At 45.8% G+C, this 72,089-nt stretch overlaps 1 protein-coding gene and 1 pseudogene across 1 annotated transcript; both read left to right on the top strand.

Annotated features, from left to right (window-relative positions):
* Window positions 1-17,439: 17,439 nt before the first annotated feature.
* LOC124709097 (formin-like protein 8) lies at window positions 17,440-53,047 on the top strand. Its single transcript, XM_047240745.1, has 4 exons — window positions 17,440-17,540; window positions 35,966-36,158; window positions 42,532-42,821; window positions 52,789-53,047. The coding sequence occupies exons 1-4, from the start codon at window positions 17,440-17,442 to the stop codon at window positions 53,045-53,047; spliced, it is 843 nt and encodes a 280-aa protein (XP_047096701.1).
* Window positions 53,048-53,356: 309 nt separating this feature from the next.
* Window positions 53,357-53,473, top strand: LOC124709375 (annotated as a pseudogene).
* Window positions 53,474-72,089: the final 18,616 nt, after the last annotated feature.

Raw genomic sequence — 72,089 nt, 5'->3', positions numbered from 1 at the left:
TCCGTGAGGCTATTTGCAGATGACACGGTTGTCTACAAGAAAGTAGCAACATCAGAAGACTCGTACGTACTCCAGGAGGACCTGCAGAGGATTAATGCATGGTGCGACAGCTGGCAGCTTTCCCTAAACGTAGATAAATGTAATATAATGCGCATACATAGGGGCAGAAATCCATTCCAGTACGATTATGCCATAGGTGGTAAATCATTGGAAGCGGTAACGACCGTAAAATACTTAGGAGTTACTATCCGGAGCGATCTGAAGTGGAATGATCACATAAAACAAGTAGTGGGAAAAGCAGGCGCCAGGTTGAGATTCATAGGAAGAATTCTAAGAAAATGTGACTCATCGACGAAAGAAGTAGCTTACAAAACGCTTGTTCGTCCGATTCTTGAGTATTGCTCATCAGTATGGGACCCTTACCAGGTTGGATTAATAGAAGAGATAGACATGATCCAGCGGAAAGCAGCGCGATTCGTCATGGGGACATTTAGTCAGCGCGAGAGCGTTACGGAGATGCTGAACAAGCTCCAGTGGCGGACACTTCAAGAAAGGCGGTACGCAATACGGAGAGGTTTATTATCGAAATTACGAGAGAGCACATTCCGGGAAGAGATGGGCAACATATTACTACCGCCCACATATATCTCGCGTAATGATCACAACGAAAAGATCCGAGAAATTAGAGCAAATACGGAGACTTACAAGCAGTCGTTCTTCCCACGCACAATTCGTGAATGGAACAGGGAAGGGGGGATCAGATAGTGGTACACTAAGTACCCTCCGCCACACACCGTAAGGTGGCTCGCGGAGTATAGATGTAGATGTAGATGTATCACCAAGATCGCCGCAGGCGAGTGGGACGGGGCACCCCTTGTTCACTGTATACTCAACCGAGCTGACGGGCAGGATGACTCTCTGCTGATGGCTTTTCAGTGTCGCTAATTGACGGTAGAAGGGTACAAAATGATTTGCTAGAGTTTCTATTTGGTGTGATGATCGGAAGCTTACTGTAAACATGCAAAAAATGTAACTTAATGCAGTCGAGCGTTAAAAAACATTCTCTGTCCTGTTTTAGTAAAGTGTAACTGGTGTGCTGCTTGACGCAGTAACGTCGATTCAATATCTAGGGGTGACGTTGCATATCGATACGAAATGCAACGAGCACGCACGATTGGCAGTGGAAAAGGCAAACGGTCGACTTAGGATTATTGTGGGGTTTCCCGAAAACTCTACCTCATCTATGAAGAATAATACCAATGCGACCCATTCGTGAGTCCTACTCCAGGGTTTGGGATCCCCATATGTCCGGGTTAAAGAAAGACATGGAGGCAGTTCAGAGGCGTGCTGCTGGATTTGCTACCTCTGGGATTCATGAAAACGCTGCTATTACGGAAGCGTCCCGTGAACTCAAATGGGAATCCCCGGATGGGAGAAGGCGATTCTTTCGCGAAACGCTGTTGAGAATGTTTAGGCAACCATCATTTGCGACCGACCGGAAAACGATCTTACTTTCTTTCTCATAGGTCTTCTGACTGGTTTGATGCGGCCCGCCACGAGTTCCTCTCCTGTGCCGACCTCTTCATCTCAGAGTAGCACTTGCTGTCTACATCCTCAATTATTTGCTGGATGTATTCCAATCTCTGTATTCCTCTAAAGTTTTTGCCTTCTACAGCTGCCTCTAGTACCATGGAAGTCATTCCCTCATCTCTTAACAGATGTGCTATCATCCTGTCCCTTCTCCTTATCAGTGTTTTCCACATATTCCTTTCCTCTCCCATTCTGCGCAGAACCTCCTCATTCCTTACCTTTATTAGTCCACCTAATTTTCATCATTCGTTCGTAGCACCACATCTCAAATGCTTCGATTCTCTTTTGTTCCGGTTTTCTCACAGTCCTTGTTTCACTACCATACAATGCTGTACTCCAGACATACGCACTCACAAATTTCTTCCTCAAATTAGCGCCTCTGTTTGATACTAGTAGACTCCTCTTGGCCAGGAATGCCCTGTTTGCTAGTCTGCTTTTGATGTCGTCCTTGCTTCGTCCGTTATTGGTTATTTTACTGCCTATGTAGCAGAATTCCTTAAATTCGTCGACTTCCTGACCATTAAACCTGAAGTCAAGTTTCTCGCTGTTCTCGTTTCTGCTACTTCTCATTATCTTCGACTTTCTTCGATTTACTCTCAATCCATATTCTGTACTCATTAGAGTATTCATTCCATTCAGCAGTTCCTGTAATTCTTCTTCACTTTCACTCAGTATAGCAATGTCATCAGCGAATCGTGTCATTGATATCTTTTTAGCTTGAATATTAATTCCGCTCCTGAACCTCTCTTTTATTTCTATCATTGCTTTTTCGATGTACAGATTGAATAGCAGGGTGGAAAGACTACATCCCTGTCTTACACCGTGTTTAATCCGAGCACTTCGTTCTTGGTCGTCCACTCTTATTATTCACTCGTGACTCTTGTACATATTGTGTATTACCCGTCTGTCGCTATAGCTTACCCCTATTTTTCTCAGAATTTCGAACATCTTGCACCATTTTACATTGTCAAAGGGTTTTACCAGATCGACAGATCCTATGAATGTGTCTTCATTTTTCTTTAGTCTTGCTGCCATTATCAGCCGCAACGTCACAATTGCCTCTCTCGTGCCTTTACCTTTTCTAAAGCCAAACTGATCGTTATCTAGCACATCTCCAATTTTCTTTCCCATTCTTCTGTATATTATTCTTGCCAGCAACTTAGATGCATAAACTGTGGAGCTGATAGTGCGATAATTCTCGCACTTGTCAGCTCTTGCAGTCTGCGGAATTGTGTGGATGATATTATTCCGAAAGTCAGATGGTATGTCGCCAGACTCATACATTCTACACACCGACGTGAGTAGTTGTTTTGTTGCCACTTCCACAATGATCTTAGAAATTCTGAGGTAATGTTATCTATCCCTTCTGCCGTATTTGATCTTAAGTGCTCCATAGCTCTTTTAAAATCTGATTCCAAAACTGGATCCCCTATGTCCTCTACTTCTCCGCTCTCTCCTCTGCATTCAGCAGTGGAATTACCATTGCACTCTTAATGTTACCACGCTTGCTTTTAATGTCAAGGAACGTTGTTTTGACTTTCCTTTTTGCTGAGGCTGTCCTCCCGACAGTCATTCCTGTTTCGCTTTCTTCGCATTTTTCACGCAGCCATTTAGCCTTAGCTTCCCTGCACTTCCTATTTATTTCATTCCTGAGCGACTTTTATTTCTGTATTCTTTAGTTTCCCGGAACATTTTTGTACTTCCTCCTTTTATTGATCTAGTGTTACCCATGGTTTTATTCGCAGCTACCTTTGTACCTATGTTTTCCCTTCCAACTTCTGTGATGACCCTTTTTGGAGATGTCCATTCCTCTTGAACTGTACTGTCTACTGAGCTATTCCTTAATGCTGTACGTATAGCCTTAGAGAAGTTCAACCGTATCTCGTCATTCCTTAGTACTTCCATATCCCACTACTTTGCGTATTGATTCTTCCTGACTAATGTCTTAAACTTCAGTCTACACTTCATCTTTACTATATTGTGATCTGAGTCTATATCTGCTCCTGGGTACGCCTTACAACCCAGTATCTGATTTCGGAATCTGTGTCTGGCCATGATGTAATCGAACTCAAATCTTCCCGTATCTCCCGGCCTTTCCCAAGTGTACTCCTCCTCTTGTGACTCTTGAAAAGAGTATTCGCTATTACTAGCTGAAGTTTAATACAGAACTCAACGAATATTTCTCCTCTCTCATTCCTTGTTCCAAGCCTATATTCCCCTATAACCTTTTCTTCTACTCCTTCCCCTACAGCTGCATTCCAGTCCCCCATGACTATTAGATTTTCATCCCCCTTTACATAGTCTACTACCCTTTCAATATCCTCATACACTTTCTCTATCTGTTCATCTTCAGCTTGCGACGTCGGCATATATACCTGAACTATCGTTGTCGGTGTTGGTCTGCTGTCGATTCTGATTGGAACAACCCGGTCACTGAACTGTTCACAGTAACACAGCCTCTGCCCTACATTCCTATTCATAACGAATCCTACACCTGTTATACCATTTTCTGCTGCTGTTGATATTACCCTATACTCATCTGACCAGAAATCCTTGTCTTCTTTCCATTTCATTTCACTGACCCCTACTATATCTAGATTGAGCCTTTGCATTTCCCTTTCCAGATTTTCTAGTTTCCCTACTACGTCCAAACTTCTGACGTTCCACGCCCCGATTCGTAGAACGTTATCCTTTCGTTGATAATTCCATCTTTTTCTCATGGGCACCTCCCTCTTGACATTCCCCTCCCGGAGATCCGAATGGGGCACTATTCCGGAATCTTTTGCCAGTGGAGAGATCATCATGACACTTCTTCAAATACAGGCCACATGTCCTGTGGATATACGTTACTTGTCTTTAATGCTGAGGTTTCCATTGCCTTCTTCATCCTCACGCCGTTGATCATTGCTGATTCTTCCGCCTTTAGGGGCAGTTTCGCACCCTAGGGAAAGGAAGGTGCCCTGAACCTCTATCCGCTCCTCCGCCCTCTTTGACAAGCCCGTTGGCAGAACGAGGGTGACTTCTTACGCCGGAATTCGTCGGCCACCAATGCTGATTATTAATCAAGATGTAAGCAGTGGTGGGATTCGAACCAGGGACCGAGAACGTTTTTTTGATTACTAAGCAAAGACGCTACCTTTTTTTTTATCTCATTTTGTTCTATATTGTTCCTTGAATTTGTTCGTGGCGGACGTTCGATGACATCCGTTCAGGTTATTCGTTGATCCGTTCTGTCAGGTGTTTTTTTATTACATAGGGTAGCTAACCCTCTGACCGGACACGCTGAGCTACCGTGCCGGCAACCCTAGACCGCGGGTGCACCTTACTACCTACAAGGTATTTCTCGTATAAGGACCAGGAACATAAGAGAAGTTAAAGCTCGTACGGTGGCGACAGGCACCCGTTTTCCCTTCGCTCCATTGGCGACTGGAACAGGGAAGGGAAACACCAGTATTAGTAGAAGGTACTCTCTGTTATCAGCTGTATGGTGGTTTGTATAGTATTTATGTATAGAGTGTGGCGGTGAAATCAGGACAAATGAAACATTTTTTTAAACGCAAATTTGTTAAAGCGGAATACAAATTAAAATCCTTTTGCATATAAGTAGTGGTATATGAGAATGCATGCTTTCTCGGCGAATCTCGATGATAAAATCTACTCGTGTTGACAGCCGAGTCAATGTGTTGTTGTCCGGCAACGTTTGAGCAAGTTTCTTACTTGCCCTCTTCAGGCCAAGATGGCAAGTAAGAAACTAGCTGAAACGTTGCCGGACAACAACGCATTGACTCGGCTGTCAACCCGAAAAGATTTTATCACATAAGTAGTGGTATCTTCCAAGAGTAACATTACTCGACGTAACCCTTCTTCAGTCGCAGTGACCGCCTCCAATCTTCTCGTGAAGCGGTCGAACGCACTCTCTAAAAACAGCGCCGACCATATTCGCTAGTGCTGCTTCGATAGCGGTGCGTAGACATGCGACATGAGGGTGCCTCTTTGACTGCGCTCCAAACATAGTAGTCGAGGGGGTTCAAATCCGGCCCTGGCGGCGGCCAGAACTCCTTTGACCAGAACATGTCCGCCTGCCGGAGTGGCCGTGCGGTTCTAGGCGCTACAGTCTGGAGCCGAGCGACCGCTACGGTCGCAAGTTCGATCCTGCCTCGGGCATGGATGTGTGTGATGTCCTTAGGTTAGTCAGGTTTAATTAGTTCCAAGTTGTAGGCGACTGATGACCTCAGAAGTTAAGTCGCATAGTGCTCAGAGCCATTTGAACCAGAATATGTCAACTTTATCAGAGAACCAGTTTTGGACTAAATGGCCCGTATGAGGTCCTCCTCTGCCATCCGACGCATTATTGCTCGCTGACATTCAATACTGACGACTGTTTCCTCAGCGACTGTCCTGCGTCCTCCGAAATCAGTGCCCGAGCCTTTTCGATGAGTGCCGCAGTTCGTGACACGCGTTTCTTCGAATGAGGTTTTTTTGCAGGATTAGCAGAACCTTCCCCATACTTCTCCGAAGCATTATACTTGGCCACAATACCATAAACAGTTGATTTCGGGTACCCGAAGAATCGAAGTATTTCAATGGGCGAACGCCGAGCGCGAAGACTTTCTATAATCGCGGCTCTTCTGTTGTACTCCGCACTTAGCCGTTAACATCTCGGCGATTTTGAGTTTCTGATTGTTTACTAGATGCCTGTGGCTTTCAAGAACGGCAATCGCGACCTCTGGCGGAACTACGGTATGACGGGAAATTCAAATTGGAGTTTGTCCGTATTTAAGCGCCGCACCCTGAGGATGTAGAACTTTACCGTTATCTGGAGAAATATCTGCCGCTTGCAACCGTCACCTGTTCATCAGCTGCAGCGATTGGCGCCCATCGCTTCTCGCGAACGCGTATGCACTGCGGCCTCGCTGAGCGCAGCCGGCAGGACCGCGCAGCGGAATATCGCATGCGGCGCGGATTCCCCGTTTGGCGGCATCATTTGGGCGGCTGCCGCCGTTTCCGGGCGAGCGCAGAGAGAAACTGAATTGTACGGCCGGCGGAACAGATTGGAATCGGCGTACGCCTACCACCGCCGGCAAGAAATTCCGCTCTGCTTCCCCCCCCCCCCCCTTTCCTCCCTCTTACCCTCCCCCCCCCCCCCCGCCTGTTGGGGCCCGCATCGCATCGCAGCACTCCCCCCTTCCCCCCCCCCCCTTCCAATTTCGATTCCGGCGTCCGCTGCGCTCAGCAGGCGCGGCCTGGCGGACAGTCGCCCCCTCCCCCCTTCCTCCCCCTAACTGCGTTTCGGCTGACAACAGGCTCCAGCCGGTGGGCAAGTTGTTCAGTAAGGGGGGCGCCGCCGCTTCCGATTCTTTGCAATTAGTGCGGCCCTTCCGTTCCCGGGATAATGGCCGCCATCACCCCAGATCGCGCCGAGCTCCCGAGTCGTCTGCAAAAGCTGTCCAGGACTAAACAGGACCTCCACTTGCTAAACAGGCAGGCGGTTTACAACATGCACTTTTTTTCAGCGGGTAGAGACGAGTTTTCGCAACAGCGGACACGCATCCAGCGCAGCGACAGTGGTTTTTCATAGGGTTCATGTTCCTCCCTTCAAAGAAATTGTTTTAGTAGATACGTTGATATATGTATACATACGAGTATATCAATTTCCAAATTTCACATTTGGCTTTCGGAGAATACCTTAGCATGAAAACTAGGAGCCTCGAAGAACGTCACGGAACTCTTTGAATAACAAAACTACGTTTAATACGGGGATACTTCCATCCGGCCATTCAGCCACACGAAATTATTCGTGTTACCACTTCTTCCACCAGACGATGAATACACTGCTCGACACGCGCTAAGGTATAACTGTCACTTGCTAAGGAACAGTTGCCAATTGCTACAGAACGACTGCCACTTGCTAGAGATAAACTGACAATTGCTATGGAACACTCGACCGATGATAGTAAAAGGAAATGTCGTGGGCGGAACGTGTTAACTGCAGCGACGCCTGTACACCAACGCTTTCTATGCATTTGACAGATTATGCAGTGCGATGTTTGACGAAGGTTTTTGTCGAACCGATTATTGTGACATTCCGTGTGGTACGGCAATATGTCTGCAAGACATCATTTGAGTGATTACGATTGTGGACGAGCAGTTGGACGGCTCGAAGCCGCTAACAGTAATGGTTGTGTCCAAAAGTGTCATCTTGCGATTAAAAAGGGCCGCTGAAGGTGGAAGTCCCATGCGGAAGCGGATGGACCAAGAGGTTCGATACGCAGCCCCAGTGGCGAAAACGAGCAGACATCTCTCTCCCAAGCAAATCTCTGCTGACCTTGCAACTGCTGCCGGTACACATGTCGCTGCTAGAACCATTTCAAGGCGATTAACTCAGACTGGTTTGTATACTCGGAACCCTGTTTAATAAATCCCACGTCAACAACGCCACCTTCGAGAAAGAGTTCGTCGATAGCATGTTGGTTGGGGTCAGCAACAGTGGTCCAGAGTGATCGTCTCTGGCGAATACCGCTTCACTGTGGCAAGAGATTCTAGCCACACCCCAGATTGTTCATGAATACATCGGTGTGGGCTGGGAGTTATGGCGTGGCCAGACGTGTACAAGCAGCTGCATATCTCTGCGCGAGGTACCGTTACAGCACAGTAGTATTGCGGGCGGATTAGTCTGGATGATGGCCGTGTGTTCAGGGGTGCGGTAGGTCCCGACTTCCTGGGACCAAGCTCGCTACACAGGATCCCAGAGGTGTCAGACGCAGTGGAAACTGAAAATATTGAAAGTATGGAATGGCGTGCGTACTCGCCGGACCTAAACCCTACAGAACATGTGTTGAACGCTCTAAGCAGATGTATTTCTCCCCTAGCCCTGCGATAACTGACAACTGCTTTGAGAGATGGGGACAATATCCCCCAAAAACTGCTTGGTAGCTTGGCAGAAAAACAGGTGAAAAATGTGCACTAGCGCCCGACATGTGCACCTTCTCTACTAAGAGTCCGATATCGACCACTATGTTAGGAATCTGATCTCTGTCAAACATGAACGTTACATACGTCTGTTATCCTGCTTCCCCATATGGTGAAATCTCCACCATTTTTCGGTATAAATACACCACTCCACCTCTATTGCGTGTGTATTGTGCATCATGTCGTCCATTATTGCCTGTGATTATTCTTTTCCAACAATGGCTCTGTTTCTTAGTAATTGTCAAGCAGTATATTACGTCTGCAGGAATGGCCTCATGGTTTTGGCACCACGAAGGATTGAGTCCAAGAGCCTGGATATGATATTTGTATGAGTGCCGCGACTTCTCATATCAGAATTCTGCACTCTTCCGAAAACACTCCTTTAAGGGGAGGGAGCGGGGGGATCCTGTGACCCTACACTTGGGTATTGGGGAGGTACGTTGGCACGCGGTGGGTCAATCGCTGTTCTCGCTTGTGGGCTCATTACATGAGTTGGATGTGCCAGCCCACTTTGTTCCCCCACATTGAGGCGAACTTTTTAACATAGTACTTAATCTTGTAATGGCGCAAGCAATAGATAAAGTGAGAGGAATAAAATGGAGCAATGGGACACATCTAGAAGACCTAAATTTTGCAGATGACCTTTGCCTTCTATTCCACAGCCTCAGTGACATGAAAGAGAAGCTAGAAGATCTGAAATCGAATCTTAAGCTTGGGAACCAGATAATTGAAAAGGTGGATAGGTTTTACTACCTTGGAAGCATGGTTACACCAGATGGCGGTGCAAGAGAGGACATTAACAGCCGCATCAATAAAGCAAGAGGAGCTTTTACAACTCTACACTCTATCTGGAGGTCCAAGGAAATATCTCTGAGGATCAAATTGCGGATATTTGAAAGTAATGTAAAATCTCTGTTCCATTATGGATGTGAAACATGGAAAGTGACAAAACAGTTAATCCACAAGCTGGAGAGATTCAACAACAGATGCCTGAGGAACATCCTGCGATACGGTGGCCAAATGTCATCTCTAACGAAACTCTTTGGGAAAGAACAAAGCAGAAGCCAATTGAGCTGCAAATCAGAAGCAAGAAGTGGAGATGGTTAGGACATACTCTTACAAGAAGACCAAATAAACATATTGCGAGAGATGCACTTGACTGGATCCCGCAAGGACGACGGAGACGAGGCAGGCCCAAAATCATATGGAGACGGTCAGTTGAAGCAGAAGGCCATCAGCAAGGAATTGGATGGGAAGAAATGAAGATACTAGCAGAAGACGGAACAAGATGGCGATCCTTTGTTTCAGCCCTATGCTCCACATAAGGAGTTAAAGGAATTAGTAATAATAATAAAAATAATAATAATTATTATTATTATTATTATAGACGAGGACTGGTTGAAGCAGCGGTTGACGCCGAGGTAAGTGTTCTGGTAAGCTAGACGTCGGGGCTTCATAGTAACCAGAGGCGCTTGACGGACACAGCACCTGTGGGCAAACTCCTCCAGCTATATACTTCACAATCTGAGTGGCAGCGAGTAATAACTATCCCTCCTAGGCCAAGTTAAACAATTCTCTTCGCAAATCGGGACTGCCGGTGTCACTCGGCGCCTGCATCATGTGGCCGTGGAAAGTTCACAAAACATGATCTCGCATCTCCCAAAGTGCGTGTAAACACTCGTCAGTGTAAGCAGAATGTGCAACTGCAGGAGCTCGCCGCTTCCTGAGTTTCTTCTTGGACGGGAAACAGTGGTTTCAGTTTTGAAAGCTGGCAGTATTGATCTTGAGAGAATCACCGTCGTAACGGATGTTAGAGAGAGGGTGAAGCAATAGTCGCTCGGTATGTGTTTCTGTTGTATGGACGACAGTGACACGTAACTAGTAAAAGGTGAGGGGTGGTTGAGATAGTAGCAAAACAGTAAGTGAATTGTAGGTGTGGTTGAGATAGCAGTAAAGGCAGTAGACGTAGTACAGTAGCGATCAAAAGTTAAGAATAATCTGGGGAAAGTGCATATTTGCTGAACGCATAAATAAGTACAGAACATAGTAAACATCAGTCACTGACCATTAGGCATACACAGCCCGAAAAAATGCAACCGCAAAAAATTATGATCCCAGGAAGAAAATTAAAAGCAAAAAATGTTAGAAAAACGAAACAATTAATTAGTTGTTGAAAGATACGGTTTACCGTAGATGATGCGTTTGCCTTGACTGGACATTGTACCGGATGATCAAAAAGTCAGTATAAATTTGAAAACTGAATAAATCACGGAATAATGTAGATAGAGAGGTACAAATTGACACACGTGCTTGGAATGACATGGGGTTTTATTAGGACCAAAAAAATGCAAACGTTCAAAAACTTCCGACAGATGGCGCTTCATCTGATCAGAATAGCAATAATTAGCATAACAAAGTAAGACAAAGCAAAGATGATGTTTATTACAGGAAATGCTCAATATGTCCACCATCATTCCTCAACAATATCTGTAGTCGAGGAATAATGTTGCGAACAGCACTGGTAAAGCGTGTCCGGAGTTGTGGTGAGGCATTGGCGTCGTGTCCTCCGTCCTCCAGCGCGAGTGCAAACGATGCTGGGTTTCTTAAAGGGCGACCTAAACGTGAGAAGACTTCTTGAGGGCACACAGTGTCCAGGCTGCGGCCGCAGTGGCTCTACTGTCCAGCTCCAGCCACAAGGAAAGAGCGCAAAATAAAATTAATTGGATATTTCTAACTGCAGATTCGAGTTGCCTACAAAATTTCGAACTTTTTGACTAAAATCTGAGACCGGACTGATCTTCAAGTAATAAGTCATAGGACTAAATCAGTCTTTCATGCAGTTAGCGTAGTTTTCCCCAGCCGACGAATATCACCGAATGATTGCCTACATGTAGGACCATGAAATGGAGGGGCAGAGTAATTTTCACTCTTTATTTGGTTAGTGGAGAAAATGCTCAAAAATGGCGATTTTCCTTAACAGCTCCTGGCCGTTAGCCGTTACGATTGAAAGTGAGGTGAAGCCACGGGGTGGCGTAGGGATACCGGTTTCCTCTCGTTCGGAGAGTTGGTGTTCAAACATTTGTTCGAACCTGAGGGGCAAAGAGACCGAGCCGCCCTGCGGGTCGAGACGGCACCAACGGTTCGTTCACCCCCGCTGCTGGGACCTACGTGCGATCTGCGGACGCTCTGTGCTGTGCGGTGCGGTGCCCGGGTTTACAAGTGGCGCAGAGAGCCGTGCTCCACCCCCACTCGCTTGCTGGCGTTGGACTCCTTTATTTCGCGGACAGTACTGTTGCGGAAGCTACAGTCATTTTGTTGCTGAAGTGTAGTCTCCCATCTCTGCGGGACCGCACGTCTGTTAGGGCCGCCCGTGTAGATCAATCAGCACGATTGTCGTTCGGAAGCTTGCAGCAGCCACGTTGGTTGCTACCGAGCAGTTACACCGCCCGTACAGTAAACAGCCGCTGTCGCGACCTCACAAATCGCACTGAGATGAACTCCGTTGGTTGGGCTCCTGCTTCTGTTTCCGTTATACGAATCTCACGGCTAGCATCTTACCAGTCTCTAGTTGAACCCTTCCTCGCTCTCTAGGGTCTGGACGTAGTGTCATTTTACTTCAATGAGTTTTGATGTATTTCTTTTTTTTAATTCCCTGTCCTTCCGCAAGGTGGGTTGCACCAAGTCACTCAGATTTGTGAGTGCTTTGCTAGAAAACTTGTGACTGAAACTTCCTGGCTGATTAAAACTGTGTGCCGGACCGAGACTCGAAGTTGGGACCTTTGCCGTTCGCGGGCAAGTGCTCTACCATCTGAGCTACCCAAGCACGACTCACGCCCCGTACTCACAGCTTTACTTCTGCCAGTATCTCGTCTCCTACCTTCCAAACTTTACAGAACTTTGCCGTCCGGGGTGGCCCAGTTGTTCTAGGCGCTACAGTCTGGAACCGCGCGACCACTACGGTCGCAGGTTCGAATCCTGCCTCGGGCATGGACGTCTGTGATATCCTTAGGTTACTTAGGTTTCAGTAGTTCTAAGTCTAGGGGACTGATGACCTCAGAAGTTAAGTCCCATACTGCTCAGAGCCATTTGAACCATTTTGTTGGACACAGCATGAATTATGGAGAGACCAAGACCTTTTCGTCGGGCTCAAAGTGCTGGAACTCCATCATTAAAAGAAAAGAAGAAATATGTGTAGCTAACAACTTAATTTACAGAGACACAAGTTTTCAACTCAGCAAAACATGGGAACCAGGATTGGCAGTTCTAAGAAGTTGTCAGCCGCAGGCAGACGGATTCAGGGAGATAACACTGATGGGGAATCGAAGCCAGGACAGCGGAGCCAGCCGCCAACACCTCGCTCCGCGCGCATTCGCTGTGGTCCACGGCTGTGGCTTCCGCGGCGTGTTTCTCCGGCAGGGGACTCTGGATGTGAACGTCTCCTGCGCTGACGTTACAGCCCCGCTTCTTGGCTCGCGTGATTTTTTTAGCGGAACCGTGTATAAACTGGCAAACCACAACAGCAGGCGTCTGCTACACCTGAAGATGACTGGCAGCCGCCGCGTGGAAATATTCCGCGTTGTAGGCAATACGATCCGACATTACGCCCAGGAACACCTTTGAGGCAGTTTGTTTGCCGCAGTGGAGACGTGCAGCTTGACTGCAGTGTCGCAGCGCTCTCCAGCGGCAGTTCCCGGCAGCAGCGTAAATCACACGAGTCTCCTCACGACAGTGGGTAAAGTAGCTGCGTTAACTCTGTCACCGATTGTCGAAGAAGCGCTTAGAAAATATAAAGAAGATTCTGGACTCGTCGAATTGCTGATAGAGGAACACTACTGAATGCTGTAAAACGATCTGAGGTACATACTACTAGAAATTATTCGTCAACTCAATAGAATTTTTATTCTATTTTCGTTTAAACTCAGTATAGTTAAGGAATACTGTTTAATGTGTACCTGCGCATGCATTATATCCCTATTCTCGATGTTGTATTGATTGCAAACACTGAAGTAACTTGGTTTATCACATGCATGTCAACACAGAAATTTCTTTCGGTATTTTATTTGAATGGAATAACAGATTTTCTCGAAGCTGCTCACCATACCCTGAGGTGACGAAAATGATGGCATACCCCATAATATCGTGTCGGACCTCGTTTTGCTCGGCGTAGATTAGCAACTCAACGTGGCGTGGACTCAACGAGTCGTTGGAAGTCCCCTGCAGAAGTACTGGGCCATTCTCCCTCTACAGCCGTCCACAATTTCAAGTATCGGTGTAGGATATTGTGCACGAACTGGCCTCCCTATTATGTCCCATAAATGTTCGATGGGATTCATGTCGGACGATGTGGGTGGCCAAGTCATTCGCGTAAATTGATCAGAATGTTGTTCAAACTAGTGGCGAACAATTCTGGCCCAGCGACATGGTGCATTATCATCCATAAAAATTCCATCCTCGCTCGGGAGCATGACATCCCTGAACGGCTGCAGATGATCTCCAAGTAGCCGAACATAATCGTTCGTTGTCAGTGATTGGTTCAGTTGGACCATAGAATCCAGTACATTCCATGTAGACACAGTCCACACCATTATGAAGCCACCAGCAGCTTGTACAGTGTCTTATTGGGTCCATGGCTTCGTGGGATCCGCGCTGTACTCGAACCCTACCATCAGTTCTTACCAACCGAAATCTGGACTCTTCTGACCAGACCACAGTTTCCCAGTCGTCTAGGATCCTACCGAGATGGCCACGAGCCCAAGAGAGGCGCTGCAGGCGATGTTGTGCTGTTAGCAAAGGCACTCGAGTCGGACGTCTGCTGCCACGGGCTGTAAGCGCCGAATTTCACCCCCTATCCTAGCGGATGCGTTCGTCGTACGTCCCACTTCGATTTCTGCTTTTATTTCACTCCGTGTTGCATGTCTGTTAGGACTGCCGCGTCTACGCAAAAGCCACTGCTCTCGGTGTCGTTAAGTGAAGGCCGTCGTCCTCTGCGTTGTCTGTGGTGACACATAATGCCTGAAATTTGTAATTCTCGGCACACTCTCGACACTGTGGATCTCGGAGTATTGAATTCGATAACGATTTCCGAAATGGAACGTCCCATGCTTCCAGCTCCCATGAAACACCTGAGTGCAGACGATGGCTCCACCAATGCGTTGCCCTTGTATGCCTTGTTTACGTGATACTTGTGCTATCTGTTCATGCACTTACCTCTATCCTAGGACTTTTGTCAGCTCAGTGTAACTGGAAAAGATATTCACTGGAAAGATACAAAAATCAAGCAGTCCATAAAACTAAGAGAGATAGGTATATATATTTTACAGTAGACTTCGTAATAGCAAAAACTTCCAGTGTGTAACTCCTGTTTACTGTATGAAGTAGACTAGGATTCACGTTTAGACTCCTGGCCAATGAGGAAACATTTCAGTTTTTGACTTATGCAACAAGCATTGCAGCACGTACATTATTAATAGCAAATAACATAAACTATTGCAACTAAGACTCCTATTCAGTTAATAAGAATGACTCAGACTCTTATAGGAAACAAAAGCTGAAAAGAAATATTGGAAGGAGGTGAATCCGAAACTGCTACCAACTACGCTATGGCTTCGACATAGCAGCCAGGCCCTCGTATGTGGCACGCACTGTGTAACGACTGTAGCTACAAATGTCATTTTTTGATATTCACTTACGAGAAATTATACCAGAACGACGCACTTTTGATAGGCAATTGTGTAGTAGCGTCGTCCATAACACACAAGTTACAACATGAAACACAACAAAGATGGGAAGCTTTAACTGCCGACATGTATTTTCCCTTAATTTTTACGGTCCCGTACTTCAGTCGGTGAAACGGGACCGTTGTGGGATGACTCTGTTATCCGTCTGTCATTCTCTCCAATTCGTAAGAACCTGAAAAATGTGTCAAGTTAAAATGTACGTCATATACTAAGGTCTGTGGTCCGTGGCGATGTAAAATAAGTTAAGCTTGTGCGGCTGTGCAATCAGGAGATACGGCCATTTACAGGATGACAATTATTGAACTATATGAAATAAAAAAACATGTAAACATCACTACAGATATTCAGATTTAGGTTATTACCTCTTCGATATGTCTGCAATCATTGTCTCTGATGTGGCACAGACGAATAGCGAAATTGTGCACGACCCGCTGAAGTGTCGGAACATCGATGCTGTCGATGACCTTCTGATTGGCTGTTTTGAGCTCAGTAATGGTTTTGGGGTTATTGTTGTACACCTTGTCTTTAATATAGCCCCACAAAAAGGAGTCGCATGTGTCTAGATGCGGAGAATATGGTGGTCAGTCGAGGCCCATGCCTGTGGTCTTTGGGTGCTGCAGAGCCAGCCAGAGTGCTCCTCCAGGACATTGAACACTCTCCTGCTTCGGTGGGGTCGACCTCCGTCTTGCATGCACCGCATCTTGTCGGAATCAGTGTGACTTCAGATAATGGGGATGAAATCATCTTCCAAAACTTTCACGTGCCGTTCGGTAGTCACCATCCCATCAAGGAATATCGCACCACATGGTCACCCGTCGAGGATGAAGAGAGTTATCGATCGCGAAATGCGGATTCTCTGTCCCCCAAATGCGCCAATTTTGCTTACTGACGACCGCATCCAAATGAAAGTGGGCTTCGTAGATAAACCGAACCATGCAATCGCATACTAATTCCCGTCATGGCCCGCGACCAACCGTGCAATTTGAACGTCCTATCGCGAATTGTTCAGAAGTTAAGAGGATTTTATTTCCTATAGTTCAATAATTGTCAACCTGTATGTCAGATACTGTGATACTCGCAAACTCGCACATCAAAAGCTATAGCGTACTTCCATTTGACCTGGAACCCTGAAATTCGACAAGACGTTTATGCAGTACAAGAAGAAGAAAAATTCCGAAAACTGTTAATTTGTGATTATATCGCAGGAAAAAATATTTGTTTCGTAATGGTATCCGACTGTCTTCCTGTCCATCCGATACGACCCCCTTTCTTTTCTTTTTTTTTTTTTCACGAACATGAACATATATCAAGTTCAAATTTGTGTGACACACCGAAAAAGTACAGTCGCTTGGCCGTGTGGAAAATTTTAGTTTTTGCGTCAGTGCAGCCTAAAGATACGGCACTTTAAGTCACTTATTTTGATATCTTGCCAGTATCGATACCGATATCAAGCAAAAATCGTCGAGATTCACGACTCCTTGGATGGCTGATCAAGTTTGTACGAAACCATCGGTGGGCGAGGCCTTTTGGCACTTATCCCGATATTATTGTAACAAATCGTATCTGAATCGACGCGTTTTGCAGGGATCCTCAATTTGGCCTAGCTTCGAAAGAGCTTATATTCTTATGGCCTACTCTATAATTAAAAAAAGAGAAGAAGTTCGACTTCATACAATATGATGACTCCTACGTCAACTTGTGACGTAGAAACAATGTTGCGTCTTAGTGGCCCCTCGCTCCCACGATGCAAAAATCGGACACGCCAGATTCTTTATTTCACGCTCGGGCAGTGTAGCGGAACGTAGAATTCCACGCTCTGACGTCACCATCTCCTGGTGCACGTGCGTTTACACGTCCCTCGAGAGGAGAGGACGACTTTTAGGGTGTTTTTTTACGACCAGTGTTGTCTTTTCTCTGAAAATGTCCCGGCTGAATTACTGCCCTCCCTTCCGTGCGGGTTTACCGCGTTCGACAGAAGCGAAAGTTGCCCTCGCGCTACTCCAGGGCTCGTGTGGCGCGCGCGTGTTTCCATCCCGCCCGCAGCGCGGCGGATCGTGAACGCGCATTAGCCGCGAGCACCGGCCGGCGCCTGCTGATGGAATTTGGCGGCGGCGGCGGCGGCGTATGGCCGGCCCGGCGTGCGATGCCGCGCCGCCTGCGGCGTGGTAACGGCCAGCCGCCGCCGTCCCGGCGCCTCCACCCCCGTCCCGGCGCCTCCACCCCCGCAGACCGCCCCCCTGGGGGGTGCCGCGGCCGGATGAATTATGAATGAAGCGGCCAGATGCAAATAGCGACCTGCAAAATTGTACTGCAATTGAATTGCGTTGTTTGGCCGCGCGCAGTCAATCCGCGTCCGAGAGTGACCAGTCAGAGAGACAGCGCCACACAACGTCAGTTTAGCTCCGGGCATTTACATGCTAATGGCGCGCAGGAGGGCTTCATTAGCGGACGCCCCGCGTCTGCGCGCGTCCGCCGGACCTTCCCCCCCCCCCCCCCCCCCCCACCTACACGGTGCGAGCGAGCGCGCATTCGTTAGCGGAGGCACTTGGCGGCGGACAGGGGCGCGCTGCGTGCGCCAGGTGCCGGCAACTAACTTTCCACCGCGCGTCGCAGCGAGAATCACATCTGCATACATCGCGCCGCAACCAGCGGGCGATTCGTGTACTCGCTAATGTCATTAACTCGCGCTCCCTTTCCTATCGCGTTCGCGCTTTTCAGAACGCACAATCTCGCCACGAAAGCAATGAGACTGCTCGCGTTACTAAGGAAACGGTTTGCTTGTCGTATTCTTGCGCGACATATTTTTTTTGACTTCACTCGAACGGTGCGGAGCCTGGATCTGGAAGTGGTAAGGTGCTGGCCGTAGCAACAAACATTTTATAGGGGAGTCTGGGGTCAGTTGGCGTAATTTTGGAATTTGATTCTACTTTTTTTTTGTGGTACAATACTTGGACAGGTTCCGGCGAATGCAACGGATAGCTAAACTTTTTGATTACAAAGTCTTATAGAGCCCCTAAATTAAATGCGCGTTCAGATAATGCTAAAACCACTTTTCCTAAAAGCTTTGCCCGCAGCTCGTGGTCGTGCGGTAGCGTTCTCGCTTCCCACGCTCGGGTTCCCGGGTTCGATTCCCGGCGGGGTCAGGGATTTTCTCTGCCTCGTGATGGCTGGGTGTTGTGTGATGTGTGATGTCCTTAGGTTAGTTGGGTTTACGTAGTTCTAAGTTCTAGGGGACTGATGACCATAGATGTTAAGTCCCATAGTGCTCAGAGCCATTTGAACCTAAAAGCTTGAAATTATGCCTACTAATTCCCAGTGCGCCGTTAGTTGATACACCCCAGGAGTCAAATGGTTCAAATGGCTCTGAGCACTATGGGACTTAACATCTGAGGTCATCAGTCACCTAGAACTTAGAACTACTTAAACCTAACTAAACTAAGGACGTCACACATATCCATGCCCTAGGCAGGATTCGAACCTGCGACGTGGCGATCGCTCGGTTCCAGACTGTAGCGCCTAGAACCGCTCGGCCACTCCGACCGGCCCCCAGGAGTCAGTTGACATAATCTGATCTACATAGGGATACGTAGGCACAACACAGCAGTTTTCGAAGAAAAACATTTTATTTCATCAAATCTTGGGATACCTTTCTTTCGATGGAAGTTCTTAAATGTGTAAACAACAGTAGGAACTTAAATATGTGAACAAACAATGAATCCTTCAAGGAAAATAAATTCTGCTTATTATTGTAGCTACCTGTAATTATACATCTGGAATTAGCTCGATGTTTTGAATTAGTGATCGGAAGCTGCGGCTCGAAGCAAATACTACTCCTGCGTCTCGCGGCTCTCAGCCCTATTTTATAATTATACACATCCAGTAACTAACAGCCAAATCCAAAAACGTCAGCTAACGTTGAGATCTTATTAGGAGTGCAGTTTTACTGCTTCGAATAAAAATACTTACATAGTAATAAGTGTTTAAGAAGTGCTTAATTTTCATTGATGCTGGTGAATTTGGCGTTGAGCTAAGTACTCGTAATACTGGCCGCTTACCACAGGTGCTAAAGAGAAACGACCGGGATCACTGCGGGGTTGAAGGATGTGGGGGAGCGGAGGGGGAATGTTTTTCTGTTTGTCTTCCAGTACTGACAGCGTTTGGACGTACGTATTTCGTACCGATCAGCTGTTGCTCAATATAAATTTCAAACGGAAGTAACATGGATTCGTGAATGCACAGTATAGCAACGGTCATCTTCAAATGCGCTGCGTACTCGTGGCACGTAATATGAAATTGCATTAAGGGTGTTGTAATGCTTAGGAATAAGTCGAAGAAAAACGACAGTCCAAACATTTAGTTACATTTTTGATCCTGTCTCATACTGCGTAAAACAAATACAGGCCTTAAAGGACCAATGGTTCCGACCGGCCGCCGTCTCATCCTCAGAGCTTAGGCGTCACTGGATGCGGATACGGAGGGGCATGTGGTCAGCACACCGCTCTCCCGGCTGTATGTCAATTTCCGAGACCAGAGCCGCTACTTCTCACTCAAGTAGCTCCTCAGTTTGCCTCACAAGGGCGGAGTACACCCCACTTGTCAACAGCGCTCGACAGACGGGATGGTCACCCATTCAAGTGCTCGCCCAGCCCGACGGCGCTTAATGTCGGTGATCTGACGGGAACCGGTGTTACCACTGCGGCAAGGCCCTTGGCTCGTACTGTATAAGTGCATTTAAATACGAGTTCAGTTACTGTTATTAATCTGTTAATCATACGCACGCAACAGCTCTTCGTCAGGCAGTTACAGTGTTACAACTGTAGGGATTACGGAAGGTGACAACAACCTGGCACAGAGAAGTCGACACGAAGTGTTCCGAATGGTGCCGAGTTTCAACGACCAGTACTAGGGGTCGAAGTTATCGCGCCCGTGCTGTAACTAGTCTATTGGGAGCTCATAACGTATTTATTTGTACGTTAGTTAATAATAATATCAGCACGTATGAGGCCTCAGCTGCCATCTCAAAATGCCAGTATTGGCTCTGGGGTAAAAAAGTGTGACGAACACCGTTTTAATTCAGCCAGGAGTGCAGAAGTTGGGCGCTCGTTTACGTTAATAGATGCATTCAATTTCCGCTCAATTTTACTTTGTCGGTATGACATTGAATAATCCTCTTCTGGTCGTCTCTAGTTCGTCTGAGATGCATTGTTGGTCGTGTTCGATGTGACGTGTTGGCATCTCTTCCAGGTTCTACTGGACGCGTGGGAACATTCGAATGAGAGCCCTCACCTTCGTCTAGTCAGGAAGCGGAGGGTGAAAGCTCTTCGCCGTGTAAAAGTACTCCAGGCTCCGAAGTACCATTGTTAAGGAAGGCCAAGCTGTGTTCACTGTCGGCATAGCTAACGTCTGACACGCCGTCTTCAGAATTTCTAGAAGAAATTTCAGATCTATGTTTTCTGGAAAAATTCATTTTTCTTCTTCGACGTGTCAACATTAGCCACTTCGTCCATCTTGATAGTACGTGGCTTTTTCTTCTTATTGGCCCTTTCAGCTGCGATTTTATCTTCTATGGGGCTGTCTGTTAAAATAGCATTAAACCTTCTTATTTTTGCTCACAGGTGCATAGCTGTCGTTGCCTGGTTTTGGGGAAACGGCGAATTTCTTCTGGGGTGACGTGTATTTTATTCGTTTTTTTTACAGAAATTGTTTCTTTTTAAATGAACGGTAGTGGAAGGGTTTGTTGGCAAACTAAGATCAGAAACAAGAAACCATGATAACCAGAGAAAACAATATGTAGTACTGTCGCAGTTTCGCACTACTAGATACAGGCAGCGTTGTTGTTATAGGGTTCCACGTCGGTTTGTACGCCTCTACCAGCTTCGGTATTCATTTTGTCTTGGAGCTGTGTTCAGTCCTGTGGCTTGGATAGTTTCTCGCAAGTACTTGAAGTCTGGCACTTGTTAAGGTTTTTACGTAGTGTGTTTTTCGTGGGAGTTTCCCTGTTGATTGCGTGTCCGTACGAGGTGTGGTCAAAACGTAACGGGAATTTTTGTGTAAAGAATGTTTGTTTATTAATGCGCTTCAAAGTAATCCGCCTCAGACACAATACACTCGTGCCAGCGCTTTTTTCCAGTCTTGGAAGCACTTCTTGAACTCACTTACTTTTTAGCCTTCATCTCCTTCAAAGATTCTGTTCTTATCTCATCAATGGTGGCAAAACGACGTCCTTTCATGGTTCTTCTCAGCCTCTGGAATAGGAAGAAGCCGCTAGGGACCGTGTCCGGCGAATACGGCGGTTGCGGCATCATAGAGGTTTTTCTTTGCCAAAAAAATCACGAACAAGCATTTAGGCGTGAGCGGGAACATTAGCGTAAAGCAATTTCCATCAGTAGTTTTGCCATAATTCTTGCCGGTTTCTTCTGTTTGCTTCACCCAGACGGCTCATTACTTCAAGGTACTATTCCTTATTGACCGTACGACCATAAGGCACTGTCGCATTGAAGAATCTTCGCATGTGATCCAAGTAGTCGAATTTTTTTGGGTCTTGGCTCTCCAGGCAGTTTCCGTAGGGACGATTGGGCCTTGGTTTCCACGTCATACTCGTGTACCACTGTTTCGTCACCTGTTATAACCGTCTTTAGAAGATCTATGTCGTTGTCGACTTCATTCAGTAATTCCTGAGTGATGGCTGCGCGACGTCGCTTTTGGTCGAGATTCAACAGTGTCGGAACAGACTTTGCTGCTACACGTTTCATGCTCAAGGCATCCGAAAAATTTGCTTGACATGAGCCAAAGAATATCCCGACATCATCAGTAACTTCTCTGATGGTGATTCGCCGATTTTCCAGAACGACTTTGTTTACGTAAGAAAATGAAACACATACCGCCGTCCGTATGATGTCGTTTATTGTATGTCTACCAGTTTCGGCGCTTCAGTGCACCATCTTCGGGCTTTAGCTGATAAAATGGTTCAAATGGCTCTGAGCACTATGGGACTTAACTTCTGAGGTCATCAGTCCCCTAGAACGTACAACTACTTAAACCTAACTAACCTAAGGACATCACACACATCGATGCCCGAGGCAGGATTCGAACCTGCGACCGTAGGGGTTGTGTGGTTCCAGACTGTAGCCCCTAGAACCGCTCGGCCACCCTGGCCGGCTTTAGCTGACGCCAAGAGGGTTAACACCATCCGTATACACGATGTTTGAGAGGCCAACATCTATAACTGGTTTTCGCAGATTACATGTAACAGCAGTATTCTCTCTCCAACCATCTACTATCAATCCGAGTTGATAGTTGGGGAGACAACATTGCAGTTGCAGGTAATCTGCGAAAACGAGTTATAGATGTTGGCCTCTGATACATCGTGTGTACGGATGGTGTTAACCCTCTTGGCGTCAGCTAAGGCCTGAAGATGGTGCACTGAAGCAGCGAAACTGGTAGTCGTACAGTAAACGACATCGTAGGGACTGTTGTAGGTGTTTCATTTTCTTGCGTAAGTGAACGGCCGTAGTCCCCGAGATCTCCAGTCACAAGGATGGACATACAAAAACATTTTGTTTAGTCTTCCACACTGTCGTCAGTAATTGATGTGCCAGGGGGTCGGGTCGGTCGTCGTGTTCAACGTCTTCTCGACCCTCTCTGAAGCGTTAATACCACCCGTAAAGTCTCTCCGTAGTGATTTCGCAAAAGCGACAGTCAACATTTTGGATGCGGTGCTGCCCTTAATTCCATTTTGAAGCAAATTTTAATACAATTCTGTGATCCATCTTTTGCGAAAGTAAAAATTCTCCGAGCACTCGAAAACATGTTTAACCTTAATATTTAAATGATACATCAGGAACATGTGTACCAACAACATAAAAAATTGAAAATTGGATGTTTAAAGCCCTCGAAATTAAAAAATTCGCGTTACTTTTTGATCACATCTGGTATACTGACTTCTTTCGCGGGAATATGTGTAAAATGCGTGGCGTCTGTGTAACGTTAAACGTGGGAGCGACGACGAGTTATACAGAGGCGTCCAAAAAAATGTACCCACTGTTTAAAAGTCCATAACTTGCAAACTAATTGACGGAGTTGTCTCATTTTTGGTGAAAGTGTAGCTTAAAGTCCAACTTAAAGATATCACTGTAGGTGTTCGAAATGGTCACCATTAACATCCACACACAAAAGATGCTGCCAAACTACAGTACGAACTGCTGACTGCAACGTGTTCAGTTGGATATTTGCACATGAATGTACGACGGATTCTCGAAGTTCATCCAATGTGCGTGGCTTTTGTCGATAAACGACGTCCTTTAGCGTTCCCCACAGGTAAAAGTCCAGAGGAGTTAGGTCTGGGGAACGCGGTGGATACGCTACAGCACCTCTTCGGCCTATCCGTCTTGCTGGCAGGTTTTCGTCGAGATACGCCCTAACACGATTTTGGTAGTGGGCTGGCGCACCATCTTGTTGAAAGTAAACTCTTCCGTCTCCATACAAGTCTCGGATGGCAGGTAAAATAAATGTCTGAAGCTACTTAAGGTACACCTCACCGGTAACTGTGCTGTCAGAGAAGAATGGCCCAATGAAGCCCCGGTAAGACAACCCACACCACACATTTACTCCTGGCAAATTCACGGCTTTGTCTACTTGGACGTTCGGATTTTCGGCGGCCCAGTTGGTGCAATTGTGGCGATTTACTGTACCATTGAGTTTGAACTGTGCCTCATCAGAGCACACAATCATCTCTGCAAACTCTTCATCGTTGCGCACCATGTTAGTAAACCACTCGCAGTACTCCATTCTACGATCTGGGTCGCCCTCGTTCATTGCGTGTATCAATCGTGGGATTGCCGGAACTACAACTACACTACCAAAGATGAGACAACACCGTCAATTGGTTTGCCAGACCCCTCTGTATTTGGGTTGGTGTTGTGAGTGTCCGATCGGAGCTTTTTCTGGCAAACACTTTGAACATGTCCTTTTTTATTACAGGCGTGACGGGCAATTCTCACGGGAATGTGTAGTAGCACACCGCGGGGATGATTTTAGCACTGCATTTGCTTGCTTGCGCGGCACACATGGCGGAGAGCTTGGCGGCAGCTGCGCGGACGGGCGCGAGGGCTGTTTACTGTTCCGTGCAGCACGCCCGGCGGGCCGGTAAATTCGACACACGGCTGGTGAAGTTTCAAATGATTACTGAGCAAAGTCAAGTGTGTCTTGCTGATCCAATATGTCCATCACTTGTTGAAGGGAGGGATTGACTAGTTTCAAAATCTGTTCCCTTATACGAACATCAGAAACGTTCTGTGCAATTGCATCACGTACCATAGTATCTGAATAAGGGAGTCCACATTGACACTCAAAAGCACAATCCCTAGTAAGGCCTTCCAAGGTTGCAACCCACTCGCTATTAGTCTGACCGGCCGTACGTTTTGTACGAAAGAAGGTATACCTTTTTGCAACTACATTGACTGATTCTTTGAAATATGCATCTAATGCAGACAAAATTTCTTAGCAGGACAGAGTTGCTACGTCGCGTCGAGGAAACAATTTCACTATCACACGGTACATCTGCACCCCTACACACGCCAATAAGTGAGGCTGCCGCTCGTTATCTTGAATTCTGTAGGCGGCGAGATGGAATCCAAATTGGCGTGACCACTCCGTCCAGCTTTCCAGTGCCGCATCAAAAGGACGAAAACGTGGTGCAACTGCGTGGTGTGACTGCGGGAGCGGTGGAGCGGCGGCTGCCGCATCGTTTTGCATCGCACGTTGACCCTGGACGAGCTGTCCAGGTGCATCCAATAAGGCCTGCGTCTGCTGCAAGCGATAAAAGTCGGACAGTACATCTGGAGATTGTGGCGAAGCCATAACACAAGTAAACCAGTCTAGCAATACGAACGCAAAATCATCGTCGTCAATCCTCGGCGCCAAACTGTTGTGACTTGGCGAGACAGCCAAGCCACTACGAGGTAGCCGAAAGGCACGCGTGTAAGCTCACACAGGCTGGCGTGAGGTCTGGAACAGTTAAAGGAATAGAGACTAGCAAAAAAGGTACGTAGCTTCTGGAATACTTAACTTTAATCCATAATTGGTGAACATCGGTCTGACGGTACATGCATCACAAGATAAATAGCAAATGATAATGGCGCCTTGCTAGGTCGTAGCAAATGACGTAGCTGAAGGCTATGCTAACTATCGTCTCGGCAAATGAGAGCGTAATTGGTCAGTGAACCATCGCTAGCAAAGTCGGCTGTACAACTGGGGCGAGTGCTAGGAAGTCTCTCTAGATCTGCCGTGTGGCGGCGCTCGGTCTGCAAACACTCACAGTGGCGACACGCGGGTCGACGTATACTAACGGACCGCGGCCGATTTAAAGGCTACCACCTAGCAAGTGTGGTGTCTGGCGGTGACACCACAGTTGGGAAGCGAGTGACCGACTGTGACCCTCCTCATTCGGGAACTGAACCCTGGACCGCGCCTTCCGGTAAGTGGGCCACCGAGTACGGAAGTGTCCGCCGTGTTGCCCGCTGTGGCGCCAGCCACGTGACGGGTGCAGCCGAGGCGGCTGCTTTTAATTACGTTAGTTCCGGGCGGGCGCGCTAACCCGCGGTTCGCGATTCGCCGCGCGCGCCGCTGGCAGAGCTGCTCCCGCCCTTCCTTCTTCCCTTCTTTCTGCTGGCAACTCCGCGAGGCGCGCCTGCAGTGCTGCTGGGGGGGGGGGGGGGGGGAGGGGGGGGGGGGACCACACGGCACGCGGCGGACGTGCGCCGCCTCCCCAACCACGGCCGCGCCCTGCTTCGCCCTGCACGACAGATTGCGCGGACCTGCGTCGGCGACCTCGCTCTCCACACTTGTAGGGCCACGACTGCACCAAATTATTTCCATGTCCACCCTTGTTTTATATGGATACGAGGACCTCGGCTGTTCAATATGAAATGAAAATTACAACATCTGCAGCCGTCTCTTTTGCACTTAATGTATTTACTCAGCCACTTTCGGTTTCCATTACACCACCTTCAGACCGCTGACCAACGTACTCCTTTTGTCAGAAAAATTACACGACAAGTTTATTAAAAAAAAAAAACAGAAAATTGCGCTTGCCAAGTAATGATCCTAGCTCCTATCGGAGTATTCCCTGTGGCTGTCTATACAGAACTGCCTACGTTTCTGGAGGTCTTGGAAGCAAGCCGGTAAATTGTCAACTGCGATGCCTGTAAGCTGATTTGTCACAGCCTTTTGAATATCTGCGATATCTTGGTGAAGCTTTCCTTTCAGTCGCCTTTTTGCTCACGGAAACAAGAAAAAATTGCAAGCCGAGAGGGCGGGCGAATTCGGCGGATGTGGGATTACAACAACAGACTGCGTGGCCAGATTCTTGGTAACAGATAAGCAGCACGATATCTTGCGTAGTCATGTAGCAAGAACCAGTCCTCAGAATGTCACTGATCAGAGCAGCGACGTCGAGTTGCTTGTCGCAAACGTTTCAAGACTTGGATGTAAAGAGTTTGGTTCACTGCTTGACCTGCAGGAGCATAGCCGGCCGCTGTGGACGAGCGGTTCGAGGCGCTTCAGTCTGGAACCGCGCGACCGCTACGGTCGCAGGTTCGATTCCTGCCGCGGGCATGGATGTGTGTGATATCCTTAGAATAGTTAGGTTTACGTAGTTCTAAGTTCTAGGGCACTGGTGACCTCCGATGTTAAGTCCCATTGTGCTCAGAGCCATTTGAACCATTTGCAGGAACATACTCATGATGAACTAATTCTTTACTATCAGAGAATGCGATGAACATTGTCTTTCTTCTCTAACGTTGTCGTTTGACTTTTTTCGAGGCTGATGATCCAGGATCCCGCCATTCAGCACTGTGACGCTTCGTGTGGGGGCCATGCTGGTAGTAGCACCAACCAATAATCTTTGACTGAAATGTGGAATTGGGTCTGGGTGTGCGGAGCAGTTCGGCAGAAATTCTTCGGCTTTTCTCTTTCTCTGCGTCTGTTAATATTTGAGATACGACTTGTGCATTAAATTTCCGTTTTCCTAAATTTTCGGGTAAAATCTTGTGACACACACATCACGAATCAAATTAAGTTATTCTGATATCGGACGCACAGTTACATGACGGTCTTCTTGCAATAACTGCCTTACACGCTTCACGTTTGCATCGGTATATGCTGTAGACGGGCGACTAGCTCTGGGATCGTCTTGCACTGAATCTCTGCCTTCGCGAAAACCTTTTGTGCCATTCGACAACACGACCTCGTGAGTGCCTCGCCTGCTTATGCTTGCGTAACCATTGTCCACGTTTCGCCAGGGCTTTTACTGAGCTGAACTTAATGTTCACTCTTTACTCACAGTGAGCATCCATTGTGTAACCATAACTAATGCACCAAGAACCCAAACAGAATTTTGCTAAGCACAGCCGTGCCACCTAATGAGTTTACGCAGAAACATGGCCAAGGTCATTTCAAGGACACCCCCCCTCCCCCCCCCCCCCCCCCCCCACACACACCACGTTACATAAAAAGAACATTTGGTATTATTAGTTTTACAAACGCAGAAATAATAAAAAAACCTGTCCTGCAACTTTTCTGACAAAAGGAGTAAATTGGGAGAAATCCAATCTCGTGTGCAGTCATAACAAGAGCCAGTATTAAATAATCACTGTCCCCAGGTCTCTTTAAACGTCGTCACTATCCTTCGTTCGTCAACGACGTCAGTGCAAAGTGTGAAAGGGACGGCTGGAGGTGTTTTAATTTCCATTGGTGCTAATTCTTACTTACAAGCGGCACGCTTTAGTGAAAGCCACACTTTCGATGTAGTGTCGTCGTATCTAAGCGCAGTGTGTTAATGTGCTTGCATTTACGTATTTAGTCCTCAAGGCACCGTGCCGTTCATGGTTACGGTTCGTCATACCAATATTTTCGGTTTTATAATACACTGCGTTCGCACATTGAGCGAGCGAAAAACGATTATCTGCCTCTGTACGCGCCCTAATAGCTTTCATTCTCGGCATACTTTCGCGAGATATACAATAGTGGCTGCATATTGATTGCACTGTCTTCGTAGAAGAATTTTGGCAACAGGGCGTCGCGGAAACTACAGGGCCGTTTCTTCAAGGATTCACATCTGAAATCTCTGGGTATTTCTGTTACAACCTCGTATGGGCTTACGATTCAACTCCACTCAACTCGTCCTATGTCTGTCGTTATCCACGCTTTAGAATTTGTCGCACTAGCGTCTGGTACGCCATTTTATGTGAGTTCTCCCATGCATACCACTTCTTAGTTTTGTCCCCAGTGCTCGATTTGTGACAGTACGCGCCGGTACTCCGTGCTGGTAACTCTGACGATAAAAAGTCACAACCGCAAGTTTTGAAATGTGGAAGGATAGAACTTGCAGTACAAATGTTGTTTACGCACTTTAAAAATGCTCGGAAAAGTGTTAAAATAATGTTTTAAGAATTCTAAGTTTCAAAACACTCCCGAAAGTCACAAAGGAATTGCAGACATTGGCTGCGAGTTGGCATTGATTTAAATCATTGGGGAAGCTTGAAATTTTGTGCCGGACAGGGATTCTAAGACGACAGTACCAGAATCTCTCTTTTGTCGCTAGTCAAGTTCCGTTTACTCCTACATACTTGTATGCTGTGGCCCCCCAAGACGTTCACCAACAATATTGTAATGGGATACTGTCAGGTATTTTGTCATTATTTTTGCATTCCAGTACCTTACTTCATTTCTAAAGAGACGTAACGTTCATTACACCAAGTCAAAACATAATCAGAGTCTTCTTACAGTTATCACGATCAGTCAACGACGGTACTTCCATCGTCATCGAAATGTCACCAGCCGATGGTGTTTTTTCTGATAGGTCGTATCTCTTGGGGCGTACCGCCTGCTTGTGTTGTCCTGATCCTGTCGTGTAATCCCATCTCCACTTCAGCGCCCGCCCATTCATGCTATACAGTCACTTGAAATGAAATGGAACAATTTCAGAGACTTTACTGGTTTCATGCTGATATCATTTTCCATACATACACTGTAGCTGCGAGTGAAAATTTGTACCAAGGCCAGGAATCGAACCAGGGTCTCCTGTTTACTAGTCAAGTGCGTTAGCCACTAAGCCACCGTGGCATAGCGGTTCACACAACTGCACGGATTACTCTGGCACGCCTCTGTCCTCGATACAGATACCCACTGCCGCCTCAGTCTACTTCAACCCCCCCCCCCCCCTCCCCCCCACTACACACGAACAGAATTGCCGAGGCTCTCCATATGCTGGAATAGCTTCTCAGTGTCGAACGTAAATGGTGTGTCTAGTCTCAAACCCAGGTGCAGGTACTTATACAAATGAAATGACACAATTTCAGAGACTTTACTGGTCTCATACAGGTACGATTTTATGTATATGGACTGAAATCATATCTGTATGAAGTATGAGATCCTCAGCAGTTCTGTTCGTGTGTAAGGTGGGGATTTGCCGTAGACTGGGGCGGCAGCGAAAATTCGGTTTGAGGAGGGAGGCGTACCAGGGTTATCCGTGCAGTTGTGTGAACCGCTGCGCCACGGTGGCTAACGCACCTGACTAGCAAACAGGAGGCCCTGGTTCGATTCCAGGCCTTGGTACAAATTTTCACTCGCCGCTACAGTCTATACAGATACTGTCATTTCATTTCTTATGATAAATCGCTTATGTGTTTGAGGGCATTACAGGTCCTGTTGCGTTTCTTTCGGGCAGACGTGACCGTTTAAAACACATTATCCCCCAAGAAACAGCAACATAATGGGCAAATAACCGAGGTCAAGTGGTAACCTCGTATCGGATTATGAGGTCATTTGGACTGGCCTACTTGAGAGCAGTAACAGAGAAAAATGCTGTAAACGGCCTGTAGAAAAGTGGACTCTTCCCGCGTAAGAGGCATATACGTACTTACAGACATGACTTTGCCGTACACCAGGAGGCTGGCATACGTGATGCAAACAACGGAGTAAGCGTCAATCCAAATCATATCCGGCCAGGTCCCAGAATCATGAAGCCACTACAAGAGCCACCGGCTGCAGTGAAATCAGCACGTTCTCAATCTGTTAAGTAGCTAGTATCATCACCATACAGGGAACGTTTGAAACAGTTGAAAGAAAGCTGTGGCGGAATCAAAGAAAACGGAAGCAATACTTTTGATCTTGAAAAAAGGAAAAGAGAAAAACGCAGCAGATATCATCTTCCAATCATTCAGAGTCAGATAAAACCAAAATGAGGGCAATGCTTCAGATGTGCAGTCTGAAGAAGAAGAAGAATAAGAAGAGGAAGAAGAAGAAGACACTGATGGCGTCCTCTGCAGTGCTATTTTCTCTGAAGACTAACGTAGAGAAGTAGACACAGTGCGTAGAATGCTACTCTTGGGCTCCCGAAGGATGTTAACTTGGAAAAAGTATTTTTGTATATCCCGACTGCACTTCTTGCGCACAATAAACCCAGAAAATGTTGAGGAGGCAGTAACGAAGAGAATGTTATTATTGTAGAGTTTACTTCTTCTTATATTGGTCGGTATTGTTTTCTTTGACTGTCATATTACGTCACCATTTCTACTTCGTTTGAAACTCACGTTTTAGAACGTTTTTTTTCAAATTTACATGCATTAAGTGTAAAGTAAGACTAATTCGAATTTACGAAGTAACGAGCTGACACGGGTTTCCACTTAAAAACGTACAGTTGTATCAAATGCTGTAATAATTACGAAGTAATGTGAGAGGAGGAAAGTTTCACATCAGGGATAAGCTAGTGTGAGTTCCACCATCCATTGACATAAATTACCTGCCTCATACGACCGGACACGGAGGTGGTCAGCGTCCGGAAGTATGTCTCAACGTCCGTAAGACTCCTTTGTGTTCAACGCTGGGTTCCATAGTGGTGAGGTGTGTGTGTGTGGGGGGGGGGGGGGGGATGTCGGCCAGCGATGCTCAGTTTAGGAGCACAGATTTTCAGTAGGGCTCTCGCGCTCGAACAGGCCAGTCGATCAGCTAGACATCAGCCTTTTGCGAGAGCCATTGTTGAGGGATTCGACTGGTGTGAAACGGTGAGTGCCTTGCGGAGACTGGGTCATTCCATTGGCTTAGCGTATTCACTCTCTCGGCACCATAGTATGTTTCCTGATGTGCACATACTGCTCAGCGGCGAGGCGACCACGAATGCTATGAAGTATCCCTGCCACATATGACGAGGTCCATCTACAGCACGAGACCGTGATGCGGTCGACACGCGAATGTTGCGCCACGCACTGCACGGGTCCTGATGTGCTCCCCATGGCCTGAAGACCATCACCATATCGTCATTCACTGAGCTACATACTGAAACGATGACGTGGTGACAAGCACGGTCTACATTCAATTTAGCGAAGGCAAGCCTATAAAGTTTGTGAACGTCAAAGATGTTCTCCTTTATTAAGAGCCCTTTGGGCTTAAAGGTGAGCATCCCTTAAACGGTCGTGAACGGTTTGCATGCCTCCAGGGAAACTGGTGTCATTCTTGAGTTGGAAGGTATTCAAAAGTGGTTGTCAGCTAATACGTTGTGTACCTGAAGCGTCGACACCTTTCCTCGAAGCCGGCCGGTTAGCGCCGTCTCGCGCCACCGCTGTATGCACTCCCGGGAGCAGCGAAGCTCAACGCCGCACCTGGCTGCCGCCTTACGCGCACTGAAACCATCGTACTGGACGAGTGCCAGGCCGCCCTCTTTGATGGCTTGCTGGTGCTCACACATCCCAGCAGTAAATGACTGTGTGTCACATACCCGTCTGTGGCGCAGTGTGTTAACATGTTCGGATGTTCGGCATAACTCGGCTATATTCGTGTTACGCTTTCAGGACACCAGCAAACAGTACAACGTAAAAAAAAATGATACCGAAGATATGCGGACGTTAATTACTTCAAAAGAATTCCAGAGCCTCAAACGCGATGACGCGGCTTATCGCGTTTGCTCTTACTCGAGTTTTCAACGAAGCATCACAGTGTTTCAGACAACCGAGCGAGGTGGTGCAGTGGTTAGCACGGTGGACTCGTATTCGGGAGGACAACGGTTCAAACCCGCGTCCGGCTATCCTATTTAGATTTTCAGTGACTTCCCTAAATCGCTTCAGGCAAATGTCGGGATGGTTCCTTTCAAAAGGTACTGCCAACTATCGTCCCCATCCTTCCCGAATTCAATGGGACCGATGAACATGCTGTTTGGGCCCCTCCCCCAAATCAATTAACAAACCGTTTCAGACAGATAAAAGTAGATGTCATATCGCATATAAAAAACAACATGCGGTAAATATACCGAATCATAGAAAATCAGAAAGGCCCAGAATTGCCATCGCTACAATTAGACAGGAACAAATGCGCTTCTGAAAGCTGACACATGTGGTGGTGCCACCGTTGCCAGTGTCTGTTGCTTCACCACTCGCGCGAATCGTGCACAACCGAACGTACCCCAACTCACCAAGACGTGCGAAAAGTTTTGTTTTGTCGACTATACACTGGGATGGACAAACTTCATGGAACACCTCCTATTATCATGCCGGACCTCGTTCTGCCTGGCGTAGTCTAGCAACTCCTCGAGGAATGGACTCAACAAGTCGTTGGAAGTCCCCTGTCTAAATAATCAGTCATGCTGCCTCTATAACCGTCCATAATTGCGGAAGTGTTTTCGGTGTAGAGTTTTGTGCTCAACCCGACATCTCAATTATGTCCCATAAATGTTGGTTGGCATTTGCGTTGGGCAATCTGGGTGACCAAATGATTCGCTCGAATTGAGGGGCACTGTCATCCGTTAAAATTGCATCCTTGTTGGCAGTATTAAGTCCATGAATGGATGCAGATGATCTACAAGTAGCCGAACACAATCATTTCCAATAAAAGATCGGCTCAATTGGGCTAGAGGACCCTGTCCATTCGATGTAACCACAGTGTGCACCGTTATGGAGTTACCGGGCAGTTTGCACGCTACCTTGTTGACAGCTTGGGTCCATGGCTTCGTGGAGTCGGCGCCACGCTCGCATCCTGCCAGCAGCTCTTACCAAATGAAATCGGAGCTCATCTGAGCAGGCCACGGTTTCCGGTCGTCTGTGGTCCAACCGATATTGCCACAAGAGCAGCAGAGGCGCTGCTGGCGATGTCGAGCTGTTAGCAAAGGCGCTAGCGTCCGTCGTCTGCTGTCCATAGCCCATTAACGCCAGATTTCCTAGCTATGTCGTAAGGGATACCTTCGTCGTACGTCCCACATTGATTTCCGCGATTTGTCACGCAGTTTTGCGCGCCTGTTAACAGTAACAACTTTACACAAATGCCGGTCTTGTAGTTCATTAAGTGAAAACCGGCGGCCAGTGTGCGTCGTCCGTGGTGGGAGGTAATGCTTGAAATGTGTTACTCTCGGCACATTCTTCACACTGTGGATTTCGAAATATTGAATTCCCTAACGATTTTCGGAATGGAGTGTCCCATGCGTCTAGCTCCAACTACTATTCCGCGTTCAGAATCTGTTAATTCCTGTCACGCGGCTTTAATGACATCGTAGATGTTTTCGTATGAATTACCCAAGGATAGATGACAGCTCCGCCAATGCATTTCCCTTTTATTCCGTGTCTACGCTATAGCAGCGCCACCTGTATACTGGGTGAGTCACTATTTCCACCAAGAATAACTCCGAAAGTATGATAGGAGCTGAAAAGTTTGTGGGACAAAAGTTGCATGGGCCATAATATGACGTTGGTTTTTTGATGCTAGGTGAGGTCACTTCAGAGGTATGAAGGTCCTTTTTTTTTTTTTTTTTTTTTTTAATGAGATGCTATAGTTTGGTTCTTATTTTCTGACAGTGGCCATCGAGACGAATCCAGTAAGGTCTTTGAAGGTCAACAAAGGTCAGAAGGTGGCATGAACGTCCATTTACAGAAGGTGTTCGCGAAGTGATGACAATTGGTATCAATGCAGTGCTGCAATCTTCTTATCATGAATTGAGTGGTATTCCTTATCACATCGGCACTTATCGAAGCACATGCTCTGACAGTTCTCTCTCGCGTATCTTTAGGTATAGTTCGAACGTCTTTACAAACAATGTCCTTCACGAAACCCCACAAGAAAAAATCCACAGGCGCCAAGTCCGGCGAACGAGCCGGCCACGACACATCTCCTCCGCGTCCAATCCAACGATTTGGGAATTGTCCCTGCAACTCATTTCTATCCATCAGCGAAAAATGTGCCGGACACCCATCGCATTGATACCACACTCTGTTCCTTGTTCCTAAAGGTGTTTCTTCCAATAACAGACCTAATGTTTCTTGCAGGAATTTGGTGTACTTCCTACCACTAAGATTTCCTTCGTTAAAATAGGGGCATGTAATTCTGTCCTCCAGAATCCCACACCATACATTCACCGACTGCGTTTTTTGGTGTGCAACTTGCTGTAGCCAACATGGATTTTCAGTTGCCCAATAACGCATGTTATGCAAATTAACGTTTCCATGATTCGTGAATGTAACCCCGTCAGTAAATAAAATCAAATTAATAAATGTGTCATCCCTCTGAATCTGAAGTTGAGCCCATGGGCAGAATTCAGTGCGGCGCATACAATGCGTACCAGTTAATTCTTGGTGGAGACCGATATGGTAAGGACCTACTTTGGCTCATGCCAGATTCGCTTGTGATTTGACGCGAAGTAACACAAGGATCTCGAACCACAGTGGCAAGAGTACGAATTTCCATTTCCTCGTTAGTAACTTTCCTTTGCCGCATATGTTTCCGATGCGTTAAAAATCATCCAGTTGTTCTCAATTTATCATACGCACATGTAAATGTACGATGTGTAGGGTGAGTATGTTGAGGATGTCTTTCAAAGTATAAGTCTCCAGCTCTCACTGGATTTCGTTGACATTCTCCGTAAATGAGAAGCATATCGACTTGTTCTTCGAAGGAATACGTCATTCACATTCGCTTGATTCGACGACACTAGTCTTTCCGTTCATATTAGCACTAATTGCGAAACCGTCGAATGGTGTTTACATGCCAATGGCACGTTAGATGGATACGCCATATTCGGCGAGTATTTACTATTTGCGTGGTATACGAGACAGAATTGTCAGAGCATGTGCTTCGAAAGGTGCCGATATGATAAGGAATACCACTCAATTCATGATAAGAAGATTGCAGCACTGCATTGATACCAATGGTCATCGCTTCGAACACCTTCTGTAAATGGACGTTCATGCCACCTTCTGACCTTTGTTGACCTTCAAAGACTTTACTGTTTCACATCATTGGCTTCGTCTCGATAGTCGTTATCAGAAAATAAGTACCAAACTGTAGCATCCAATTTAAAGAAACTAAGTTGACCTTCATATCTCTGACGCAACCTCACCTAGCAACAAAAAACCAATGTCATATTATGACCCCCTTTGTCCGATGCAACTTTTGTCCCGCAAACTTTTCAGCTCCTATCATATTTTCTGAGTTATTCTAGGTGGCAGTAGTTAGTGATTCACCCTGTACATGAGTATCGCTATCCTACGGCTTTTGTCATTTCAGTGTGCGTCGTGAACTTCAGCCAGTGTAGGATTTCAGTAAGTGCTCAGGTATTTGCTTTCAGGACCTACACCCAGCCCTGTTTAGTAAACTACTGAGCTATTCTGATGTCTTTCATCATTCGCTGGTCAGAGGGCCAGCAGCAGTGCGACTGTACCAGAGTTCTGCGTTCCGCTGACCTGCTACCGCGCCGCCGCCGCTGCTGCCGGACTGGGAGAGAAGGTTGCCTGCCAGTATGAGATTTACGGTTGCCTACCGCACCGAGCAGGTAAACAGGGCCGTATCTTTCAGCGGCGCGGCGCCGTCGATAAGCCCCGAGCCGCCCCCGTGAGTTATGCCTGCGAATCAGGCCCTTCTCTTTGTAGGAACACTCATCTAGCTGTCACAGGCCTCCCACATTGTTTGTCGGGTCTCCAAAACTGAAACGCGGGGACCTTGCTCTCGATTCATAACAGCTGAGGCAGTTTAACGTAACTCCAAGCGTGGAGAGCTTTTGTTTTTAGCGAGGTTCTGACAGAAAGTATAGTGGATGTTCACATGGATCGAAGTTGACACAATTATGTCTGTTGCATTAACCCCCCTCTTATTTCCAAACCGCCAGTCGATAGTTGGGACGTGTTTCAAAGTACTGAAATTGTAGTTTTCTATTAATAGTATGTTTTATTTTTTCCTGCTGCTGTGTATACATCCATCGAACGCTGTATCCATACCTAACCCAGAGCATAAACAAAAAAATGGTTCAAATGGCTCTGAGCACTATGGGACTTAACATCGGTGGTCATCAGTCCCCTAGAACTTAGAACTACTTAAACTTAACTAACCTAAGGACATCACACAACACCCAGTCATCACGAGGCAGAGAAAATCCCTGACCCCGCCGGGAATCGAACCCGGGATCTCGGGCGCGGGAGAGCAAAAACAAGGCGAAGCTACTTGTGCCCTTTTGCAAGCACGTGAACGTTTCAACTGTATTATAGTGTTTTCGCCGCGAGCTCGTACGATCACGTACGCTATTCTATGTTCGTATGCAGTAAAATGGTGTGAGCTGACGAAAAAAAATCATATTGTGGCTAATTTTTTTTTCTTTTGAATAAAAGAAAATGAATATACTTAATGTCATAATAGTTTAGTAGTGAAAAATGTTGCCGTCTTAATCTTTCTTCTTAATTCCTTATTGCTTGTGCAGAGCAAAATATTCGACCTGAGTTCGAACACTTTCCCCGCTGATAAAATGGTCAAGGGAATAATACCAGTTCTTTTAACACCGATTACTATCTTTTACAAGGCGAGGCGAGCCACTTTTCAATGTACGATCGTAGAGAAACGATTTCAAGGAAACTTACCGAGCGAGGTGGCGCAGTGGTTAGACTCTGGACTCGCATTCGGGAGGACGACTGTTCAATCCTGCGTCCGGCCATCCTGATTTAGGTTTTCCGTGACTTCCCTAAATCACTCCAGGCAAATGCCGGGATGGTTCCTCTGAAAGGGCACGGCCGACTTCCTTCCCTAATCCGATGAGACCGATGACCTCGCTGTCTGGTCTCCTTCCCCAAACAACCCAACCCAGCCAAGGAAACTTCTAGCGTCAGGTCGCACGACGTACAATATTTTCCTGATTGTTTTGTCTGATATGACACAGTTTTGCTCGATGTTATATACAGCGCCAGTTTTACTTCTACTTCCGTATACAGCGAACACGCTTAAATTATACAAAACCATTTGTGTTTTTTACAGAATCGCGAAGTCTTCTATTGTATCATTGTTCTGTGTTTACAGGGTGGTAGTCCTCTCCTTTCTCGAAGTTACGCCTGTACAACTTCCCCCCCCCCCCCCCCAACACTGTCAAATAAGTTGATGGTTTATTTTAATTTCCCACTCGTTTATTCTCGTTCTCGTGAGGATTTCACGCGTAATATTATTGTGGAAAGATTCTTGGAGGTATCCAAATGCTATTAGTGTTCCTGGTTTCTTTTCACTCTCCCTCATCATAGTAAGCTGAACGTCATAAATGCTGCTCCAGTAAGTTCCCGTAAATAAAGCAATATTTTGTCTAGTAACTCTTCATTTTAAGCTATAAACTCGCATTTCACTTGCGACCTTCAGACCTCTTGTGATACTACACTGTTGGCATTAGCCTTCTAATCGTCCCTCGTGGAGTATTTCCTTTAAATGATTGTCAGGTATCAAGGCTTTATGCTGTGGAAATGCAGGTCGGGCTCTCTCGAGGAAATCTAGTTTGTGTCGAAATATTCCTGCTGGGTCTATTTTTGATCTGACGAGACAATCTTTGCTGATGTGTTTCAGCTAATGAGTCTTAGGAACAAAATTCAAGCTTTTCATTGACCATTTCCAGCTCTCACTACGTAGTGTGAATATGTGTGTGTGTGTGTGTGTGTGTGTTCCAGCTGACTGACGGCTGCCAAAAGTGAAACATACATGGTTACGTTTTAAGTTGCTTGAAATTGTTTTTTAAAATAGCTCACAAAGATGCATGTCGGGGAATATATTAGGTCTACAACTTTGCTTCCGCCGTTTTTTCTCGAAGTTTGAGACTTTGTTGTGAAAAACTTACAAAAAATTTACTGTTCAACATGCTGGCTATCGCTGATTATTACTTCCTCCCATCTTTCGGGCAGCACACGAATCCCGCGGTGGAAGAACTGGACGTCGTTCGAGGAGGTCCATGAATCGATCTAGTTTTGCACTTGATCATGTGACCGGAAGTGCTGGTCAGCCATGCCGTGTGCCCGTGTGCCACTGATCGAAAATGCTGGTAGTCAAGGGGAGAAATGTCTGGAGAACACGGCGAGCGTGGTTTGACTTTTTTTTTCGACGTGGGGTTGAGCGTTGCCATGTTGCAAAATCACGTTTTCATGTCTATTGCTGTTTTGTGGCCGTGTGTCTTTCAGGGGACAACTATCTCCTGTGACTGTTTCCTTCAGCTTCAATAGCTTCGACCACTTTGTCTCTTCCACCGTCATGCCGGCCTTCGACGTCAAAATCACCGATCTTGAAGCTTTGAAGCCATTCTCTGCACGTTCCTTCACGAATAGGTGCCTTACCATAGGCCTTACCCAGCATTTTATGAGACTCAGCTGCAGATTTCTGCATGTTAAAACAACAGTTAAAACTTTCCGCTAATAATGAGAATTGGACTTGTAAGTTGACGTATTATTCAATCGAGAATAACTTTTGTGATGCAATCACAAATCGACTACTATTTTGGTATCGTTGTGTTTACAAGTTCCCAAGCTTATTTTATGACGCTTACGACCTACCACCTATACTACCAGTAACCGCAAATGCCAAAACGGCGAGAGCAATGTTGTAGGCCTCATAATTAAACGAATAATCAAAGAATGGACTTTGAACGTATTGTTGGTTTTCTCATCAGAGAGACATTACGCCATACTAGTACTTTCAAAATCGATCCTGAAACAGTGAAAAATATATACGTTAAATCAGGCCAGTGAAATAATAAGAATGTTAATTTATCTTGCTCAGTTTATTATTGAAATGCACATTTCAAAATGGCATATATAAGCGCTTTCTTGAATACGTGTACCCTCTCTGTTGCAAAGAGAACGGGCGTTTTTCTCAGAAAAGATTTCCTTTTATGTTGTTCATAATGGAGCAAGGGAAGAAAAACCCAGACATATTCAGAGCTCACGGACAAAGCGTCTGTGGATTATTACCGTCGCAAAATTCCGAGGTTGTACTGGAGTGATATTAAAACTACTAGCTTTCGCAAAGATTCGCTGGTCCCGGCAGAGGTTCGAGTCCTCCCTCAGGCATGGGTGTGTGTGCTTGTGCTTAGGATAATTTAGGTTAAGTAGTGTGTAAGCTTAGGGACTGATGACCTTAGCAGTTAAGTCCCATAAGGTTTCACACACATTTTTTGAAAGATTTGCTTCCTGCTAGGGCTTTTCAAAATTGATGTCCAAGAGATGCTGCAAAACACCGACCATCGTGGGTAGAAGTGGGTGGGGGGTAGACTTGTAGTCTGGTCCACCATACACCACATCCAGGCTGAACAACGTCTCCGCCTCGTGGATGCTAGAAACCGGCTCCAGGGTCCACAGTAGCGGACAGGGCGAGCGCACGGGCGGTGCCAGGAATTGATGTGTTACAGTATGGCGAAGTGAATGGAACATTATAAATGGCTTGGCTAGGTAAGTTTTACGAACATCACAAAAAGCCTGGGCGCAGTTTCCAAACAAATGACGCGCACAGGTGTTCGGAACTGGCTGAACACATCGTTACTAAGTGTTACATAAAAGTCTTATTAGACATTATGGAATATCTACTGTGTTCCAGTTACTGTGTGGGACTACAGACCCGAACTCACACTATGCTACTGGAAGTAACAACAACAGCTGTCGGTTTATGAACGTGGGTCGCGTAAAAGTAGTTTCAGTGATGGCAGCTGGTAGAATGATGTTTTCGCAGCGTGCTGTTACTAGAAGGAAAAACAAAAGAAAAAAAGAAAAAAATGTTAAGTGAGTGGAACGCGCTTCAATTAGGTTGGCGTTTCCACGCGGCCACATAGGCGTGTGTGTGGCACGTAGTGGGCTTACCATATGTCCAGGATTAGTCCTGTTTTTGTAGTGTTGTCCGGGGTAATGTCGGGTGTTGCGAAAATGTCCACAGTTTGAGAAACTTATAACTGACAAGACTTTTTTTTAATTTTAGGCATAGCGTTGGACATAGCGTTTTTAAGCATTCACTTACGACCTTGATTCTCTCAGCCGACTTAGAGAAAGCTCTGACGTCGAAGTCACGTGGGAACACAACACGGGCAATTTATGTTTCTCTCGTGTCTGAAGTACCTCGTTTACACGTTTTTTTTATCATTTTATCTCTACTCGATTTCGTTTCTTCGTCTAGCAGTGGGCAAAAGCAAGTGTGTGTTCAGCGTTAACCTGCAACAGGAATCCAACTTTTTGAAACTTTGTAATGACAGTAAAGATAAATATGTTTATTGCACAGTGTGCACTGGTGAGGTGTCTGTTGCAGAGAAAGAAAAGTGAGACATTAAAGACCACACGGAAACACTGTAATATAGGTGTGTTACTAATGTTACTCTTTCACCAAATACGAGATTTTTGTGAAAACCAAAGATGGGATTGACAGTGATATGGAGTGTGCTAATAAAGAGGCTACATTTTCAGAGCACGGACATGAACTCTGTTTCAAAACACACACAAACTGGTTAGCTACTTAGTTACGTGAACGAAAATTTTCACTTACTTGAACGAAAACCGAGGCAGCTATTGTCAACGTTCTTTCGCCGTTTAAATTTGATAATGTGTTGCGCTCTTTGGAAAACATTAAGTTTTGTAAAATTGACGATAGAGGGTTTGAACAGATGTGAACTAAACTTGTTTCATTGTTGTAACATATAAGGGGCGTTCAAAAAGAAAAGAGCGGAGGCATGAGTACAGAAACCAGTACCTGTATGTCAGAAATACTGGCCCTGGCTGTTGAGACACTTGCCCCACTGTGACACAAGGTGGTGAATGGCTGTCTCATAAAATTCCCGCGGCCGCGATGTTTAGCAGTTACGCCTGTACAGCTGGACGTCGTCGTCCGAGGTGAATCGTTTGCCCCTCGGAGCCTTTTTTAAGGGGACCAAAAATGGCGTAATCACAGGGTGAACAGTGAATGCCCATCGTTACTCGCAAATCTTGACCACCCTTCGCCGAGCGAGCAAATCAAAACGGCCAGGCTGTCTCACCCGTGGGCTCATTCTGCTCCACGACAAAGCAAAGCCTCATACGGCCAACACAGTCGCGGCACTCCTGCAGAAATTCAAATGGGAGGTTCTCGGCCACCCTCCATACAGTCCGGACCTCTCTCCCTGTGATTACGCCATTAAAAAGGCTCTGAGGGGTCAAACGATTCACCTCTGACGACGACGTCCAGCTGTACGTGCGGAACTGGTTAACATCGCAGCCGCAGGAATTTTATGAGACAGCCATTCACCGCCTTGTGTCACAGTGGGTCAAGTGTCTCAACAGCCAGGATCAGTACTTCCGCCATACAGGTAGTGGTTTCTGTAATCGTGCCTCCGGCTCGTTTCTTTTTGAACGCCCCACACCCCTTATATTTCCGTAGTCGTAGGGAATTTGAGTTACGCATTTAAACTCCTGTAAAGTGTGAGGCGAACTGCTTAAATTTTGTCTCGGCATATTTTCCAACGTGTGAAAAAATACGAACTTAAAGTTGGTTTTGCTAAACTGCTGATAACACTTGCTGTAATTTTGGTGGTATGAAGAGAAAGGGGAATGAAAATCTGTTCAGAGACGTTCTAAGTGATTTAGGGACTTATTTTAGTAAGTGATTGTACAGCCGACATTGTACACAATTCAGTATTGTTTCTAGTGAAATATGCGTCTGAATAAATAAAGTTTAAAATATCAGTAAGCTTGAAAATGTCATTTGCAGATAGGGACGAAACGTCGGGTTTTAAAATGAAATATATTATTCATTGTGACAATACATGCCGCGAAAGTTTACATTTACTGTCAGTAAACTGTTACTTCATAAGTATGAAAAGTGTGTCCTGAGCTGGACACAAGAAACGTGGTAAGCCAGGACGTAGAGTGTGGTGGAAGGGCGGTGTGTGTGAGGTGGACGGGGGGGGGGGGGGGGGGGCAGAAGCAGCGGCAGCAGCAGTGCAGCAAAAGAGAACAGGCAGGGGAGGCGGCACGTGCGGACCGCCGCCGCCCCCGCCGGAATACTAAGTGGGGGCGGCGTGGGCGGCGGCGGGCAGCGCGGCCATTCAGATTGGCGGCTGTCAGCCGACAGCTGCCAAGCGGCGCATATAAATGCAAAGGCCAGGCCAGGCCGCCGCACCGCCCCGATCCCGCGCGCTCGCTCGCCCCCGAGTACCAGCCAGGCAGCGCCGCTGTCGCCAGCTGGATCAGGGAGCCACTTGGCTTCCACATCGGCCAGTGCGGACCAGCTGCATGCGGCCTTCATCGACACGTACGGAGTGATTACCGCGTGTTTGTAATCTGACACCACAGACCTGCGGTGAACGGAGGCAGCGGCGTATGAGGGGGTGGGGGTGGGGGTGGGGTCGGGGGGCTGGATCACGGTATCCCTACTCTCTGTCACTGTATGAGTATCGATCTTCACCTTTCAGGTCTCAGCCTTACTGTCAGAAAAAGTTCCCCAACATCTCCAGTGCTCTCTAGAAAACTACGGCTACATCATGCTCATACGTATGGCGATCCGGAATAAGTAGGTACCAAAAAATTCTCGGCTCGCGGGGTGCTCAAAAGTTCGTGGCTGTGCCTAGATACGAGGCGTGTTTTTTTTTTAAGTAAGTACCGTTTTAAAATTAAAAAAGAGACGTGCTAAGATATCTCAATAATTTTATTTTTACATGAAGGCCTGTACCTTAACTTGAAAACCACTGCATCACCACTGTATTGACTTCGTCATCGTCTTGAAGACCCTGGCCGCCCAGGTGTTTCTTCAAGTGCACGAACAGATGGTAGTCACTAGGCGCAAGATTGGGGCTGCACGGAGGATGATTTAGAGTTTCCCCTCGAAAAGATGTGATGAGATCTTTGGTCTGATTCGCCACATGGGGACGGGCATTGTCTTGCGGCAAAACGATGCCCTTGCTCAACTGCCGTGGACTGTCGCTTTGATTCTGGTGTGACGTAGGCCACCTATGTTTCATCGCCCGTAACAATTTGGCTTAAGAAATCATCGCCGTCGTTGTGGTACCGCTCAAGGAAAGTCAATGCACTGTCTAAACGTTTGGTTTTGTGCTCATCCTTCAACATTTTCGGTACCCAACGTGTGCACAAGTTCCAGTAAATCAAGTGCTCGGTCACAATGCCATACAAAACACTACGAGGAACATTAGGAAAGTTATCCCGCAAGGACGAAATCGTAAAGTGTCTATTTTCTCTCACCTTACTGTCCACTTCCTGCACCAAACTTTCACTAACGACCGAAGGACGTCCACTCCGTTGTTCATCATGCACATTTGTGCGACAATCTTTAAATGCTATCACCCACTTTCTTACCATTCCATCACTCATACTGTTTTCTCCGTAAACTGCAAAGATCTCACGATGAATATCGATCGCTTTTAGGCCTTTTGCACTAAGAAATCTTTTAACAAACAGCCCTTACTTCACAGTCGGTGGGACTCACGATTATCGGAGGCATCTTAAACACTCAGTACACAACGTAAACAAGGAAGAATCAGACTGTAATGGCTTCAGGGCGTAGATTAAGGTACAGGCCTTCAAATAATAACAAAATTGCTGAGATATCTTAGCACGTCTTTTTTTAATTTCAAAACGATACTTACTTAAAAAACACGCCTCGTACAATAAAGCTAGAGTTTTGGAAATAGCCATCTATTCAGTATATTCTCCTCTGAGACTGATATACCGGGTACATCATTGTTGTAGCTTTTCTAGTCCGCTCAAGTAAAGGACGTGTGGTCGATCGCGAACCCAGCTCCCCCGCGGCCCCTTTTCAGTCTCCTGAAAACGGTTACCCTTCATGTGTTGCTTCAAGTCCGGAAACATAATAGTCTGAGGGGGCCAGGTCTGGAGAATGGGCAGGGTGGTCGACTAGTTGGGAGCCCGGGATCGTCAGTTTGGCAGGTGCTGTGTCATGGAACAAAGGAATCCTTCAACTGATCCAGCAGGTTAGCAGATTTTAGTACTCGTAGATTCCTGAGGTAAATAGTCCACCAATAGAACGCCATCGTTACACCAGGGAAAGGACGCCATCACGTTTTTGGCCGATTTCCGTGTGCGGAACTTCTTCGGCTATAGGGACCCGCTTTGTCGCCGTTCTTTTGGTTGGTCGATTTGGGAGACAGACCAAACAGCGAGATCATCGGTCTCATGGGATTAGGGAAACAAATCACCTGTGCCATTTCAAAGGAACCATCCCAGCATTTGCCTGAACCGATATACCGAAATCATGGAAAACCGAAACCAGGATGGGCGGACGCAGGTTGGAACCGTCGCCCTCCCGAAAGCGAGTCCATTCTTTCTGTTGTTCCTTGGTTTCAACATCATAAATGTGAAGCCAAATTTCACCCTCAGTCCCTAGCTTCACCGAAAAGGTCTCTGGAGCTTCAGAATGGAGCAAAATGGCTTTCGATATCTCAATGCGTTCATTCCCCTGGTGACACTTCAAAATTTCAGTACCCATTTCGCTGAAAGCACGCGCATACCAAGGATGGGGGTGATACTGAAAGCAACAAACTCCTGGGAGATGTCCAGTACCTCGCCTATCTTTTTAATGGATATTCTTCGGTCTTGAGGAGTCACGTTATGGACATCATCGGATGTTGGAGTGTCAGTTGTTGTTGTGGTTGTGGTGCTGGCGTAAGAAGAGGAGATGGAGATTAATGTTTAACGTCCCGTCGATAACAAAGTCATTAGGACGGAGCACAAGCTCGTATTAGGTAAGGATGGGGAAGGAAATCTGCCGAGCCCTTTCAAAGGAACCATCCCAGCATTTGCGTGAAGCTATTTAGGAAAATCGTGGAAAACCTAAATCTGGATTGCCGGACGCGGGTTGGAACTGTTCTCCCGAATGCGAGCCCGTTGTGGTCTGGCGGCGACCACTGAAGGGCTCGTCTTCAGCAACGAAATGGCCGGTCTTGAAACGAGATATCCAAGTTTTCATGGTGCTGTACGAAGCTCACTTCTCTCCCAGAGTTTGTGACGTCTCATTGTGGATGTAATTTGTGGATTTTCCCTGGTGAAACATTAACTTCATGACGGCACGTAACCCCAATGACGAGAAACTTGCTTGTTGCTCTGCAGTCTCGACTATCACCTGCAACAGAACAGATACTACATCTACATGGATACTGTGCAAATCACATTTAAGTGCCTGGCAGAAGGGTTGATCCAACCACCTTGACAATTCTCTATTATTCCAGTCTCGTATAGCGCGAAAAAAAACGGACTTCTATATCTTTCCGTGCGAGCTTAGATATCCCTTATTTTAATATGGTGATCGTTTTTCCCTACATAGGTCGGCGTCAACAAAATATTTTCGCATTTGGAGGATGAAGGTGGAGATTGTAATTTCGCAAGAAGATTTCTCTGCAACGTACAAATAGTGAACACCTGATATTTACACAGCTGCATATTAAGATTTTAAACTTTCAAATGAACCCCAATTTGTTTTACTTTTTTTATTCTTTTTATTTCAACTATTAAGGCAACAAAGCCAGGAACTTTTCAGCACCCCGTCGTAGATGCGAATGTTGCCTCAAAATACGAAATTATCTAATAAATGCTATTTCAAAGCGAATTGTATCAGTATGAAATACTTTATCAGAGATGATTTGGAATAGCTTTATTTCCGGCATATGAATACCTAAAACGTTAGTTTCGGTTACTGATACTGCACATCGGCGAAGCTCAGTTTGAAAAGATAGTATGTGAACGACGTACCAGTGCGCTCGATCCTCTGCTGCCACGGCAGTTGGGTGTGGTTGAAGGGGCGGTGTGAGATGATGCACTGCGTAATGCAACGTAGGACTCAACCATGGGACCTAGCAGCGTAGAACAACGAAACTCGTACGTTAGTCTGCTATCTAAAGTTCGAAAGTTTGCATAATGCAGACATTTTAACATAGAAGTTTTAGGTGCCGGTTGCTTTGAAGTGTGATTACGTCCAATACCGGTAGATGCCGGAGATTAGCTACCGCGTTTACGACACTGTCAACACCAGCAAGCAGTGGCGCGGTAGCCAGTACCGAATGCTCTGTGCTGTTCGTTGATCGTTGTTTTTTTTTGTATTTTTTCTTATCCTGAAATAGGTGAACAGTCTCCCTCAAGGACTTCTGTGACGATCCTCACAACATCCCAAAGGATCAGCGACCCCTATGACCATTGGTGGTGGACACAGTGTATAAGCTTTTGAGTTATGTAAACTGGCCCTGTTAATCTCACATAAATAAATTTTAGCTCTTCCTAAGTAATGAGTAGGGAACTCGCTAGCTACGAAAATAAAGAAGACTCACAGTTAATTCAGTTTATTACATTAACGTGCACATTAAATCATCTGACAAACATTGACAATATCAAAATATGCCCATGGAAAATCTGCGTGAATGATCTGGGGTAGGATTCTAATAACTGCATCTCACTATAAAACAGTAATATTCGTGAAGTTGTAACGCCGGAAATGCATATCCTTCTATTTCCATCTATTGTACTATAGATTTTTCCTTATTTTGTTGCCCGAAGATATGACATTTCTGTGTCTTTATATATTGTAATTGTTTTACTATTTGTATACATTTATGCATTTATGTCGATTTATAATTGGTTTGTTTTGTGAATATTATTTGTATTTATACGCTGGGTCTGGCCTAGGGAAAACTATGCTATCGAACGAATACATCGATAGGTCGTGTGGAGAACAAAAGTGTTTAGGATCTTTGGTAGTGTTAACTCTGCTGCGTGGAGCGCGGGCAGAGCAGAGAGAGGGTCTGGCTGGAGTAGTCCAGTGGAGCAGGTGTGTTGTGTGACGCTCCCGCGAGTTGCCGCGCTTTCGGGGTTGGGCAGCATGTAATTGCGCTCGACTTGCGATGATAGTTTCTGACACGGTGTCGCGGACGGGAAGCATTAGCTGGCGCACATCAAGAGCCCGTTTCGCCTGGTGACCGTGTCGAGAAGAAGGCGCGCCAACATCCAGCTTCTGCAACAGCGACGGCCGACAATGAGTGACTGTCGCCACCTCCTCGATCGACGACTTCAAACCTTCAATCAACCAACAAGGAAGCCTGGAAGCACGTAAAGTTTTAGAACTGTATGGCAGACCTCAGCTTTTCAAACTGTTCAAATCACAAAATTACAGCAACGTAGCATGAACCTTTGTTGCTCATTGTCCCAATTGCATTACCAAGCAGGGTCCCTTCCTTTTCCGGAATGAACCCGAGTGTCGTTGAAATTCAAACGCCAGCATCATTCGATTTCACTGCTTTAATTTCAAAGTTCAGTTAAGGTATTCATAGCTGGCTACAATATTTAGATTGCACAGGCACAAATTAAGAGTGCGAGTTTTGTTACCGTATTTTAGTTACCTGTGACTGCAGCTCAGCTTGGTACGTACTAAATTTTACTATTGTTAATTGTTCAGAATCATTTAATTCAAGTTCCAAGTTAAATCTCTTACATCTAAATTGCGTAGATTCAAGTAGCTTTTGAAATGATTGTTGAGGTAGTCCAAGACTAACTGTATTTTACTGAATTTCGATATGCTTCAGAAAGAAAGCTCACTATTAAGTTCAGTCACTAAATTAACTTTCGATTTTCCGGTTTTATTAATTCTTTTGCTAAATTAAGTCAGAGTGTAGCGAAATTTATTACTTCTGACAAACTTTCAGTTTTCACACTACACGTGTCAACCTTCAGTTGCCACGCTTCTAGTGCTAATTATATGTGTAATAACCTTTCTTTTTTAGTTATTATAGTAATTGTCCTTGGGACTGGCGACCGTAATTTCCCCCAAATCTCAAATATCTAATTACCGCTAGTTAATTGTTAACGTAACGGCCGCACGTTTACTTTCTTTATTAACTTTACCCCTTTTCAAAATTAATTTCCACCAGATTTGAATTTTTCCTTTCATTTAGATGTAACCCTTTCCTCCCTCTTTACCGACAAATTAACTTCGGTGACGATTGCTTTTCCCAAATTTCCATTAGGTACACGCGGTTTAATTTTTCACTGTCATTAAGGTCGATAAGTGAGGGGGACGTTACAAAATCGTCACGTGATTGCTGAAGTGTTAATATTAAAAGGTAGATAGCGCTATGGAACGGTATGGGTTTGCATCTCTGGGCGGTGTTGAAGGCATACAGACCGTAAAATCTGTAGACAAGTCTTCAGAATGAAGCCTGAAATTACTGAAAGTCAGTGGCAATGACTTGACTGTCCCTACAGTTCGTCTCGCTGTTACGGCTGGACCTCACCATGTTAATTTGCAGGTGGTGGCTGAAGTCAGTCATTCGGTCCGCGGCTTAGCTCAACTGAGCCCGAAATATTTCCGCGTTGCCAGCTCACCTGGTTGAAGAGGCGCCTGTCTGCAGAGACTCTCGGTGGATGAGATGCAGAAAAGAGTCCTGACGAAGAGAAGATTACGGGCGCAGAAGAGGTGATTTTGTTCTGTCTTCCAGCAGGGCTAGTGCGGGCATGTAGAGGCACAGTTCCAGTATAAAACATTCTCGGTTTGCTTTCCGCGTCAATTCTGAGTAGTGACTCAAACTTCCACATGTCATCAGCAAAGCGTCTACGACCTGTACTCGTGCATCCGTTGTGTATATATATATTTCCCGTACAGGTCAGACGCTATACTTGATAGTCGCTTGCCCGGTATCGGCAGATAAATACGATATCGCAGTGACTGTGTTATTCTGATGCATATCCAAAGGAACTTTGCATCGTAATCAGAATAACACAGGGACTGCAATATCGTATCGTATCGCGTTTTTGATAGCGTGGTTTGCAACATTCTTGATACGTTCCGTAAGTTATTACATTCTGCCACAATTAGTGAAAGGGTTCGCGTTGAAATTTACTGCAGAATATTTGCTCACTACTGAGAAATCGAATGAAGTCATGAAATAAATTACATACTCTCAAATGTTAAGAGAAAAACTTGCCAGTTAGATAATTCGGCATCAAATGGCTCTGAGCACTATGGGACTTAACTTCTAAGGTCATCAGTCCCCTAGAACTTCGAACTACTTAAACCTAACTAACCTAAGGACATCACACACATCCATGCCCGAAGCAGGATTCGAACCTGTGACCGTAGCGGTCGCGCGGTTCCAGGCTGTAGCGCCTAGAACCGCTCGGCCACCCCGGCCGGCAATTCCGCATCATGTTAAAACTTTTTGACGTAGTACGCTTACGAATGTAATAGCGTTTATTGTATCGTTCTAGAGGTTTTTAAGAGAGACGTTGAGAACATTACTGATTTTATCTCGATCATAATTAATGTCGTAAGTGATTGACCCTGCTTTGTTAGACCAATAGGTGGCGTGGCCTAGAACAGCTTTAGATTCGATTCATGGCAGCTTTCGGTAATTATGTATGTTACCTCTGTTAAAACAAACGAAAGAGGAAGCATTGAGGTATAAGGTAGCTGCTGGTACGGCAGACGCAGGGTGTACGTGTAATGGTGCGGAAAATGAAGATCGCCGTCTCGCCATCTCTTGCACTTACACAAGAAAAGTCATCGAGTAAAACAGAAATAATATCCGGCGTACCCCAAGGATGTGTTATAGGCGCTCTGTTCTTCCTGATCCATATTAACGACGTAGGAGACAATCTCAGTAACCGTCTTAGTTTGTTTGCAGATGATGCTGTCATTTACCGTCTTGTAAAGTCATCAGATGACCAAAACGAATTGCAAAATGATTTAGAAAAGATATGTGTATGGTGCAAAAATTGGCAATTGACCCAGAATAAAGAAAAATGTGAAGTTATTCACATGAGTACTAAAAGAAATCCGCCAAATTCCGATTACGCGGTAAGTCACATAAATCTGAAGGCTGTAAATTGAACTAAATACTTAGGGGTTACAATTAGAAATACCCTAAAGTGGAACGACCACATAATGTTGTGGGTAGAGCCAGCCAAAGACTGCGATTCATTGGCGGAACACTTGAGAGGTGCAACAGGTCTACTAAGGAGACTGCTTACACCACGCTTGTCCGCCCTATTCTGGAGTATTGGTGTGCTGTGTGGGATCCGCATCAGATGCGACTGACGGATAACATCGAAAAAGTACAAAGAATGGTAGCTCGTTTTGTATTATCGGGAAGTAGGAGAGATAGTGCCACAGACACGATACGTGAATTGCTGTGACAATCATTAAAACAAAGGCGTTTTTCGTTGCGACCGGATCTTCTCATGAAATTTCAATCACCAGTTTTCTCCTCCGATTGCGAAAACATCCTGTTGGCACCCACATACATAGGGAGAAGTGATCATCACGATAAAATAAGAGAAATCAGGGCTTGCCCAGAAAAATTTAAGTGCTCGGTTTTCCTGCTCGCCGTTCGAGAGTGGAACGGTAGACATACAGCTTGAAAAGGTTCATTCAACCCTGTGCCACGCACTTTGTTGTAAATAGCAGAGCAGTCACGTGGATGAGATGTAGACGTCATTCCCATCCAGGACTGCACAATACAGCGGCTTTCCGTGCCGAATGGGCAATACTAACGACTTAAAAAATAATAATCATTATTGTCGATCACATGAAAGACGAAATTCGTCATATTGACTCCGTGTTGCAACTTTTAACCGCAAAGTAATCATTATTGCATGTACCCGCATCGCTGCAGCATTTAATTTGCAAAATCAACGTTATGGCAGATAGCCGCATCCGCATGTACCTGTTCCGATCATAGACTGACGACGCATTACGTACACCAAAGGAAAAAAAAGTGGGGCAGTAACTCAGCATGTATCATGTCTCGTGAACACGTGGGCAAAGAGGAATAACGAGAAGGGAATGACGTAACCAAGTCGAATGCAGCACCAATACCTCCCCCTCCTCCGCCCCCCCCCCCTCCCCCACACCCTGTAGCAGCCCTTTCTCTGTTTTCGCTTTCTCGCCTAATAGGTGAAAGTCTGATTTTATTTTTCACACATTGACTGTCATTGAAGGGTTTTACTTTTATTTAATATTGTCCCGGATAAGCATCAGTTTGATTACTTTTAAAACCAAGTGTTAAAGTGGGTGAGTACATGTATAGTCTTCTCAACTCTGAGAGAAAAAAAAAAACCTTTAGTAGCTTTACTACCAATGTTTACAGCGAACGATACTTTAACCTTACGTTCAATTGTTTTAGTCACGAACCGCTAGTTTGTTCTTGGCATAGACCACGTAACCTTAACGTTTATTAATCTAAGTTAAATTAATGTTCAAGATTTGTATTATGTTTCAAATTAACAACGTCAGTTTATTGACAAGAGTTATTAATAAATAGGTTCACTCATACGATCTGACTCAAACAAGTTCTTTAATTAGATGTCTAAGTAGGATTGCCGCTAGCATAAGAGATGTTAGATAATATCCTGTCACTTTCGGTAAATAAGCTATTTCTATTTAATATCCGTCATTAACTATGATCACTAGTCGCGTGAAGTTAAAGTTTCCCACTATCACAATTCAAAGTCCGAATCCGGTTAAAATTCTCAATTCAGTAAAGCGTTTAAATATTCACACGAATTGACATTAAAGCCAAAGAGATAACTATTCACCTTCGCGTTTATCTAATCTGATGAATGTCCAAATTGAAGTCTTGAATTGACAACCCTCGAAAACAATCTCGTCACGATCTATTCTTGATCCCCGTTTAATAAAGTCCGAATTGTTGTTCTCTAAAGCTGTACGTCCTAAATAACTTCCGAACTAGAATAGACTAGAGACTGGAATATCGTAATTACAACGTATGGCTATTTATACTTAAATAAACACTATCTTTGGTGTCCCAGACCTACGTTCTATGACTATAATATTGATTTTCTTACGTATTGGAATAACTAATATTTTTATATTTTCTGTATTTTCCCCGTTTCCATGTTTCTAAAATTTATAATTAAATTTTCCTTTTATTTTCTTTTGCTTTCTATACTAGATATTTCCTTCTATTTGTTTTTTATTTATTTTTCGTAATTACTACTTGTGGAGGGACTTGGGTCATTTTGTGAATTGATATTTTAAGGACATGGGAGCTAATTTGGGAGCTATTTTTGTTTTTTCAACACTGAGAGGCGCTGTAGGTGTTATAACACACACACACACACACACACACACACACACACACACACACGAACGAGAACAGCTCCAGCCCAGAGGGGAAGGGCTCGCTTCCTATGCTCAGAGTGGCTGTAGGAATTGTTCATTTGACGGGGGAGGCTGGGCCGTGCAGAGCGGACGCAATTTCCCAGAGTAGGCAAGTGGGTCGCGTCCCGCGTCGTATCGAGCCACCAGAGCACGTGAGCCGGCAGGCCGCCCCACCGCTTCCATATTTAAACCCGCCGCCGCCGCCGCCGCCGCCGCCGCCGCGGCTGTTTACGCCGACGGCGCGACCCCGGCGCCCCCGGAGACCGGCGTCCGGACGTGGCAGTAATACCGAGCCGCCGCCGCAGCCTGCTCCGCCTGTGTGTGGTGCACAGGCGCAGTGCTGATTACCAAACAGTCCGGTCTACTGTGTATGCGTTGCCGGCTGCTCTCGTGACCGGAAATGCGAGGCAGCGCATGCCCTCAACGGGTGACTGTGTGGTGTGCAATGTCCAGTCACGGAATAGTCGCGTTATTCCTTGATGGCACGGTGACTACCGAACGGTACGTGAAGGTTTTGGAAGATGTTTTCGTCTAGTCATGGACTGTGCGGCTGGTCCCGGCGGAGGTTCGAGTCCTCCCTTGGGCATGGGTGTCTGTGTGTGTGTTTGTTCTTCGGATAATTTAGGTTAAGTTGTGTGTAAGCTCAGGGATTAGGCAACGGCCTTGCCGCAGTGGATACACCGGTTCCCGTGAGAACACCGAAGTTAAGCGCTGTCGGGCGTGGTCGGCACTTGGATGGGTGACATCCCGGCCGCCATGCGCTGTTGCCATTTTTCGGGGTGCACTCAGCCTCGTGATGCCAATTGAGGAGCTACTCGACCGAATAGGAGCGGCTTCGGTCAAGAATACCATCGTAACGACCGGGAGAGCGGTGTGCTGATTCCACGCCCCGCCTATCCGCATCCTCCTCGGAGGATGACACGGCGGTCCGATGGTCCCAATGAGCCACTAGTGGCCTGTAGACGGAGTCGTAAGCTTAGCGACTGATGACTTGGGAGTTAAGTCCCATAAGATTTCACACACTTTTGAACATTTTTGATGATTTCATCCGCATTCTCCAAAGTGACTCTGATTTCGACAAGGTATGGTTCATACGAGGCGGAGCTCGACCCCATCGAAACAGGAGAGTGTTTGGTGTTCTGGAGGAGCACCTTGGGGGCCGCATCCTGGCTCTGAGGTACCCGGAGCCCACTGCGACGGACCTCGATTGGGCACCAAATTCTCCGGATCTGAACACATGGGACTTCTTTTTGTGGGGCTACATTAAGGGTAAGGAGTACAGCAACAACCTCAAATCCATTTGTGAGCTGAAACGAGCCATTCAGGAGGTCACCAAAAGTATCAATGTTCCGACACCTCAGCGGCTGAAGCAGAATTTCGTTATTCGTCTGCTCCACATCATCGCCACTGATGACATGCATATCGAAGATGTCATAACTGAAGTCGGAGTATGTGTATTGAGTAAAGTGTGGGGACGCCGTACTTTGCAACTAATTCCTTTTTTTTATCATATAGTTCAATAACTGTCACCCTGTATGTGACCGCGTCGCTGTGTCATTTACAAAAGCAACGTTTCTGTCACTTTTGCAGAGGCTTTTATCAGGATGACATATTTCTTGCTGGGCTAGTGCCGCGTGCTATTGTTGCATACTATAAATTAAGCCCGGTCGTTAAGTCAGTTTGGCAGGAATATGGGTGACATTTTTGTTGGATAGTAGGAGTGGAGAGACGGAAACCTGCACTCGACGCTGATAGAAGTTTTTATTATAATTCCTAACTTCTGGTAGCGATGAAGGATCATGAAGGCGGTACAGTGACGTAGCGTTTCGACCCCGCGGTGCGCGACGAGTAGCGCCGGGTGCCTTCCACCAGTGTGATGACGGCTACGGCTTATTCTGCAGCAGAAGCGGTCAGAGCACCACTGAGAGGGTGTGTCTGTACAGTTTTATACAGTTCTCATTTATTCAGATTTAACTGCGTTTATACAGGGCGACTTTCCGATGTGTTCGAAAATGAGGTAATACTGAAAGGAACAGAACATCTGCAGGGTGTTTCCGTAAGGGCGTGCAAAAATGTAATAGGACATAGACAATGCTTCACTGAACAATTTTAGATAGGGAACTTGCGGTCGGTGAAGCCAGCTTAAGGAGATATTGAAGTAAACCTGTCTACCGCTTTCTCTCGCATTACTGTTTTCGAGCCTGTTTACAACTAACATGCATACGAGTTTACAAGTACTGTGTTGTTTATTTATGTGTACATTCTTTACTTCCTGCAAGGAAAGAAGTGGGACGAGTCTCGTTGGCAGGAAGTCATGATGCAGGTTTTGTTTACTTTACTTGTCCATAGGGTGACACTGTTGTATCGTATTTACGTTGTCCCATGACGTAACCTGCTACGAATTAACGACAGACTCGTCCATTAATCAGTGCTATTCAGAGACGTACAGTACAGTACGATGGAGCAGTACCGGTACAGTGTTTCCTGGTCGCTGGTTTGGAGGGGGAGGTCCTGTCCCATCGCCTGCGAGGTCTCGTGACCTAAATCCTCTTGATTATAACCGATGGGGATATCTAAAGCCACTTGAGTATGAGATCGCAGTGGATAAGGACGTGGAATTACTTGACGGAATTGTCGCTGCCTGTGATGTGATTCAGTCGAAGCACAGCAGGGATATTTGTCAGGGAGCGTCAGGATCTTGTTCGCCGATCTCATGCTTGCACTGAGGTTGTTTGCCGTCAGTTTCAGAACATTATATGAGATACAGTACAAATGGTCAGGATCTTGTTCGCCGACCTCATGCTTGCATTGAGGTTGATGGCCGTTAGTTTCGGGACATTTTATAAGATACAGTACAAATGGTAAGCTCATTGTGTCAGTGATGGTACTTGCAGTTAACTGTAACTAATGCAGAAGTACACAGTAATGTAATTTTATTCCTGTTACCACCTTAAGCTGGCTTCTCCGACGACAGGTCCCCTACCTCACATTGATCACTGGAGCACCCTGTACGTACCATATTTCACGTCTATATAAATCATCAGCTATCGCTACTTTCCTGTAGGCTACCCGTGCCAAGTGGAAAGAACATAAAGCGATTCATGAAGCTGCTTCAGCTAAAGCGAACACAAACGGCCAGAACAGGAACGATATTTTCGGTCATGGACGAAGCCTAAGATGGCAGCAGTTATAGAAACGGCGTAGTTCCTCCCGGCTTTGCATGACGGCAGTAATGCACGAATAAAGTGGAGCATCTTGGACACAAACACTCTGACCCAAATTATCGGGACACTCCCGTGTAAAGCAGAGTTGGCCACTAGACCTCACGAGAGGCGTGCCTGCCGAGGTGAAGGACGGAGTACTGCGCTGTCGGCAGAGAAGCACTAACAGCAGAGCCCAGTGACTTCGGTCGTGGACTAGTCATTCGATGTGACCTGTGTAAGAAATCTGCCTTTCCAGATGGGCTGTTGGTGATGCGATTGCAAAGTGCAAAACGAGAAAGAAAAATCACAGCTAAACAAAGACTACGCACACATAATGTACTAACGGAGAGACACGGTCGAGCATTGTGGAGGGTGTGTAAAAAAAAAAAAATCGCGTGAAGTTGGCAGCAGGAGTCACTCGTGAGTCCCAAAGCGCTACCAGCAGTCCACCTCGCACCATGGCTGTCCGTGGGGTGCAGTGGTGGAGCTCCTCATAAGTCGGACGTTTCTGCAGATACTGGAAGTGGTCTGTAGAGCGACGCTATTGCACCGTGGACGACTGGCAACTGGTGATACGGAGTGGCGAATCACGCTTGTAACCTCCCCACAAAATTCATTCACATTCAGCGTAACCTCTCAAAAGTAAAAGTTCCGAAACCTCCCAACAGTAAAAAATATAACCGTAACATTGACATTTAGCATAATCTACCAACAGATAAATTCCGTAACCTACCAATAATACAATGTGATTAACCTCTCAATAAAATTGTCGCTCACTTATAACCTTTCAATAATGACTGTGAATTTAAACTAGTAAATTTAGAACGTCAGCAGTGCTGTGTCATGGCCCTGAAAATTCATTCTGAATAAATTGAAAAATCTTACCTCGATTAGGTCGCCGGATAACGCGTGTATATCTGCTCCTATAAGAAATTTTTCTGGCGCAGCTCTGTGCAATGCTGCCCGATAGATTTGTCGTTTATAAAAGGAAACAACTGATTTTTCTTTTCAATAATCGGGATGACCAAGGATTGGAGAAATTAGTAAATTCTTTAAATTGAAATGAATGTTCGTCAAAAGTTACTTTTTATGAGAAAGATTATTATTAAGAGATTTTTTAAAACATTTACATGGGACTTGAGATAACAATACTACATATGCGCGAGGCTGCTTTTACCTTATACTACAACGCTCAGGCTCCGCCATCGCAGGCCCTGCCAACTCCACACACACGACTGCTCGCTAGCAACTACTTACTCCTACTACTACACGGTTCCTACTGCAGTCAACACTGCTCTTTGGTCTCAGATTCTCTTATATCTTATATATCGCAGGCAGCGCGTGAGCAATCCATCGAAATTACATCTGCTCGAATGCGCTAACAACAAATTCTTTAGTCATGGACCTCTTACACACTGTGCTCTGTCTCAGTCAAATAGAAGGGTATAGCTTTGGCGAATGGCTATAGAACTTCACCTCCCATCATGTGTAGTGCCAACAGTGGAGGGTAGAGGTGGTCGTATTACTGTGTGGGGGTGTTTTTCGTGCGCTTGGAAAAACAATAAATGTGGAAGGATATGAACACATTTTACTGAATTGTGTACTGCCTGATGTTCGGATATGATGACTGATTGCGTCAGCATGACATGCAACCTGCCATAAAGCACCATCTGTGACGTAATGGATTGTGGATAACAACATTTATGGAATGGGGTAGCCTGCCCTGAATCCCGACCTTGACCCTCTTGGGTGAGGTAGAACATCGACTTCGCTCCATACTGCAGAGTCCGACATCACTACCTTATTTGGTTTCGGCTTTTGCGGGAAAACGCTGTGCCATTCGTTCATGGACATTCAGACTCATCACTAAATATGTCCTCAGCAGAGTTCAAGGCCTCACGAAGGCGAAGGATGGATAAACCCGATATTAAGATCGAGTAACAGGTGCTCATGATCAGGTAGTGCGTATCTTTGATTGTACATGAGCTTCTAAGGTGCTTCTGCAGACATCTGCGTGACTGGCTCCTCTGGCAAACACAGGTGTTTGAAGATCGTTCCTGTAAACAAAACACTTTCGTGTTAACTATTGACTAAACGAATGGCAAAATAAAATAGGAGATATATTTTCGATCTTTCCGTAGGCAAGGTACTGCTTTTATCAAAAATATTTCTCATATAGCAGTTGCGGTAAATGGCCACTCTAACGAACCAGTGCCACGTAAAAAGATTTCGTGTCTCGACGAATAAAAGCCTGGTGCAACAGTGAAGGCAGACGTGGTTTGCACGGAGTGCCGCGGTGGCCGTGTAATACGCACTCGAGCACCGCAAATGCGTGCATAATGAGGGCGCGGCCTGGTTTTGGAACCGGCCACACAGCACTACACTGTACACTGGCGGGCCGTGTAGCCACCACTCTACACGACACTACACTACACAGCTCATTTGGCGCATGTCGCGCCGCCCTGACGAGTGTTTGCCCCGGCGGCAGCGGCCACACTGCATCTGCTCAGTCGCCGCCATTGCAGGCGTGGTGTGTCCACCTCGGTGATGGAGTGGCGAAGGGAGAGCTGGACACCGGAAGGTCGCTGGATCGAATCCCGATCAGACCTTGAGATTTCTCATTCTTCCTTTACTATAGCCTTCACTTCTCAGTGATGCGAAGATTCGACACGTGGTTCGTATTCCGCGTTAAATTGCAGGTCCCGTGCCGTGGTAGAATTGCTGCAGTAGGTTAGGGACACACAGGCGCCGAAGTAGCATCCAGCTAAAAGACCTTCACGAGGCAGCTGAACGTCCAGCAGATTGAGGGACTTCCCCGTTACTTTGAAATCCGTCCTCTCTCTCTCTCTCTCTCTCTCTCTCTCTCTCTCTCTCTCTCTCTCTCTCCCCCTCCCTCTCCCTCCCCCCCCCCCCCCCTCTTTCTTGATAGGCACTGGTTTAGCCGACGAAAAGCAGCGTTGAAGAAACATCGATTAAATAGCTACTCAACAAAGACCGCATAACTCAAGCTCGGTGGTAGAATCTGTAAGTTCGTAAGAAAATATCAGGCGTTCGGGATTTTAATAACTTGCGTAAAAAGGTTTAAAGTTCAGTTACCTCAGAAACAACATTTAAATGGCTATGAAGTCCTCATTTACTGCCCAAACAATTATCATCGCGAGTCCACTACTGTTTTTCTACAGGTCTTCACACGAAAAGCAGCCAGAATTTTACAAGTCAAACCCGAATAGTTTCCACGTTCTACATAGTCGTTGAACCACAGGTGTTCGCGAGTTGCTACATCAAGTCGTTCAGTGGTATTCTTTAGAAGAAGTACCCGCTATAATATTCCGAGATATTTTCCGAAACTCGCCACAAGAAAATTCATATGCAAATAACTTCCACACAAATTCACTTAAAATTTTGAGACTTTCAGTAAAATATTTAAAACTGTATACGCTTCACAATTACGATAAAAAACCGTCAGAACGAAAGATTTCCTTCATATTAGCCGAAATTTGTGCGCCGCGGTTCCATTTGTTGAGCACAGTAAGACGATTACCGAGCGACTGCTCGTACAGTTGGACACTGGACTGCAGTACAAAGCCCTGCACTGAGCAGAGGAATTGCTCGCGTGAAAAGTTCAGCCCTCAGATACTCACGGTAATCTTTAGCTCAAGCAATACGATTACAGAAAGTTGTTTATGAGAGAACCTCTAACTTTACAAAACTAAATTTGAATAAAACATAACAAAATACTAATTATCCCCAGAAATGAAGTACTAATGGATTTAACTCCTAACTTCTCTTATGGCTGCTTTATACAAAAGCATGCCCTTTGGACATACATGACACACTCATCTTGTAAAAGAATTTTCCCACACTTACATTTACATAAAAAAAGTTCAAATGGCTCTGAGCACTATGGGACTTAACATCTATGGTCATCAGTCCCCTAGAACTTAAAACTACTTAAACCTAACTAACCTAACGACATCACACAACACCCAGTCATCACGAGGCAGAGAAAATCCGTGACCCCGCCTACATTTACATAGTTTCAAATAAAATGAAATATCCAAATCTTGCATATGCCCTCCACACACTCTGTCTCAGGCTTCCCACTTCCCTCTCACAACAAAACATAATTAAATAATAATTGTGAAGTGGCTACTTTTACGTCATCAACATATTCTAAAGAAAGCAAAGAAAATGTTAGAAAAAACATTTCTACGAACTGAATTTTTTCATTATAGTTTCAGATGAGACTATAAATGAATACACTGCAGTCCCTCGCTCTCTTTTTTTAGTACCAGAAAGGTTGTTATGGTTTTTTGGTAAATTTTATATCCCTTAACTTTGATTGATAGTCGAATTCTGATGGTCCCGAGCCCATTGCATTCGTAACTGACGATGTGGCTGGGTCAATATGTGAACACGTGGGGCTGGTATCCTGTCACCGCTCCACTGTAGTGATTGTGTTCTGGAACACCACCGCCAAAGTGATTTCAACATCCTACGCGAACAGTAGTTTATGTGCAACACGGACAACCTATAGCATTCAGTTCAGGTTGAACACAGTTGCAGATGTGTTCAGGTTGAGACCAAGTCCAGTGCACAGTGTAGTCGCTTCCCAGAATAAAACACCGTCCCTTTACCGACGTGGCACTGCAGTTGTGGCTGCGGCGGTCGCTCTCCTGCGGCCCGTCCACTGTTGGCTGCCTATTCCACACTGGCGGCTCTCTCTGCCGACTGCTGCTTGCAATCGACGTCCGGACGGAACATCCCGGGCTTACTCGCTTGGGCGCAATTTAACCCTTTCAGACCAGAATTATTTTTGCAGGAAAGAAAATTTTTCTTTATCTTGTAACGCTAATAGCTGATTTTTTAAAATGGTTTTAGATGCAAGATGTATACAAAAATATGTACCCGTTTTAGAAACGTACTTTCTTCACTTGGCTTTATTTTATGGACTGAAATAACTAATTACGAAATATTCTCTATTGTAATAAATAGTGAAATGATCATTCAGTAATTATCATGTAAAATTGCAATAACAGTATTCAACTATACTGTGGAATATAGCGAACCAACCACATCCGCCTTTTCTGGTGGTCACGAATTGCTGCGCACTGCTACAGTGACTTGCTGATATTTTCATAGTGATCGCCAACAGTTGACAGAACTTGCGCATGATGAAAAGGTTGAACATTCAGAAATGTGTGCATCCGGTTTACACTGAAAAAAATAATTCTGTTGCAGCTATGACAGAATAAAAGTTATTGTACACAGTTGTAGGGTTAACTAGCGGCAGAGATTCGTACTGAGTCTGTGCCCCAGTGTGTGTGGCCTCCTGGTGCTAATACGGTCGTTGGCTTTGGAGACGTGGTCCCTCTTTGCTGCTGGTGCATGTGACGGGACGCGGAAGACCGCCAAATTGCAAGTTGTACTGATTTCGCCTTGATGTAGGTTGTAGACCGAACCCGAGCGCCGCCGTGACAGAAGGGCTGCCTATGTGACAGGGGTTGTGATGCGGAGCACAACAGATGCAATGAAATCTTCACAGGTTTCTTTCCGTGTCAATCCACAGTCTCTCCGTTACATTTCGGACGGCATGTTCTCTCCTCCCGTCTTTTGGTGATGAGAGGAGAAAACGCTTTCCGAAACGTTATGAACACACTATGGATTGACACGGCAAGAAACCCGAGAAAGTTTTATTGCGTTGATGCGGGACGAGAACTTTCATGTGCGTGAACCATGATGTTTATGTGGACGTTCTCGGTGTCAAGTCGTTGTTTTTTGTTCTCGCTCATTATGTTAAGTATGCTTTAGGCATTAATGCAATAAAACTTTCTCGCACAAAGAGTGCTTCGTATTGAGCAGCCGCAACTGTAGTAGGTACATTTTGTTCCCTCTTATAGTTTATTTTACTTCATTTTAGAAATTATAGCCGCATTGCCCCTTATCTGGCATTTCAGACTTAAGGATCCCCTCCCATTCTCCTGTGACACAATACTTTCATTGCTACAGTTTACACCAGATGATGGAACTTTGTGTTCCGAAGCCGGTCGTGTATAGAATACATCATCGTTGGTTGCTTGCTGTATCAGTCCACAATGTGTCCACTACGATTCGGAATGCATTTTCTCCTGTTATCTACATCCATACTCCGTAGGCCACCTGACGGTGTGTGGCGGAGGGTACCTTGAGTACCTCTATCGGTTCTCCCTTCTATTCCAGTCTCGTATTGTTCGTGGAAAGAAGGATTGTCGGTATGCTTCTGTGTGGGCTCTAATCTCTCTGATTTTATCCTCATGGTCTCTTCGCGAGATATACGTAGGAGGGAGCAGTATACTGCTTGACTCTTCGGTGAAGGTATGTTCTCGAAACTTTGACAAAAGCCCGTACCGAGCTACTGAGCGTCTCTCCTACAGAGTCTTCCACTGGAGTTTATCTATCATCTCCGTAACGCTTTCGCGATTACTAAATGATCCTGTAACGAAGCGCGCTGCTCTCCGTTGGATCTTCTCTATCTTTTCTGTCAACCCTATCTGGTACGGATCCCACACTGCTGAGCAGTATTCAAGCAGTGGGCGAACAAGCGTACTGTAACCTACTTCCTTTGTTTTCGGATGCATTTCCTTAGGATTCTTCCAGTGAATCTCAGTCTGGCATCTGCTTTACGATCAACTTTATATGATCATTCCATCTTAAATCACTCCTAATGCTTAGTCCCAGATAATGTATGGAATTAACTGCTTCCAGTTGCTGACCTGCTATTTTGTAGCTAAATGATAAGGGCTCTGTATTTCTATGTATTCGCAGCACATTACACTTTACACTTGTCTACATTATCACCAGAAGAAGGAGGGAGAGAACTCCCGTCTTCCAAGGATGCAGGCATGCATTCCTGAGCGATGAACATTCACCTCGACTGGTCCGCTAAATCACCCGATGTTAATCGCACGGAAAATATCAGGCATTATCCGAAGTAGTGTGTCACACATAGCAGTCAACTTGCCCGTAATTTGTTATCTCTACGGTATCTGTCCGCCTGCTTAGCTGAGTGATAACGTGTTCGGCTACCATGCGGCAGGCCCAGGTTCGATTCCCGGCCGGGTTCGAGATTTTCTCCGCTCGTCGACTGGTTGTGTTATCCTCGTCATCATTTCATCGTCACCGAGAGGCAAGTTCCCAATGTGGCGTCACCTGAAAGAAGACTTGCAACTCGTCGGACGAACTTCCCTCGGATGGGGCCTCCCGGCCACCAATGCCACACCATCATTTCGTTTCACTTCATTTCTACGGTATCTAAACGGTGGCTGCGCGTGGATGCGAAATACCTGAAAAAACTTGTGGTTTGTCTCTCCCGCCGAATTGACACCTTGATCACACTCGAGGTGGTGTTATCGGTATCAGCGAGAGGCCTGCCGGGTGACTAAATTTTTGTTCGATGTGCTATTTCACCTGGGCACCTGTGCGCGGTCTTCGGTGAGCCGTCGAAGGCGTACTTCTTTGCGCCATCATCAAGTCGGCCGCAGTGGTTTGAGGCGCGGCGAATCTGTTTAGACCGGTTGGCAGAGCGGACGGAAATGCGCGCCCGCGGCGCGAAATCGATGCCGTCGCACCATTACGGGGGAGGAAGACGTCCTCTGCCCAGGGCCACAAAGCCGGCCGCCGCGTTTTTAATCCGAGAGAGAGCAGCCAGCCAGCCAGCCAGCCAGCGGGCGGAGCGTCTCGGGCCCGTCCCTGCAGACGTAATTACTTAGGCCCCGCGCACCGTGTGCCGTCGACAAGCTTCACAAGCTGTGCGACGCGCGTCGGTAGGCTGCCGCTGTGTAAGTATTAGCCACAGCAGAGGTGAAAGTTATTTCCGATCTGAAGATATATACGACGAAGTGTGAGAGGCCCTTTCTGTTCACAATACACCCTGCGTAACAAAACGAGTATAGCAAACACGCTGTCGTAGAACAAATCCGGGAGAGGCGCCGAATGCGGTAGAGGCTGCGTACCATTCGTAGTTTGGGCAAACACCGACACAGCTTCCCAATATCGACTCTGCAGTTGCTCGGTGGACGCTAGACCGTAATAAATGTGGCTACGTGTCGATCGAGTAAGTTTTTCATATGCTGTGGTGGAATAACCGAGACCACATGCCCCTCCACATCCACTTCCAGTGACGCCTGTGGGCTCAGGATGACATGCCGGCCGGTCGGTACGTTTGGGCCTTCATGGCCTGTTCGGGAGGAGTTTAGTTTAGTTATATATATAAAAGTTTTTCGCCGAATACTGACAAAATAAGTATAGCCAATTTATAAATAAAATTGTAGTTTTAATTTGTACAATGAAACACGTAATCAGATCAATAATTATAAGTGCTTCATTTTAGGCGTAATAATACTGCCTACCTTCTACAAACGAAAACCGGGGACCAAACCTCGTAGCCTTTGCGGTCCAGAGAGATTTGAGGAAGCTATTTTTAGAAGACAGGCAGGGGATATGTTGTAGTTTTAATGTTTTCCGCTGTCAATAAGTAAAATAGTTATGTAGACGAGTGTACCGTGCTACGGCTAGCCACATACTGCGTGCCGTACACACAAAGCAGCCGCTCAGTTTGACCGCCAAACACACCTTTTACATCGCGCCATGCTACTTCCGTTGCGGAGGGACTTCCCTGCAGCGTTTACATGTTACAAATACAACTGCCCTAACAAGAACCAGCTTTTAACAAACATTTTATTTTTACAAACATATTCATATTATAATAATTTACCATTTCAACATATTCTTTTGCTATTTTCAGATGTACAGTACAAAACACTAAATTTCTTCCCATGAAAGCTTTTGACAATGTTTACTGGAATACTCTCTTTCGAGTTCTGAAGGTGGCAGGGGTAAAATACAGGGAGCGAAAGGCTATTTACAATTTGTACAGAAACCAGATGGCAGTTATAAGAGTCGAGGGACATGAAAGGGAAGCAGCGGTTGACAAGGGAGTGAGATAGGGTTGTAGCCTCTCCCCAATGTTATTCAATCTGTATATTGAGCAAGCAGTAAAGGAAACAAAAGAAAAATACGGAGTAGGTATTAAAATCCATGGAGAAGAAATAAAAATGTTGAGGTTCGCCGATGACATTGTAATTCTGTCAGAGACACCAAAGGACCTGGGAGAGCAGCTGAACGGAATAGACAGTGTCTTGAAAGGAGGATAAAAAATGAACAACAACAAAAGCAAAACTAGGATAATGGAATATAGTCAAATTAAGTCGGGTGATGCTGAGGGAATTAGATTAGGAAATGAGACACTTAAAGTAGTAAAGGAGTTTTGCTATTTAGGGAGTAAAATAACTGATGATGGTCGAAGTAGAGAGGATATAAAATGTAGACTGGCAATGGCAAGGAAAGCGTTTCTGAAGAAGAGAAATTTGTTAACGTCGAGTATAGATTTAAGTGTCAGGAAGTCGTTCCTGAAAGTATTTGTATGGAGTGTAGCCATGTATGGAAGTGAAACGTGGACAATAAATAGTTTGGACAAGAAGAGAATAGAAGCTTTCGAAATGTGGTGCTACTGAAGAATGCTGAAGATTAGATGGATAGATCACGTAACTAATGAGGAGGTATTGAATAGAATTGGGGAGGAGTTTGTGGCACAACTTGACTAGAAGAAGGGACTGGTTAGTAGGACATGTTCTGAGGCATCAAGGGATCACCAATGTAGTGTTGGAGGGCACCGTGGAAGGTAAAAATCCTAGAGGGAGACCAAAAGATGAATACACACTTCATAAATTGCAGATACACAGTTACATAATATAAGCCTACTCCTAATCGATATAAATGTTACATCATCTCGGCATGTTCACGACATGAATACCTGACCTTTCTGCCAGTTACAGTACGCTGCGTGAACTACATAGCCTGCAACACAAGACGAACACACGGTACGTGGTCAGAAGAACTTTAGTTCATCAGTGCGATCTATCGTAGCAACGGTGCATTTCCCCACACATTTGCATAGGACCGTTTTTCCTCCACTTCCAGTCAGAAATCCGTCGCTGCAGTTGGTCGGTTTTATTAATGTTCGCCCCGTATGTATCTACTACTTTTATGATAAATTCGATACAAGTATGCTTCAGACATCGTAGTGTTGCTTTCGTAGGAACCGTGCCGTTATAGTAATTTCCACTTCTGTAAGTAAAGTGGAACAAACGGTAATGTGTTTGCATTTGCTCTTTAATATGGAATCGTCCCGACAGTCGGGATACCAGTTACTTTGGAATAAGGCTGGGCATCTCGGACATATTCTGAGTCGTGGTCACCTTTGTGCTCATACGGCAAAGACTGCCAAATCCACCGGTTAGTCCCTCAGCCGTTAGGGGTAGAACCCAATGGGACTCGGGGCAAGTAAGGCTGGCAGCCTGCTTCCCTGGTACTTTAAATATGATGCTGGCAACCATAAGAGCAAAATGCCTCGGACCTATGGAGGTGACGGAGTCCCACCTCTAACTGACAAACCAGGGACTCCTAAGATACGACTTGGCAAACAAATGGTAATGAGATGGGGAGCTATTAATATCAATGGGAGCTACTCTGGGAAGAAGTAGAGCTGGCAGAGGCTGCAAGTAAGATGGGGCTGGACGTTTTAGCTGTTAGTGACATTCGGGTAAGGGATGAGAAAGAAGAGGAAGTGGGAGAATACAAGGTCTACCTGTCAGGAGTCAAAGCAGGAATAGCACAGTGGGGTGTAGGGCTTTACATCAGGAAAGAAATGGAACCCAGCGTAGTTGCAATAAGGTATGTAAACGAACGACTGATGTGGATAGATTTGACAGTGTCTAGCAAGAAAATTAGGATTGTGTCAGTATATTCGCCTTGTGAAGGGACAGATCAAGATAAGATGGATAGTTTTTATGAGGCACTCAGTGATGTAGTTGTTAGAGTAAAGGACAAGGACAGTGTTCTGCTCATGGGTGATTTTAACGCCAGGATTGGAAATCGAACAGAAGGGTATCAAAAGGTTATGGGTAAATTTGGAGAGGATATGGAGGCCAACAGGAACGGGAAACAACTCTTGGAGTTCTGTGCCAGTATGGGCTTAGTAATCACAAACTCCTTTTTTAAACATAAGAACATTCACCGGTATACTTGGGAAGGCAGGGGAACCAGATCTGTCATTGACTATATAATAACAGATCAGGAATTCAGGAAGGCTGTGAGGGACACACGTGTATTCAGGGGATTCTTTGATGACACTGATCATTATTTAATCTGCAGTGAAATTGGGATTGTGAGGCCGAAAGTGCAGGAGGTCAGGTCCATATGTAGGAGGATAAGAGTGGAGAAACTTCAGGATAAGGAAATCAGACACAAGTACATAACAGCGATCTCAGAAAGGTACCAGTTAGTTGAATGTAGTCAATTACAGTCATTGGAAAAGGAATGGACAAGGTGCAGGGACACAGTACTAGAAGTGGCTAAAGAATGTCTTGGAACAGTAGTGTGTAAAAGTAGGATGAAGCAAACAGCTTGGTGGAATGATACAGTCAAGGCAGCCTGTAAAAGGAAAAAGAAGGCGTATCAAAAATGGCTACATACTAGAACCCAGGTAGACAGAGAAAGTTATGTTGAAGAAAGAAACAAAGCCAAACAGATAATTGCAGCATCCAAGAAGAAATCTTGGGAAGGCTTTGGAAACAGGTTGGAGACTATGAGTCAAGCTGCTGGTAAACCATTCTGGAGTGTAATTAGCAGTCTTCGAAAGGGAGGTAAGAAGGAAATGACAAGTATTTTCGACAGGTCAGGAAAACTGCTGGTGAATCCTGTGGATGCCTTGGGCAGATGGAGGGAATATTTTGAAGAGTTGCTCAATGTAGGTGAAAATGCGATCAGTAATGTTTCAGATTTCGAGGTAGAATGGGATAGGAATGATGATGGAAATAGGATCACATTTGAGGAAGTGGAGAAAATGGTCAATAGATTGCAGTGCAATAAAGCGGCTGGGGTGGATGAAATTAAGTCGGAACTCATCAAATACAGTGGAATGTCAGGTCTTAAATGGCTACACAGGATAATTGAAATGGCCTGGGAGTCGGGACAGGTTCCATCAGACTGGACAAAAGCGGTAATCACACCAATATTTAAACATGGAAACAGAAAAGATTGTAACAACTACAGAGGTATCTCTTTAATCAGCGTTGTGGGTAAAACCTTCTCAGGTATTGTTGAAAGGAAAGTGCGAGTATTAGTTGAGGACCAATTGGATGAAAATCAGTGTGGGTTTAGGCCTCTTAGAGGTTGTCAGGACCAGATCTTTAGCTTACGGCAAATAATGGAGAAGTGTTATGAGTGGAACAGGGAATTGTATCTATGCTTTATAGATCTAGAAAAGGCGTATGACCGGGTTCCTAGGAGGAAGTTATTGTCTGTTCTACGAGATTATGGAATAGGAGGCAAACGTTTGCAAGCAATTAAAGGTCTTTACATGGATAGTCAGGCAGCAGCTAGAGTTGACGGTAAATTGAGTTCATGGTTCAGAGTAGTTTCAGGGGTAAGACAAGGCTGCAACCTGCCTCCACTGTTGTTCATATTATTTATGGATCATAAGTTGAAAACAATAGACTGGCTGGGTGAGATTAAGATATGTGAACACAAAATAAGCAGTCTTGCATATGCCGATGACTTAGTTGTGATGGCAGATTCGATTGAAAGTTTGCAAAGTAATATTTCAGAGCTAGATCAGAAATGTAAGGACTATGGTATCAAGATTAGCATTTCCAAAACGAAAGTAATGTCAGTGGGAAAGAAATATAAACGGATTGAGTGCCAAATAGGAGGAACAAAGTTAGAACAGGTGGACTGTTTCAAGTACTTAGGATGCATATTCTCACAGGATGGCAACATAGTGAAAGAACTGGAAGCGAGGTACTAGCAAAGCTAATGCAGTGAGCGCTCAGCTACGATCTACTCTCTTCTGCAAGAAGGAAGTCAGTACCAATAAGTTATCTGTGCACCGTTCAATCTTTCGACCAACTTTGTTGTATGGGAGCGAAAGCTGGGTGGATTCAGGTTACCTTATCAACAAGGTTGAGGTTACGGATATGAAAGTAGCTAGGATGATTGCAGGTACTAGTAGAAGGGAACAATGGCAGGAGGGTGTCCACAATGAGGAAATCAAAGAAAAACTGGGAATGAACTCTATAGATGTAGCAGTCAGGGCGAACAGGTTTAGATGGTGGGGTCATGTTACACGCATGGGAGAAGCAAGGTTACCCAAGAGACTCATGGATTCAGCAGTAGAGGAGTCGGGGCAGACCGAGGAGAAGGTACCTGGATTCGGTTAAGAATGATTTTGAAGTAATAGGTTTAACATCAGAAGAGGCACCAATGTTAGGGATCATGGAGGAATTGTATAAGGGGGGCTATGCTCCAGACTGAACGCTGAAAGGCATAATCAGTCTTAAATGATGATGATGGTGATGATGAAGATATGGAATCGTTGTAGCAGTAAGTGGCGGGGGGTGCATTAACAGGCAGTTGTATGTTGCGTTTGCTCCCGACCGTGAATTTCCCGCCGTGTACCGCTGCTCTGCGGCTGGGATTGGCTGCGTGCCCGGCACCTGCGGTTCATTAAGCATGCATGGCCGTCTCAAGCCGCTAATTGATCAGCCGGCCGGGCACCGCAGCACAGCGCACCGCACCACACGGCCCTCAGGCTGCATTATTAAGGCCACCTCTGCCTACCTGCTGCCGGGTTCTGCTCTGCTCTGTTCTGGCCGGGGCCCGCGGCCGGCTGTGCCCTGGAATACTTCCCACACTGCGGCCGAGAGATGATGAAAAGCGACGGGCAGGCTGTTTGTATTACATCCCAGTATCCAGTTCTGCTCTTCTCCCCGTAATTCCTTCTGACGGCAGGTACTTGGTTTATCATGTACGAAGCCAAACCGCACGCACCTTTACAACCAGCTACGGTGTATTCTTGGCATCGCCTTGACTCGTCCCAAATTAGAGCGTGAGAGACAGCAATAAAATTGTTTTCTGACCGCGACTTTCTGCTCCTCCTGTTTGTTATCGTGGATGCGAGGGCCAGATTCCTGGAGCAGAGGTGTAGTGTTCGAAACTCAGCTTGGCGGATACTCTGACTCATTCACACACTCGAATAAAAGTCACATTACAACAAGTCAACTGGCTCGTAACTTGTTCGTGCCGAATCGAAGACCACTAGAGTGCAAAACAGATCTAGAGAGTTTAACCCGAATGTCCAGAGAGCTGAAGCCAAGTCGTCGTACACAATTCGAGGATGGTTTGATGTCTGGTAGATCTCCATTAAGGAATGGAACGTTTTTGTTGGTCCTTGATGGTTCGTAAGTTTGATTTTCCAAGGATCATATTAAGAATTTCGACAGTGGACAGCATACAGTTCATTGTTGGCAGCCGTATGAATTGGCCAGTTTGTCGACTGCCACTGGAGATGGAGAAAACAGAGCTCCTAAAGATTTTCACTTGAAGGGATCGCACAAAACAAAAGAGAATTAGATGAAGTTCACGCCGACTTTGCACCGTCATTGAAGACCATTTGCTTTGGTCGGACAAGCACCGGAGACGAAACGCGTCCCGGCCATCCAATTCAGGACACCAATCAAATAGCCGTGATACGATAATGCAAGACCAACGAATAAAAATTCATGAGATGGCAGAGACTGTAGGCTTCTCAACTGAGCGAGTGCATAATATCCTGCACAGATAATTGGCTATGAAGAAGCTGCCTGCGAAATAGGCTGCCGCAATTGCTCACATTCGAGCAAATGTGCAGGGGGCACAACATTTCAGCACTATGTCCGACGATGTTTAGTCGCAATCCGCAAGACTTTCTGCGCTGATTTGTGACAGTTGATGAAATCTGGATCCTTCATGCCAGAGTTAAAACCGTGGACAAACTCTGATGATGGAAGCCCTCTGAAGAAGGCAAAAACCATTTTGTTAGCTGGTGAGACGGTGGCCACTGTTTTTTGTTAGGATTCCCGAGAAATAATCCTCATTGATCAGTTGAAAAAAGGCGAACCCACAACTGGACTCTATTATGCTTCACTGTTGGGTCGTTTGAAAATTGCGTTGGCTCAAAAAAGACCAAGGTTAATACGCAGAAAAGTGCTCTTCCACCAGGATAATGCACCATCCCACACACTAGCGATAACAATGGTGAAAGAGTAGGAATTGCGTTTGATTCGGTTCCTCACTTACCCTATTTGCTAGACTTACCCCAAGTGACTGTTTCGTGATCGCTAACGTGAAACTTTGGTTTGCTTGGTATCAAAGGAGGAAGTGACAGGTGCAGTGGACGAGTATTTTGCAGAGTTTAACAGAACATAGTTTTCCGATGGGATAAAAAAGGTGGAGGATCGCTGGGCCAAGTGTGTAACACTCAAAGAAGACGACGTTGACAAGTAAGGTGAGCTTGTCTTGTTTTTTTTTTTTTTTTTTTTTTTTTTTTTTACCAGACTTATCAAACCACCCTCGTGTGTGTCGCATCCCGGCATCTGTCGGATGGAAGTGTGGTCTGCGTGCCTCAGTCAGCACGCTGGCGATAGTGTGGGCCGAGGTCCGTGAGGTTACCTTCAACGGAGTTAGAAAGTCCGCTAGGATGCCTAGTAGAGCTCATTTCGGAACGGAGAAGAGAAGTTGTTGGCCTCGTAGGAAGTGGATAAGGGTGCAAACAATTAAGGATACAGAATGAGATTTTCACGCTGCAGCGGAGTGTGCGCTGGTATGAAACTTCCTGGCAGATTAAAACTGTGTGCCCGACCGAGACTCGAACTCGGGGCTTTGCCTTTCTCGGGCAAGTGCTCTACCATCTGAGCTACCGAAGTACGACTCACGCCCGGTACTCACAGCCTTACTTCTGCCAGTATCTCGTCTCCTACCTTCGAAACTTTACAGAAGCTCTCCTGCGAACCTTGCAGAACTAAGTAAGGCTGTGAGTACCGGGCGTGAGTCGTACTTCGGTAGCTCAGATGATAGAGCACTTGCCCGCGAAAGGCAAAGTCCCGAGTTCGAGTCTCGGTCGGGCACACAGTTTTAATGAAGGATACAATTTACGAAAACTTTGCCAATAGTTCAACCTTATTCGGACACGTGTTTTATAGTGGCCAGTCTGTTTGTTAGTCCCTTCCAGCACTTCCGGTCCTCGAGTTCTAACTTATACCAGAGACGA

Source organism: Schistocerca piceifrons, chromosome 7 (genome assembly GCF_021461385.2).
Source record: "Schistocerca piceifrons isolate TAMUIC-IGC-003096 chromosome 7, iqSchPice1.1, whole genome shotgun sequence".
Classification (NCBI taxonomy): domain Eukaryota; kingdom Metazoa; phylum Arthropoda; class Insecta; order Orthoptera; family Acrididae; genus Schistocerca; species Schistocerca piceifrons.
This window is presented reverse-complemented; position numbering and strand designations above follow the sequence as displayed.

Coding starts and splice junctions, on each gene's coding strand:
- LOC124709097 (XM_047240745.1), top strand. CDS start 17,440: ATGCCGCGCCGCCTGCGGCGTGGTAACGGCCAGCCGCCGCCGTCCCGG. Junction 36,159..42,531: donor ATAAGCCCCGAGCCGCCCCC/GTGAGTTATGCC, acceptor GAGAACAGGCAG/GGGAGGCGGCACGTGCGGAC. Junction 42,822..52,788: donor CATGCGGCCTTCATCGACAC/GTACGGAGTGAT, acceptor TGGGCCGTGCAG/AGCGGACGCAATTTCCCAGA.